Genomic DNA, 72,089 nt, shown 5'->3' on the forward strand with positions numbered 1-72,089 from the left:
ACAGTAAGTTTTTTGAGGACTGTCCTCCTAGTGTTATTCTTTGATTTGAAATGACACATGTTCTCATGCACTCTTTCCTGTTTTCACTGTAGTAGAAGTAAAATGTGGCATTTTGAGACCAGGGAGTACAACTTTATCTGAGGACAATAATTCTGATAGTAACGCTGAAGATGTAGTTGAAACACTTCCCAAACCATCACCCTGGTTGGAGGGCATCTGTCATCCTGCCTTCCCATCTCCAGAGCCTGTTTCAAAACTTCTCAAGTCTGTAGCAGGCCTTGGTCGTACTAAGGTAAGTTGTTCTGTTTGTAACTCTTCTTTCCCTGTATTTGTTCACAAACCAGTCCCCTGATCCTTATGGTGACAAAAAGGATCCCACCACAGAAATAGAAGCCCTCAAAGTCACAATATGAAATGGTGTGATAATGAGAGCCATACATGTGCATGATTCAGATTTATAAATATTGGCATACTAACTGTGCCATTATGAAAGAAGGGAATCACAAAGCACTGGGGAGAAACAACAAGATGAATATGAAGATGGGGGAGGATGAGGGGAAGAATTCCTTTTAGAAGGACAAGATGAATGTAAGATGGAATGAGGGTGAAGATGAGACAGATATTATACAAACACAACAGAAATAGTGGGGGTCAGTCAGACCAGGAACTCTATATTATAAATATGCAAGAAATTATTTCATATTCAACTTAAGAAGAGAAAGTGAGATTGTAAAACAACAATGCTCAAACTCTTTTGAATGACATATAGCTTATTTTTATGAAGAACTAAAAAAAAATGTGTTCCTTTTTTTTTTTTTGGTGGTTGTTTTCGAGGTTGGTGGTGGTTCTTGTTTTCTTGTTGAATTGAAGTGTAGTCAATTTAAAATATTGTGTAAGTTTCAGGTGTGCAGCAATGTGATTTGTTTATACTTGTGTGTGTGTGTGTGTGTGTGTGTGTGTGTGTGTGTGTAAATAAATAATATAGTTCCCTCTGGAAGTTCATTTAAATTTGAAGTGATTTCTCTTTTTTAAAAAAAATTCTCACTTTGAAATTGATGAAGCAATGTCTTCTATTTAACCTAGCAAAACTTTCGTTTGGCAACCCAAGATGGGTGGGTCATGGTGGAGAGGTCTGACAGAATGTGGTCCACTGGAGAAGGGAATGGCAAACAGCTTCAGTATTCTTGCCTTGAGAACCCCATGAACAGTATGAAAAGGCAAAATGATACGATACTGAAAGAGGAACTCCCCAGGTCAGTATATGCCCAATATGCTACTGGAGATCAGTGGAGAAATAACTCTAGAAAGAATGAAGGGATGGAGCCAAAGCAAAAACAATACCAAGCTGTGGATGTGACTGGTGATAGAAGCAGGTCTGATGCTGTGAGGAGCAATATTGCATAGGAACCTGGAATGACAGATCCATGAATCAAGGCAAATTGGAAGTGGTCAAACAAGAAATGGCAAGAGTGAAGTCGATATTCTAGGAAGCAGCGAACTAAACTGGACTGGAATGGGTGAATTTAATTCAGATGACCATTATGTCTACTACTGTGGGCAGGAATCCCTCAGAAGAAATGGAGTAGCCATCACGGTCAACAAAAGAGTCCCAAATGCAGTACTTGGATGGAGTCTCAAGAACGACAGAATGATCTCTGTTCATCTCCAAGGCAAACCATTCAATATCACGGTAATCCAAGTCTATGCCCCAACCAGTAATACTGAAGAAGCTGAAGTGAAACGGTTCTATGAAGTCCTACAAGACCTTTTAGAACTAATGCCCCAAAAAGATGCCCTTTCCATTATAGGGGACTGGAATGCAAAAGAGGAAGTCAAGAAATACCTGGAGCAATGGGCAAATTTGGCCTTGGAATGCGGAATGAAGCAGGGTAAAGACTAATAGAGTTTTGCCAAGAAAATTCACTGGTCATAGCAAATGCCCTCTTTCAACAACACAAGAGAAGACTCTACACATGGACATCACCAGATGGTCAACACTGAAATAGGATTGATTATATTCTTTGCAGCCAAAGATGGAGAAGCTCTGTACAGTCAACTAAAACAAGACCAGGAGCTGAATGTGGCTCAGATCATGAACTCCTTATTACCAAATTCAGACTTAAATTGAACAAAGTAGGGAAAACCACTAGACCATTCAAGTATGACCTAAATTAAATCCCTTATGATTATACAGTGGAAGTGAGAAATAGATTTAAGGGCCTAGATCTGATAGATAGAGTGCCTGATGAACTATGGAATGAGGTTTGTACAGGAGACAGGAATCAAGACCAATCTCATGGAAAAGAAACGCAAAAAAATAATGGTTGTCTGGGGAGGCCTTACAAATAGCTGTGAAAAGCAAAGGAGAAAAGGAAAGATTTAAGCATCTGAATGCAGAGTTCCAAAGAATAGCAGGAAGAGATAAGAAAGCCATCTTCAGTGATCAATGCAAAGAAATAGAGGAAAACAACAGAATGGGAAAGGCTTGAGATCTCTTCAAGAAAATTAGAGATACCAAGGGAACATTTCATGCAAAGATGGGCTCTTGGAAAAGACTCTGATGCTGGGAGGGATTGGGGGCAGGAGGAGAAGGGAATGACAGAGGATGAGATGGCGGATGGCATCACTGACTGGATGGACGTGAATCTGAGTGAACTCTGGGAGTTGGTGATGGACATGGTGGCTGGCGTGCTGTGATTCATGGGGTCGCAAAGAATCAGAAATGGTATGGACCTAACAGAAGCAGAAAATATTAAGAAGAGGTGGCAAGAATACACAGAACTGTACAAAAAAGATCTTCACGATCTGGATAATCATGATGATGTGATCACTCATCTAGAGCCAGACATCCTGTAATGTGAACTCAAGTGGGCCTTAGAAAGCATCACTATGAACAAAGCTAGTGGAGGCGATGGAATTCCAGTTGAGCTATTTCAAATCCTGAAAGATGATGCTGTGAAAGTGCTGCACTCAATATGCCAGCAAATTTGGAAAACTCAGAAGTGGCCACAGGACTGGAAAAGATCAGTTTTCATTCCGATCCCAAGGAAAGGCAATGTCAAAGAATGCTCAAACTACGGCACAATTGCACTCATCTCACATGCTAGTAAAGTAATGCTCAAAATTCTCCAAGCCAGGCTTCAGCAATACATGAACCGTGAACTTCCTGATGTTCAAGCTGGTTTTAGAAAAGGCAGAGAACAAGAGATCAAATTACCAACATCCGCTGGATCATGGAGAAAGCAAGAGATTTCCAGAAAAACATCTATTTCTGCTTTATTTTCTATGCCAAAGCCTTTGACAGTGTGGATCACAATAAACTAGAAAATTCTGAAAGCGATGAGAATACCAGGTCATCTGACCTGCCTCTTGAGAAATCTGTATGCAGGTCAGGAAGCAACAGTTAGAACTGGACATGGAACAACAGACTGGTTCCAAATAGGAAAAGGAGTATGTCAAGTCTGTGTATTGTCACCCTGCTTATTTAACTTATATGCAGAGTACATCATGAGAAACGCTGGACTAGAAGAAACACAAGCTGGAATCAAGATTACTGGGAGAAATATCAAGAGCGTCAGATATGCAGATGACACCATCATTATGGCAGAAAGTGAAGAGGAACTAAAAAGCCTCTTGATGAAAGTGAAAGAGGAGAGTAAAAATGTTGGCTTAAAGCTCAACATTCAGAAAACAAAGATCATGGCATCCGGTCCCATCACTTCATGGGAAATAGATGGGGAAACAGTGGAAACAGTGTCAGACTTTATTTTGGGGGGCTCCAAAATCACTGCAGATCGTGACTGCAACCATGAAATTAAAAGACGCTTACTCCTTGGAAGAAAAGTTATGACCAACCCAGATAGCATATTCAAAAGCAGAGACATTCCTTTGCCGACTAAGGTCCGTCTAGTCAAGGCTATGGTTTTTCCTGTGGTCATGTATGGATGTGAGAGTTGGACTGTGAAGAAGGCTGAGCGCCGAAGAGTTGATGCTTTTGAACTGTGGTGTTGGAGAAGACTCTTGAGAATCCCTTGGACTGCAAGGAGATCCAACCAGTCCATTCTGAAGGAGATCAGCCCTGGGATTTCTTTGGAAGGAATGACGCTAAAGCTGAAACTCCAGTACTCTGGCCACCTCATGCAAAGAGTTGACTCATTGGAAAAGACTCTGATGCTGGGAGGGATTGGGGGCAGGAGGAGAAGGGGACGACAGAGGATGAGATGGCGGATGGCATCACTGACTGGATGGACGTGAATCTGAGTGAACTCCGGGAGTTGGTGATGGACATGGTGGCTGGCGTGCTGTGATTCATGGGGTCGCAAAGAATCAGACACGACTGAGTAACTGAACTGAACTGAACTGAAAAGTTTTTGATAATCATTCAAAGTAACAAAATGGTCCTTTCTTAATTGGAGTTGGGCATGAGTCACTGTTTCTGAATTTATAACCCTTCCTAAATAAGTCATGGGTGGATTGATTTGAATTTTCTCCAGACCAATTTTTAAGCCTCTAGCTGACAATGCCTGAGTTAAATTTTGGAGAATGGTTTGCAAGTGAGCTCTATCTGGATGGCTATTAAAATATCATCCATGTAGTGAATCATATATACTTGTTCATAATTAGCCCTAATATCTTCCAAAGCGGCATTGAAGAATTTTTGACTTAATGTTGGGCAATTTTTCATGCCCTGGGGTAATATTTTCCATTTAAACCTCAAATAATGCTGTTTAAAATTTTCTGATGGCAGACTAAAGGAAAATCTCTTTTTATCTTCAGCACTTAAGGGAATGGTGAAAAATCAATCTTGTAAATCAATTACAATTATATTATATCCCTCTGGAATGGCTACTGGGGAAGGGATCCCAGGCTGTAAAGCCCCCATGTCCTCCATAGTGGCATTAATTGCTTTCAAATCTTGTAAAAGTCGCCAGTCGCCACTTGCCAGATTTTTTCTTAATGACAAAAATAAGTGTTCCAGGGGCTTTTGGAGGGCTCGATATGTCCCAATTGTAGTTGTTCAAAGATTAACACTTTAGCTGCCAGTAATTTTTCTTTAGGCCAATTGTTCCAACCACACTGAGTCTTGAGATTTCCACGTAATGGGGTCGGTGTCAAAAACAATGGCCTCCATTATAAATTTGGATACCCCAATCCAGTACGTAGCTGTCGAGGGGTCAGGCAAATTGGTTCAATTATTCCTGTTTGTTGCTTACCTAATCCTTTTGATGGATCATAGCCCATATCGAGCATTTGGGAGGTCACTTTGTCATCAGGGCTAAAAAGTAGCACTCCCCCACAGGGTAAAGAGAGCGAAGGAACTACATAGGGTTGGAAATTTCCACAGGTGTCCTCAAACTGCCAATCTAATATTTTTGCACTTTTAACTACTGTGGGGGCTCTTCCTAATCCCACCAACTCATTTTCAGTAGTATGTGTTGGCCAGTAGCTGAGCCAGTCTTTTCCAGCAATGCAAGAGACATCTGCTCCTGTGTCTAATAGACCCACAATAGACTTGCCATTGACCAGGATAGATTTCATAGGGCGTTTCTGAGTAATTTCTGTTGCCCAAAAAGCCATATCTCTGGAGCCAAATCCTTTGTCCTGCCTTTCACCTTGAGTAGCAGTCTGCCCTATGGCAGTGTGGTAAGGCAAAAGTAAAAACTGAGCTATTCTTTGTCCCTTATGAATTTGTATCATTTTAGTTGGGGGGTGAGATCAATATCTGAATCTCTCCTGTATAATCTGAGTCAATCACTCCAGGGATAATTGTGAGACCTTGCATAGCTAAGGAACTTCTGCCTAATATAATTCCTACCAAGCCTGTTGGTATTGGACCTTTAACCCCTGTAGGGATTTTTATAGTGGGACTATCTGGAGTATGTGTTGGTAGGTGGTGGTATTGTTGAGGTGGTGGAACTGAGGTCCAGTCCTGCGCTTCCTGGGGTTGCTCTGATGAGTTCTGTGATGGGACGAAGGGTATGAATGGCTTCAGTGTCATTGCCCCAATTGTTGTCGGGGCCTGGGGCTGGCCCCTCAACCCGTTTCCCGACTGCTGGTCAGAAACTGTTATGGAATCTTGATCTGCAGTGTTTCACCCAGTGATATCCCTTCTGACAACTAGGGCAGAGAGACCTAGGGAGATTAGCAGACACAGCCGGGAAGGCAGAATTCGGCAGATGAGAACCAGCTGCTTTCTGGGGGCAAGCGCACATAAAGTGCCCCTCCTGTCCGTAGGACAAACAGGCCCTGGATAAACCAGTATTCTGGCCTGGACTATTGGAATGACTCTTAGACGGGTTATTTCTGTTAGTAAAAAAGGATTGTACTGCCTGTTGATAAGAATTTCCCTTTATGGCTGCAGCTATGGCAACTCTCTACATCAACGCAGGTCCTATGCCTGCACATTGTCTGATATAATCTGCTAGTTGCCCAGATTTTTTTTACAGGATGTAGGATGGCCTGAAAGGTAGAATTAGCATTTTCAAATGCCAGTTGTTTTATCAATATGTCAGATGCTTCATTACTAGAAATTGCTCTATGAATTGCCTGTATAAGTCTTGACACAAAGTCCACATATGACTCTTTTGGTTTTTGTTTGATATTTGAAAAGGAAGAGGTTGATTCTTTCCCTTCAGGCAACAATCGCCAAGCCGTGAGGGCACAGGCAGTTACTTGGTCTAGAGTCGTTCTGTCTAAACCCATCTGTTCTCTAAGTGTTCCAGATTCATTAGTCCCTGTCAACATACTTTTTACAGTATATCTTGGGCCATATTTTGGTTGGCATCGGCCTGTTTTAGGGCAATGTCATCAAATTCAGCTCTCCAAATTACATATTGCCCTCCTGACAGACAAGCTTTAGCGACTGTCTTCCAGTCATGGGGTGACATCCATCTGGCCGCTGTGGCCTCTACCAATTGTACAGTATATGGGGCTTTAGGCCCATACGAAGCACAATCCGGTTTGGGTTCTTTAACCATTTTCATTGGAATGGGTTCCCATTGGGGGCTATTCCCCCACTGCTTCCATCAAATATTACGGGAAAACAAGCCTCAAGGTGAGGATCAATTTCATCCTCGGGGCTAGAGAGAACCCTTCTCCTGGGAACTTCTAGTGGAAGCCCCTCACCTGTATAGGGAGGGAGGGCAGGGGGGAACCAAAGCATCCCATGTCTTTCTTTTCATACTCTGGAAATCTTTTAACTGTTAGATGTTTAAATCTTACCGATGGTCTAATTAGGCATGTTTCCCTTAAGCTCCTGGGAGCAGATGGCCTGATTGGGGACTTTTCTCTTAAACTCCTGGGAGCATCTTTATCTAAAAGGGACCAGTCCTTGTCAAAATGGTGTTGAGCTGCTGTTTGCTCTAAATATTTCTCATCCTGAGGGGAAAGATCTTCTCATCCATATCTTCTACCTGCTCCTGGACAGTCATTGCAGCTAGCATTTCATTTAGCTGCCGAAAGCTAGGTATAGCCTCTTTTTCCTCATCTTCCTCTTTTACATGTATTTTTTTTTCTTCACTTTCCTCTTTAACATGTACTTTTTCAGATTCAGGAGCAGAGTCTAAAGCATCTCTAACCATATTCCATAAAGAAAAGGCATCAGTAGGCACCTTTTCCAGACCATGCTGAGTATAATAAGTTTTTAGCTGTTTTCCTACTCTTTCCCAAGTATCTAAGTTAACAGTGCCCTCTTCTGGAAACCAAGGACATTGCTCTTGTAAAAATGTAAAAAAAGATTGAATATTGGCTTTCTTAACTTTAATTCCTCTTTTATTTAACAACTGCAAGATTACTCCTATAAAAAGCTGTCTTGACTCACTGTTACCCATGTCAGAGATTTAAGTCTTGTAAAGAAGGTTTCATTTCAACCTTTGTAAAGGGAGTTTCTTTTCAACCCTTAGAAAGCAGGTTTCGTTTGAACCCATTTCAACTGGGTTTCTTTCAACCCAAAACTTCCCACCCCTCTTTACCTACCTATCTTATGCAGGGGGGTCCTAGGCACCCTGAGTGGGGTCTTAGCCGTCCAAGAACTGCACAGTGGGGGAGACTTACCTTCGGATAGCCTGTTCCATGTGCCACTTACCAGGGACCAGCCCCGGTTGGATCCAGGGTATCCGAGGTGGGAAGGCGTTGGCAACTGAAATTGAGATTTAGAGATTTAGAGATATATAGAGAGATAAGAAAACAGTTAAGAAAATAGAGGAGAGAAAGAAGCCAATATTCCTTGGTTTAACAGAAAGCCAATAAAGTCCCAAGACAAGGGACTTACACTATTCACATAGGCCACAGGCACCCGCTTGAATAGCAGAGGGTGCCCTGCCTTGGGCGCCCTCTCATGTGGGTCTTAGAAGCCTAGGCAGAGAAGTGAACACAGAGGACCCCTGCTCCCCAAGGGATCAGCCTGAAAAAGAGAGTAAGAGAGAAAAAAGAAAGAAAGAATTGACACGGTGGAACCAGGCTTTCGTTGAACTGGTCCATCACTTTATTTTTCAGAGAAGCTTTTGTACTTTGGGTTGTACATACAGATAAATGTAAGAAACCAAGTCATGCAGGGTCAGCAGCTCTGACTCTTATCGAGACCAGGATTTCTTTCTGCATACCTATCTGTATACACAAGTCTTAGGTGATTTACATCATCTTCTGGCCAGGAGGCCTATTAGCATTTTATGACCCTTTTCTGATAAGGGTCCGTCAACCAGAAAACATATTTGCCCTAAAAGTGTTGTTCTTACTAAAGTCTTGTGCCACTCTCAGAAAGCACTAAATAAAGTTACATTCTTACTTAGTAAGGATACAACAATTTATAACAAAGAAAGAGGAGTACAGTGATTTATAACAAAGAGAAAATTCATTAACTCAAAAGTCTAGTATTGCTAACACCAAAACTAGTATATTCCTTTTTATACATCACCTATTACATTGATTAATATCCTCTCAGGTGCCTAAAACATAAAGGATATGGAGGTCTGGAGGCAATTATTAACTCAACAATGAAACCCTTCACCAATATAATTCTTAATCTTTATAAGGTTCTGTAGCTTTAAGATGTTTTAAGCTTCCTTTGCCTCTTGCAGTTGGGAGGCTGTGAACAATCACATGGGTAGCTGTAAAAGTCCGGACAAACCTGTCAGGCAATTTAGAGAGCCATCAGAGGGGCTTGAGCTGAGACACTCCTTTTATATGCAGGAGACTATCAACTGGAGCTCTAAGTTAACTTTTTTCAGAGAAAGGTGGTCGGGGATAGCCCTTTTTAATGTCAGAGGAATTGGTGAATGTCATAAAATAATAATAGATTCTGGTTTTGGGGTAGATGCTCAAGCAGGTCCAGGGGATCCCTCGAGTCCTGATATACGTTTGCCTGTCAGGCCTCTTCCTTATGACCTTTGTCATGAGTGGAATATCCTGTGCTGGCTCCCGGCAGATTGAGATAGCAGGGTTTTTTTGAATTGTGGCATGGCCCCTGGAGTTCCTCTCGAATTTCAAGTTGAGACCACTCCTTGAGGTGTGATGGGAACGTCTGGAATCCTTTCCGGACAAAGCAGGGAAATGGACCCTCATCTTGAGATGAGGAGGGAAAATCGGGGCTCTTCTTGAGTTGTGGTGGGACACTCGGTGTTCCTCTCAAGTGGAGACGGGTATGTCGGGGAACTTCTTGAGTTGCATCAAGGGTGTCAAGGACCCTTTCGAGGCTCAAGAGGGAAGGTGGGATTTCTCTCGAGATGCTGCAGTGGAAAAGGGCCTCATCTCGCATTGAGGGGAGAATCACCTGGTTTTTCTCGAGTGGTGGCAGGAACCTTGGGGTTCCTCTCGAGTTACGACGGGGACCTCAGGGACCCACTCTTGTTGCCTCAGGAAAGTGAAGTCTCCATGCGAGTTGCGAGGGGCCTCTCGGGATTCCCCTCCAGTCGGTGCAGGGGCCTAGGTCCTCATCTGAAGTTGAGGCCAGAACCTCAGGGTTCCTCTCCAGTGCTGACATGAATCTCGGAGTTCCTATGGAGTTTCAACAGGGGAGTCAGTTCACATCTCATGTGCAGACATGTAAGTCTGCTTTCCTCTTGAGCTGTAAAGGTAGTGTCAGGCTTCCTGTCAAGAGGACATAGGGATCTGGGCCTTTTGCTCAAGGTGCCACAGGGCTGTCACATGTCACACACATTGCGTTTTGAGTCTATACTCGGTGTGACAGTCGAGTCAGTGCAGGGGAATTGGGCTTATATGGAGTGGATGGGACATCGGGGTCTTTTTGAATAGAGTCACGACTCCCGGGGATCTGCTCGAGTTTCAAGGTGAGACCAGCCTCCTCTTGAGGTGTGACAGGAACGTGAGGATTCCTTTCCCCACGAAGCAGAGGAATCGACCCTCATTTCCAGCTGAGGAGGGGGAAAACGTGGGTCTTCTTGAGTTGTGGTGTGAAACTCAGTGTTCCTCCCAAGTGGGGACGGGTAACTCGGGGGACTTCCTGAGTTGCAAAAAGGGCGTCAAGTACACTATCACGTTTCAAGAGGGAACCTGGTATTCCTCTCAAGACACTGCTTTGAAAACGGGCCTCATCTCATGTTGAGGGGAAAATCTCCTGGTTTTTCTCGAGTTGCGGCAGGAAGCTTAGGGTTCCTCTCGAGTTGTGACGGGGACATCACGGACCTGCTTGTGTTGCTTCTGAGAAATCAGGTCTCTTTCTGAGTTGCAAGGGGCACGGCGGGATTCCTCTCCAGTCGCCACTGGGGAATAGGGCCATGTCTAGAGTTCTGTTGGTCAACTCAGTGCTCCTGTCTGGCAGCAACAGGGATTTCAGGCTTCCTCTCATGTTCAGCAAGGGAGTCAGGCCTCGTCTGGTGTCAGGGCATGGAATTCTGCTTTCCTCTCGAGTTGTCAAAGGAGTGTCAGGCCTCCTGTCGAGTTCAGGTAGGGAATCGGGGCTTTTTCAAGACGATCAGCAGGGGAGTCAGGCCTCCCATCATGTTGTGAGGGGATCCTCGGTGTTCCATTGGAGCCACTGCAGGGGAATCAGGACTTATCTCAAGTTGAGTGGGAACTCAGTGTCCTTTTTCCCTGCAGCAGGATCCATGGGGTTCCACTCGAGATTCAATAAGTGAGACAGGCCTCCTCTGGTGGTGCGAGGGGAAGTTTGGATTCTTCTTGAGTTGAAATAGGGAATGGGCCATCATCTCCACATGAGGTGGGAATCACAGGGCTCTTCTCGAGTTGTGGAGGGGAACTCGGGTTTCCTCTTGAGATGAGAGGGGGATCTCTGGGCCCCCTTTACTTGCATGAAGGGAGTCAAGCCTCATCTCGAGAATGGAGAGGGCACTCGGGATTGCTCTCTAGGTGCTGCAGGAACAAATGGCCTCATGTCGCATGGACAGGGGAATCTCATGGTTTTGCTCAAGTTGCAGCGGGAGGCTTGGGATTCCTCTGCAGGTACCCCAGGGAACTCAGGGAGTCTCTCGTGTTGTCTCAGGGAAGTCAAGTCTCCATTCGAGTTGTGAGGGGGAGCGTGGGATTGCTTTGGAGTCACAGCAGGGGAATCAGGTCTCAATTCACATGGAAGGGGGAATCTCAAAGTATTTCTCAAGTTGCAGCAGGACGTTTGGGTTCACTCGAGTTGCAACAGGGATCTGAGGGAGCCTCTCATCTTGTCTCTGGGAAGTCAGGAATCCTTTTGAGGTTTTAGGGGCCTCTCGAGATTTCTCTCGAGTTTGTGCAGGGGATGAGGGCCTCATCTCGAGTTGAGGTGGGAAATTCACAGTTGACCTCCAGTTCTGACATGGATCTTGGGGTTCCTATGCAGATTCCCCTGGGGAGTCAGCTGTCATCTCGTGTTGAGGCATGGAACACATCTTCCCTCTTGAGGTGTAAAAGGGTTGTTTGGCCTCCTGTCAAGTTGAGGTAGGGATCTGGGGCTATTTCTAGAGGTGCCACGGGGCTCTCAGTCCTCCCTTTGTGTTGTGAGTTCATACTCGGGGTTCCATTCAAGTCGTTGCAGGGGAATCAGGCCTTATCTCTGATAAATGGATGAGGACATAGGGATCTTTTCAAATTGTGGCACAAACCCTGGAGTTCCTCTCGAGTTTCAAGGTGAGACCAGCTTCCTCTTGAGGAGTGACAGGAATGTCGGGATTCCATTCCTGACGAAGCAGGGAAATGGACCCTCATCTCGAGATGAAGAGGGGAAAATGGGTCTCTTCATGAGTTATGGCGGGACACTCAGTGTTCCTCTCGAGTGCAGACGGGTATGTCGGGGAACTTCTTGAGTTGCCTCAAGGGTGTCAAGGAGCCTTTCCAGGCTCAAGAGGGAAGGTGGGATTTCTCTCGAGACGCCGCAGTGGAAAAGGGCCTCATCACGCGTTGAGGGGAGAATCTCCTGGTTTTTCTCAAGTTGCGGCAGGAAAATTGGGATTCCTCTCAAGATACGATAGGGACCTCAGGGACCCGCTCGTGTTGCCTCAGAAAAGTCAAGTCTCCATGCGAGTTGTGAGGGGCCTCTCAGGATTCCTCTCCAGTCGGTGCAGGGGCCTAGGTCCTCATCTGGAGTTGAGGCCGGAACCTCAGGATTCCTCTCCAGTGCTGACATGGATCTCGGGGTTCCTATGGAGTTTCAACAGGAGAGTCAGGTCTCATCTTGTGTGAAGACAGGGAAGTCTGCTTTCCTCTTGAGCTGTAATAGTGTCAGGCTGCCTGTCGAGTTGACATAGGTATCTTTGGTTTTCTCTCTAGGTGCCACAGGGCTGTCACATGTGCCACCGTGGTGTGAGTCTATACTCAGGGTGACAGCTGAGTGATCAGGTGTATCTGGAGTGTATTGGGACATCAGGGTCTTTTGGAATTGTTGCACGACAACTGGAGTTCCTCTCAAGTTACTTGTTGAGACCGCCTCCTCTTTAGGTGTGACGGGAATGCCAGGATTCCTTTCCCGATGAAGCAGGGAAATGGACCTTCATCTTGAAATGAGGAGGGAAAACTGGGGCTCTTCTTGAGTTGTGGTGGGACACTAGGTGTCCCTCTTGAGTGGAGATGGGTATGTCAGGAAACTTCTTGAGTTGCAGAAAGGATGTCATAGACCCTTTCGAGGCTCAAGAAAGAAGGTGGGATTTCTCTCGAGACGCTGCAGCAGAAAAGGGCCACATCTCGCATTCAGGGGAGAATCTCCTGGTTTTTCTCCAGTGTTCGCAGGAATCTTGGTGTTACTCTCGAGTTATGACGGGGAACTCAGGGACCTGCTCTTGTTGCCTCAGGAAAGTCAGTCTCCATGCGAGTTGCGAGGGGCCTCTCGGGATTCCTCTCCAGTCGATGCGGGGGCCTAGGTCCTCATCTCGGTTTGTGGCTGGAACCTCGGGGTTCCTCTCCAATCCTGAAATGGATCTCAGGGTTCCTATGGAGTTTCCACAGGGGAGTCAGGCGTCGTCTCATGTGGAGACATGGAAGTCCACTTTCCTCTCAAGCTGTAAAGGTAGTGTCAGGCTTCCTGTCAAATTGACATAGGGATATGTGGCTTTCTCTCTAGGTACCACAAGGCTGTCACACCTGCCATCTTGTTTTGAGTTGAAACTCGGAGTGACAGTCGAGTCAGTGCAGGGGAATCAGGTTTATCTAGTGTGAATTGGGACTTCAGGGTCTTTTTGAATTGTGGCATGACTCCTGGAGTTCCTCTCGAGTTACAAGATGAGACCGCATCCTCTTGAGGTGTGACAAGAATGCCGGGATTCCTTTCCCAACGAAGCAGGGAAATGGACCCTCATCTCGAGAAGAGGAGGGGAAAATGGGGCTTTTCTTGAGTTGTGGTGGGACACTCGTGTTCCTCTTGAGTGGAGATGGGTATGTTGGGGAACTTCTTGAGTTGCATTCAGGGTGTCAAGGACCCTTTTGAAGCTTAAGAGGGAAGGTGGGATTTCTCTCAAGATGCTGCAGTGGAAAAGGGCCTCAACTCGTGTTGAGGGGAGAATCTCCCGGTTTTTCTAGAGTTGTGGCAGGAAACTTTTGTTTTCTCTTGAGTTACGATGGGGACCTCAGTGACCCGCTCATGTTGCCTCAAGAAAGTCAAGTCTCCATGCGAGTTGGGAGGGGCCTCTCGGGATTCCTCTCCAGTCGGTGCGGGGTCCTAGGTACTCATATCTATTTGAGGCCAGAACCACAGGGTTCCTCTCCAGTGCTGACATGGATCTCGGGGTTCCTATGTTCTGGGGTCTAACCCCTGCAGGATCCTGGGGTATCCTCAGGAGAGACTGCATCAGTGAAGAAATTTAGAGAGAGAAAAAGAAAGAATGTTGCAGATAGGAAAATAGAGGAGAGAAAGAGCCTGATATTCCTTGGTTTACACAGAAAGCCAATAAAGACCCAAGACAAGGGACTTGCTCTGTTCACGTAGGCTGCAGGCACCCACCCGGTCTCCCGAGGGAGGGAAGACACAGAGTGCCTTCCCGTTCATGTCTTCAAAGCCCAGGCAGGAGAGTGAACGCAAAGAGCCTCTGTGCTCCAGGGATCAGCCTGAAAAAGAGAGTATAAGAGAGAATGAAAGAAAGAAAAAAAGAAAGACACGGGATGACCAAGCTTCTGTGAGTAAGGCCCATAACTTTATACCCTGACTTGTACATAGAGGGAAATGAAAGATGCAGAGTCATACAGAGTCAGCCCAAACATTACATCTGTTTTGCCTTTATCAAAACCAGGATTTTTTCTGCATACCTTTCCCATAAACAATGTTGTGTATGTTATCTTCTGGCCTTGAAGGCCTGTGAACATTTTATGACCCTCTTTTGATAAAGGTTTCTCAACCAGAAAACTTATTTTCCCAGAAATGTTTTTTCTTTATATTTTTAATCTATGTCAGCCTCAGAAAGTATTAAACAGAGTTACATTTCTCACGGAGCAAAGGTGCAGTGAATTACAACAAAGAAAGAACCAATTAGTTCAAAGGTCTGATATGGTTAATTCCAAGGCTTTTGCTTGTTTTCCTTAAATTCCAACTACATTAACTATTGCACTCCCAGGTGCACAGTGGATAAGAGATATGGGAACTTAGCAGCAAGCATTGGCTCAACAATGAAATCCTACACCAGCACTACTCTAATAGCTTTTAACTGTTCATAAGGCTATATATTTTTAGAGTGTTTTAGGCTTCCCATGCCTCTCACAGTTTGGAGGCTGTGAATAATCACATGCATAGCTACAAGAGTCTGGATAACATGTCAGGCAAGCTAGATTGCCAACAGAGGGTGTCTGAATTGAAATAATCCTTTCATGTCCAGGAGACATATTAGCTAGAGCCCTAAGTTGATTTTCTCCAGAGAAAGGTGGTCGGCGATATCCCCCTGTTAATGTCAGCAGAGTTGGTGAAAGGCACAAAATAGTAAGACAGACAGATTCTGGTTTGGGGATAGATGCTAGAGCAGGTCCAGGGGGGTCCCTCGAGTCTTGATCCACCTTACTCATCAGGTATCTTCCACAAGACTTTGTCATGGGTATGATCTTCCATGCTGGCTCCCAGCACCTATGGAGTTTCAACAGGGGAGTCAGGCCTCATCTCGTGTGTAGACATGGAAGTCTGCCGGGGTCCAGTCCTGGTGGATCCAGGGTAATTCGAAGCGGGGATGGAGTCAGCATCCTAGGAATTAATTGCTTAATTAAAGATATAGAGGGAGATTAGAAAGAAACAATGTAGTAGGAAAATTAATGGAGAAAAAGATGCTGAATAACTTGGTTTACGTGGGATACCAATAAAGCTTCGAGACAAGAAGCTTGCACCACCTATGTAGGCCACCGGCACCCACTTGAATATCAGAGGGTGCCCCGCCTTGGGCTCCCTCTCGCATGTAACTTAAAAGCCAGGGAAAAATTAGCAGGCTTGGCAAGCACCCACGCTCCAGATGGGAATTCGGCCAGAAATATGGAGAACAAGAAAGAACGACACGGGGGAATCAGTCTTTCCAGAAACTGATCTGATTTATTTATTTTTAGGTTTGCTTATATACCTTTTGTTACACATAGAGACAAATGGAAATTTTAAAGTCATGCGGGGGTCAACAGTCCTGACCTTTATCAAAATCAGATGCTTCATATAAATGTATACAAAAAGGTCTTAGGGGTTTTACATCATCTTCTGGCCATGAGGCCTGCTGACATTTTATGACCCTTTCTTTCTGATAATGGTCAGTCAACCAAAAAAACTTATTTTCTAGGGGTGATTTTTCTTAAACCAGGCACCACCCTCCAAAGTTATCAGATAAAGTTGCATTCCTATAGGGTGAGGGTGTAGTGGGTTACAATTAAGAAAGGAATTTACTTAGCCTAAGGTTTAACATGATTAATCTTAAAGGTTAATACTTATTTCTCCTATATACTAGTTATATTCATTAATGTATATAAGGGCAGGGGATTTAGCAGCAAACATTGGCCCAATAAATGAAAACCCTTCACCAATATAATTCCTAATCAACTCACTATACTAATAATTTCTAACTTCCTAAAAGAATCTGCCTTTAGTAAGCCTAAAACATCTCATGCCTCTCATGGTTGGGAGGCTGTAAACAATCACATGTGGCTGGACGAACCTGTACAGGCAGGCTAGATGACCTTCAGAGGTGTTCGTAAGTTGAAACACTCTTGTCACACCCAGGAATTTTTATTAACTGGAGCTGTAGGTTAACTCCTTCTCCGAGAGAGGTGATGGGGGAGAGCCCCCCATAAAGTCAGAGGTGTAGGTGAGAGCATGAAACAGTAAAGTAGGCAGACTCTGGTTTTGGGGGTAGATGCTCAGGAACAGGTGGTTTACTGAGGCTCGATCCGCCTGTGCGTATGCCGAAACCTCCTTCCTCATGACCTTTGTCATGGGCGGAGTACCTCACACTGGTTCCCGGCAGAAGTCTGCTTTCCTCCTGAGTTGTAAAACTAGTGTCAGGCTTCCTGTCAAGTTGACATAGGGATCTGTGGCTTTCTCTCGAGGGCTGTCACACCTCCCATCATGTTTTGAGTTGATACCCGGGGTGACAGTCGAGTCAGTGCAGGGGAATCAGGTGTATCTGGAGTGGATTGGGACATCGGGGTCTTTTTAAATTGTTGCACGACCCCTGGAGTTCCTCTCAAGTTTCAAGTTGAGACCACCTCCTCTTGAGGTGAGATGGGAATGCCGGGATTCCTTTCCCAACGAAGCAGGGAAATTGACCCTTATCTCAAGATGAGGAGGGACAAACAAGGCTCTTCTTGAGTTGTAGCTGGACACTCGGTTTTCCTCTCGATTGGAGACGGGTATGTTGGAGAACTTCTTGAGTTGCATCAAGGGTGTCAAGGACCCTTTCGAGGCTCAAGAGAGAAGGTGGGATTTCTCTCAAGTCACTGCTCGGGAAAGGGCCTCATCTCACGTTGAGGTGATAATCTCCTGTTTTTTCTCGAGTTGTGGCAGAAAACTTAGGGTTCCTATCAAGTTAAGATGGGGACCTTAAGGACCCGCTCTTTTGCCTCAGGAAAGTCAAGTCTCCATGCAAGTTGCGAGGAGCCTCTCAGGATTCCTCTCCAGTTGGTGCAATGGCCTAGGTCCTCATCTCTATTTGAGGCCAGAATCTCAGGCTTCCTCTCCAGTGCTGACATGGATCTCGGGGTTCCTATGTCCTTTCAACAAGGGAGTCAGGCCTCATCTTGTGTGGAGACATGTATGTCCACTTTCCTTTTGAACTGTAAAAGTAGTGTTAGGCTTCCTGTCGAATTGACATAGGGATCTGTGGCTTTCTCTCGAGGTGTCACAAGGCTGTCACATCTCCCATCTTCTTTTGAGTCAGTTACTAACATATTTTGGCAATTATGAATTGAGCTGCTCTAAACATTTGTGTGCAGGTGTTTTTGTGGACTTCACTTTCCAGAATTGATTTGGATTTAATATTCTGCCACTTCACATGTAATATAGCAATCCTGCAAATATGTACCCACATCTCACCCATTTTGATAGTATAGATGTTATATGTATTGCATCTACATATCTTACAAATTTGACAAGACAGTGGCATTGTTTTTAAATTTAGTTGTATTTTTTCCAAGTTTACAACTTTTTTCTGATTTTAATCAGATATTTGTTTGTTTGTTTGTTTTTTGATTCTGTTTATTCCTTTCTAAAAATATAAGTTTCCATCTGGAATAATTTCTCTTCAACTAAAGCATTTCTTTTAGCATTTCTTTTAACACAGGTCTATTGGCATTTCTCTTTTTTTTTTTAATGAAAATGCATTTGGGGACTTCCTTGGTGTTCCACTGTCTGAAGCTCTGTGCTCCCAATGCAGGGGGCTTGGGTTCCATACATGGTCAGGGAACTGCATCTCACATATCACAGCTAAGAGTTCGCATGCCACAAAGAAGACAAGATCCCTTGAAGGATATTTGTGGTATACAGAATTATAGTTGGACAGAGTTTTCTTTTTGTGGTTGTTTTTAAGCATGTTAAAGATGAAGTTACACCGTCCTTTGGAGCCCATTATTTCTGAGAATCAGCAATCATTTTGAATTATTGTTTCCTTATATGTGATGTGTTTTTTTTTCTCTGGATGTTTTCTAGATTTTCTCCTTATGTTGCTTTTCATCAGTTTGGATCTGATGTACCTGGGTGTATTTTTCTTAACTTTTACACTAAATGGGGTTTACTGAGTTTCTTGAATCTGTACATTTTTGTTTTTCACCAAATTTGGGGATAATCTTTGCCTTTTGTTCTTCAGTCCATTTTTCTGCCTAATTCCCTTTCTTCTCCTTCTAGGACGTATGCTAGACTTCTGAAAATTATCTTTTTAATCCCTGAGGCTAATCTTTAAATAATTTCATTTTCCCTACTCTTAAGATTGGATGATTTCTAGTCATCTGTCTTCAAGTTCTCTGACTTTTTCCCCTCTATCATATCCATTTTGCTATTAAGCCCTTTACTTGAATTTTAAATTTTCAGATATTACAGGGTTTTTTTCGTTTTCAAATTTCCATTTGGCCATTTTATTGTTTCTATTTCTCTGCTGAGGTTTTCAATACACGCAATCATTAGGAGAATCTTTTCTTTCACATCCTTGAGTATAATTAAGCTGGCAAAGGATTTTAAGCCTGCTAATTCCAACATCTCACTCATTTTGAGGTTAATTTCTGATTTTAACTTCTTTTACTCTTTCCTGGTTCTTCATTTTTGTGAGCAATTTTGGACTATGTCTTGGACGTTGTGAAGATATATCATGGAGAAGGAAGTTTCTGTTATATTCCTCTGAAGAGTGTTCATTTGTGTTTGTTTTAGTAGGCAGTGTTATTGGATTCATACTGAAAACTCTGCCTCTGGGCAGCAGCTCAAATCTCATTTAAGTTTTTTTATTCTTTTTGTTAAAAAGTATTTATTTATTTGGCTGTGTTGGTCTTAGTTGTGGCATGCAGGATCTTTCACTGTGGCATGCACGCTAAGTTGCCCATGGCATGTGGGATCTAGTTCCCCGACCAAGGATTGAACCCAAGTCCCCTGCATCAGAAGGAGGACTCCTAACTCCTGGACCACCAAGGAAGTCCATCAGTTCTTTTATTCTTGGCTTAGTTTCTTGGAGGCTGCTCCACACAGGCATAGTTGGGTTGTCTGGTGAATTAGGTAGCATTTTCAGAATTTGGGGCTTTCTGTCTTTCCTTCTCCTTTTTTTTCAGGATTCTTCACTCATTTTTCAGTTGCTGTGGTTGCCCCAAACTTGTCAAGCTATCAAAACTCTGTTTTTCTATCAAAGTTTTAGCTGCTCCACCTGCTGTGTGAGTGAACTGGAACAAATTGGCCTTCGTGGGAACCAAAGAACATTTGTATTCATCTCAACCTGTGGTTTTGACTTAGGATGTTGTTAGCAAGCTGACCTATTAATAGTTACAAGGTTGTAAAGCTTATGAAAGAATTAATTATAGAAATAAAAGCTGTAATAACTAACGTTAACTTAGTAGGTATGTTTAGAGTAGAATAGGCACCAGTGAAAAGAACATTAGGTTCTGGCATAAAAAATCCAGCCCTTCTCTACCCAGGCACACACAATCTCGGGTGCACAGCCTGTGTTTTTCTTTAAAATATTGAGGTCTTATCCTGGCTTTCCTCATGCCCCATGTTTTCATGCGAACCCAGCTGGATTTACTTTAGGCTAGTTTGCACTGCCACTGAATCAGAGGAAAGTATTTTTGCCATGGGATGATTCTTTTTTTCAAAGTTGTCTCTAAATGGACTTCCCTGGTGGTACAGTGGATGAGAATCTGCCTGGCATTGCAGGGGACACAAGTTTGGTTCCTGGTCTGGGAGGATCCCACATGCTGAGGGACAATTAAGCCCACAAGCTGTAACTACTGAAAGCCATGCACCTGGAGCCTGTGCTCTGCAACAGGAGAAGCCCTGCACTGCAATGAAGAGTAGCCCCTGATTGCCATAAAGAGAAAGCCTGTGTGCAGCATCGAAAACCCAGCACAGCTATTGATTAGTTATATATAAAGTGTCTCTCATCGTAAAGGCAATGAGAAAATACCTTCCCTCTTGTTGCCCACAGGCCACCGGTTAGGGACACAGATGCTCAGAGAAATCAGGACACCCATGGCCTGTCAGTGTACAGCTCCCTTTAAAATGCCATTCCTCCAGCCTATGCCTTAGATAATGCACTTCTTTTCCCAAAGTACTTCTGAGGCCAGTTTCTAGCATAGGGACTTCCCAGGTGGCCTAGTGGCTAAGACTCTGAGCTTCCAATACAGAGGGGCCAGGTTCGATCCCTGGTCAGGAAACTAGATCCCACATGCTGCAACTAAAGATCCTGAGTGCAGCAATGAAGATGGAAGATCCCACGTGCCTCAGCTAAGACCCAGCACAGCCAAATGAATAATTAAAAATAATAATATTTTTTTAAAAAAACAGATTCTAACATAAATCAAGGATGGAAAATAACATCAGACAGCAGGAAGGCGTGGCAGGTCCCCGAGGCCCACATCCTCCCATGCAGAAGTGGTGAGATGAGTCAGTGTGGGGCTGCCCTGCTTCAGGGGGCCCTTGACAGAGGTGAAGTTGCTCGTTTGCTGGGTCCCCAGGCTAACAGTGCACCAGGGGGCCCTTCCCGAAACTTCCATCAAAGCTGTGAGGATCGACCAGAGAACTGGTTGAATTCGTCTGTGTCTCCTTCCTTTTCCCAGGACTTGCTCGTCCGCTGTTCATCTCTCCTGGGCATAGATCTTTCCAGGGAGGCCTCTTCCAGTCTTCTGAGGGGGCGTTTCCAGGCCTGGCTGAGTAGGCTCCAACACAAAGGCCGTGGCCGGGTGTGGAGGCCTCCTGATTCTCACAGAAGATGGTGGGCAGATGGTGTCTCTCTTGAATTTTGCCAACCCAGCTGAAATAAAAATCTCTGGCGTAGGGAGATGAGCAGTGTTTGATTAGTAGGGTAAAGGAGCGGTCGGCCTTACAAGCCCAGAGGATTACACATTACATTTTACATTTTACATATTCTTCTGGTAGAATTTTTACTTAAGTGGGAGAGGGAGAAAAGAAACAGCTTAAGGGCAGTAGCTTTGTACATTCAGTTTTCTGTGTCTATTGGGCAGTCCTTTTTCTTTCTTTTTTATGATTTTTTTTAATTTTACTTTACAAAACTGTACTGGTTTTGCAAGATTCTTTTCTTTTTTTATTATTTTACTTTAAAATACTGTATTGGTTTTGCCATACATCAACATGAATCCACCACGGGTGTACACATGTTCCCAATCCTGAACCCCTCTCCCACATCCCTCCCCATACCATCTCTCTGGGTCATCCCAGTGCACCAGCCCCAAGCATCCTGTATCCTGTATCAAACCTAGACTCTTTTCTTTTGAGTAAATGTGATATGATCCAAAGTGTTTGGAAAAGAGAGACCAGTGCCCTCTGTTACTTTACATTGGATTGTTTATTGATATATGTTCTTTTTCACTGTTCTATCAGCTTTGACTCCATTTCTGATCCACATCATTTTCATATTTGGCTACGTGTATGTGGATGGCCATGTGTACAATGAGCTGGGCTAGAGTCTTATAAATACTGTCATTTGTCTCCTGAGACTAACCTGGCTTTCAATATTTTCCATATAGGCACATTTTTAAAAATATTTCAGCGCATTTAGGACATTGTGAAGTTAGTTGGAAAGAATGACACAAATGTAGTTGAACAGGCGACTCTGGAGCTCTGAAGTGTCAGGGCGTTTCCCTATTGATGTTTAAGACAGGTCTGTTTGGCCACCGTGCACTGTGCTCCAGTACCTCTGGTTAGGTAACTGGTTTGCTGCTAATGGTGCATAATGCACTCTGCCAACGTTTGTGTGGATGTCAAAGAACAATTCGTCTTGCCTTCTCTCCAGTCCAGAAAAAGAGAGGGAGAGAGAACGGGAGACTGAGCAGATGTTGACCCAGACTCTGTGCAAAGGCCAGAGGGATACAGGAAACAGTGTCTGTGGTGAGACTGGTCCCAGGGTTCTAGGTGTAAGAAGCATGGCCCCTGAGGCCTGTGTCCCTAAGACCTCATTCCCTGAACGCCTGCTCAGTTATGAATGGAGCCCAAAGATGTTGTGATGGACCTGAAAGAACCAGGATGTCAGAGGGTGGAGGTGCCTTGGGCCATGAGGTTTGGCCTCCTTGTTTGATGTCTCAGGAAGCCAAGGCTCCAAGAGCTGAAGCACTTTAACTGAGGCCTCACAGCTGCTTCATGACTAGGCCTACTAGCTGGGTCATCCCAAGAGTGGTAGCAGAACTCCTGAAGACCTTGTGCTTCAGACTTGAAAGGTCTTCTGTCTGATAAACTGTGGATGTCTCTGTCATTCTATCTGTGGTCTTTCTTTGGTCCCACAGCTGAGCTACTGTTGGCCTCCAGGTGCAGCCCAGGAGGTGTCCCTGATCTGGTGTGACTGTGTCCTTGTAAGAAAAGGAGATTAGGATCCAGACACATACACAGAGAGATACCCAGCAGGAAGGAGACATCCCAGAAGAAACTAGCTCTTGCAGCACCTTGATCCTGGACTTCTAACCTCCAGGACTGTGAGAAAATACATTTCTGTTGTTTTAAGTCACCCAATGTATAGTACTTTGTTGTTTTGTTGTTGTTGTTGTTGTTGTCATTTGGCATTTATCTTCTGACTGTATTCTTTTGTTCATAGAAATTTTTACTTTTAAGCAAACTCCCCACACTTCCCACTCTTTTAAGGATGATGAAAAAGCTGTATTTCATTCTAGGTGTTTCATATATTACTTTTTTTGTTGTTGTTAAAATTTCTGATTCTTTTGGAATTTGCTGAAAAGAATGAGATGGGAATTCTTTTTTTTTTTTTAATATAGCTGATCAATATTTTGGATATCGTTTTCTTTCTTCCTTTTTTTTTTTTGGTCAGTGCTGAGTTTTCATTGCTGCTAGTGGGCTTTCTCTTGTTGTGGTGAGTGGGGGCTATGCTCTCTAGTTTCAGTGCTCAGGCTTCTCGCTGTGGAGCCTTTTCTTGTTGCGGATTATGGGTTCTAGGGCATGTGGGCTCAGTAGTTGTGATGCATGGGCTTAGTTGCCCCATGACATGTGGAATCTTCCTAGATGAGGAATCGAACCCATGTCCCCTGCATTGTCAGGCAGATTCTTAACTACTGGACTACCAAGGAAATCTCAGTATCTTAACTTTTAACACTCAGGTTATTTTTTTCTTCTTCTTTTGAACTTAATGCAAGTGGAATCTTGCAATATCTGCTTCTTTCATCATGTTTATAAGATTGGGGTTGTTATGTAGCTCATTTCTTTCCATGGTTTTACAGTTTCCCAGAATATGCCTCAAATTACTTATTTCTATTTTTGTTTGTTTCTTTTGGGCCACATGGCTTGCAGGACCCTAGTTGCTCAACCAGGGATTGAACCCACGGCCCCTGCAGTGGGAGTGCAGAGTCTTAACCACTGGACTACCAGGGAAGTCTCCACTTATATTTTTACTATTGATGGATATTTGGATTGCTTCTAGTTTAGGGTACAATGAATAATGTTGCTTAAGAAAGCTTGTCTTTTGGTGCACAAATCTATGGTTCCTATTGAGTTGGAACCTCGGTGTTGAATTGCCATGTTGTAGGGTGGGTATGTGTTTAGCTTTGGAAGATAAAACTGAGCAGGTTTTTAGAGCTGTTGTGCCAGTTATATCCCTACTAACAAGTTCTGAGCATTCCAGTTGCTCCATGTCTCTATCAAAACTTGATATGATCAGTCTTTACATTTTAGCCAGTGATGTGGTATACTTACAAAGCTTTCCCACTGTTCCCCAAAGTCCCACTTTGAAGCATTTTCCAATGACTTTGGTGTAAATAGTCCTCCCAGAGCAGATTTTAACCTACCAACTTGATGCCACTGAGACAGAGGATGGAGCTGCAAATGGTCAGCATGAGCAGCTCCAGCTGCCTGAGTTTACCTCATTGGCACATCTTGAAAACCAGCAAAGTCTAAGACAAGAGAAGAAGACATTGGGGAGTCTATGGGGCTGCTCCTTGATCACTGAGCTGTATACAGTGTATACAGTTACAAGCATCAGCAGGGATTTCCCTGTTAGAGGGTCTCATCGTGAGGCTAAGGAAGCACCACACACTTGGAGTGGCAGGAGATGTTCCCTTCCCAGCCTCCCTTCGTGCTTGTCTGCTCAATCCACGTTCTTCAGCCGACTGAGGAAATCTACCTCTGTGCTTAAGTGTACAATATCAGGTCCTCATGTGTGAAATGGGGTGATTGAATGGCACCCTTTGAGACCACCCTTTTCTGACTCTGATATTCTATAACATTATTCTCAGATTGAGGGTCACAGGCAAAGTAGGTTATCCTTGGGAAATCTGGATTGAATAACAAAGTTACAGAAATCACTCATAAAACAACCAATAAGAGTTCACGTGAAGAAAACAGCAAGGGTGGACCGTGACTGTCAGACCTGCTCAGTGTTGAAAATTCAAGTTTATATTCATTGAGATAATGAGCTGGTATGTACTACATTGGTTTAATGTCCATCTGCTATAACAAATGCAGCTAGATGACAGATTTCTTTAAAAAATCATTGTATTGAACTGCCATATGACCCAGAAATCCCACTGCTGGGGATACACACTGAGGAAACCAGACCTGAAAGAGACACACGTGCCCCAATGTTCATCGCAGCACTATTTACAATAGCTCGGGCATGGAAGCAACCTACATGTCCATCAGCAGAAGAATGGACAAGGAAGTTGTGGTACATATACACAATGGAATATTACTTAGCTATAAAAAGGAACACATTAGAGTCAATTCTAATGAGGTAGGTGAAAAGAGCCCATTATACAGAGTGAAGTAAGTCAGTGAAACAGCAATACAGCATACTAATGAACATATATGAAATTTAGAAAGATGGTAATGATGATCCTATATGCAAGGCAGCAAAAGAGACACAGATTAAACAACAGACTTTTGAATTCTGTGGGAAAAGGTGAGGGTGAGATGATTTGAGAGAACAGCATTGAAACATGTGCATTACCATATTTAAAATAGATGACCAGATCAAGTTTGCTGCATGAAGCAGGGCACTCAAAGCCAGTGCTCTGGGACAACCTAGAGGGATGGAGTGGGGAGGGAGGTGGGATTGGGGTTCAGGATGGGAGGTCACATATGCACCCATGGCTGATTCATGTCTATGTATGGCAAAAACCACCGCAATATTGTAAATCTTCCAATTAAAATCAATATTTTTTTAAAACCTTGAAAAATTCATCATGTTGAGGGAGATTGGGCAGCAATGATTAAACTGTGGAAAAGTTATTTTGGGGGTCTTTAGAATCAGAAGTCTATTTTAGTAAATGCCCTTCCATTGCACTCATTGTGGTTCCTTCAGAAGGAAAATGTATCACTGCTTATTCCATGCAACTGCTGTTTAATATTTGGGTAGAAGTGCAGAGAGTTAAATTTAGAAATTCTGGTATAGGGAATTCCCTGACAGTCTAGCAGTTAGGACTCTGTGCTTCCATTGCAGTGGGATCAGGTTCTAGCCCTGGTCAGGGACCTAAGATCTCACAAGCCATGAAGTGCAGACAAAAATAAATTAAATTAAATGGACCACACTGCCTTAAATAAAAAAAGAAATTCTACTGCAAAAAAGACTCCAGTTGTGTGTGTCTTTGTATGCTCTGTAAGTTTTTGTTGAAATCTAGACATTCTGATTCTCCCACACCTCAGAGATTAATAATTTTTACTAGTTGAGGACTACAGTTGTCTTTGTGACTTTTCTAAGCTATTTTTGCAAAGTGTGTTCTTTGTTGTGCGTGGTGACTGACGTTACCATTCTGCAATGCCTGCAGTCAGTCAGTGACCTGACAAAGGCCTGCCCCACGAAGTCTTCCTGTTCATCTTAACTGTCTCCTAGATGCTCTGAGGGCTTCCCTTATGACTCAGTGATAAAGAACCCGCCTGCCAATGCAGGAGATGCAGGCTTCCTGTGTCAGGAAGATCCCCTGGAGAGGGAAAAGGCAACCCACTCTAGCATTCTTGCCAGTAAAATCACATGGGCAGAAGAGCCTGGCAGACTACAGTCCATGGGGTCACAAAGAGTCAGACATGACTGAATGACTAAACAGCAATAACAGAGATGCTCTGAGGGAAGCTACTGCAGCCCAAGGAAGCTGACTCCAAGGCCAGAATCTGCTCCAGGTCCTCAGTCACCAAAAAAACACACAATCCCAGGTCTTGGGTGATATGGTCCAGATAGCCCACTCTGGCTCTAGCCAAAGGACTTTGGGCCACTGTCCTCACGGCTCCAGTCCCCACCGTGTTGAGGGTAGTGATTGGCTCCTGCTCACTGCTCTCTTACAAAGATCAGCAGCCTGTTTTCACCACCTTGCTGTGTCTGATCTGGTTCTAAAGTTTCAAATAGTTCCTTCCAGTCCCTCTTTATGGCTCAATTTTGCTCTGGTGGAGTTTCCTCCCCTGCCGCTTTGCATGACGTCACCGTTCCCCACTGTTTCTCATTAAAAAAAAAAATTAGCCTTGCAATGTGGCATGTGCCCCCTGCATTAGGAATCTTAACCCCTGGGCCACCAGGGAAGTTCCCCCACAACTGTTTTTACTCATACATTGATGATCTGTACCCTATCAGCTATGACACTAGGGATTCAAAATTGTAGTATTCCAGTTCTCTCATTTCTTCTACACTGGCTACTTTTAGTAAAGAAGAGAAACTATTGCTTTCCTTATGGTAGAATTTTCTAGTTGAATTTAAGGTAGAAGCTGATATTGATACTAAAATTAAGGTTTTCTCTATTTGCATACATGTAGTGATACACATAGAAAAGCTCATTTTTATATGTAGAACCTTATGTGGGTAACCTCATGTATATAACCAACTAATTATGTAGATGTTTTATAACCACTGAGTCTATGGCTATAATCCCAGCACAAATATAAGTACATGTGATTATAAAAATCTTTAGGGAGACTTTCCTGGTAGTCCAGTGGCTAAGACTCTCTGCTCCCAATTCCAGGGTGACTGAGTTCGATCTCTGGTCAGGGAACCAGATCCCAAATGCTGCAACTAAAAATTCCCACGTGCCATAACTAATACCTGGTGCAGCCAAACAAATGGGAAAAAAAAAAAAACTTTAGAAACTGTGAAGTTTTTGTCCAGTCTAAATACCTACTTTGTAGGAAGAGCAAAGACTATATTAATTGCCAATTAAATGATGGATCAGCTTATTTTTATATTGTTGGAATTGGAAAATCCCTTTGATAAAAGTGATGGCCTCTCAAGCTTTATCGCTGAGATAGGGCTGACCTTGGCAAAGTAAATGAATAGTATAAGTTTTGAAAATAAGAGAAAAAAAAACCACAAAAACAGCTAATGCAGAGATTAATCCTTAAAGCTCAGAACTGCTGAAGCTTGAAGTTTATTAATCCCAAGGCTATTTGACATGGTGCATAGACTGGCTCTTCTGAAACCCAAGGCTGGGCTTCAATATTTAATCAGAGTTGTAACATCTTTCCAGATACAGAACATGCCATCTAGAATGCGACCTTGGTGCTGCTTGTTCTGGGTCAGCACGCTTTTACAGGGTTTTTTGGAGGACCTTGTTTGGAGTTGTTCTGGGTTGCGATGCTCTGGTTCCACACAGCACATCCAGATGCTTGTGAGAGGCCATAGTCCTTCTCCATGTCTTGATACCCAGCATGTTTCCAGGGGCATGGATTAAATTCCTTAATTGCTATGCTCCAGTTAAATGCAAACCTACACCTTCCCTCATGGCCTCCAGAGGGCTGCGTGGTCCTGCAGCATGCTGGTCAGCCACTGTTAACTGGTATTCAGTTTGTTTGAGGGCAGGTTTTTCTCCCCAGAATGAAAACAGGGTTTTTGCCTCACCTGGTAGCAAAGTGTATGCTCCAGTTTTAAATAAAGTTTTATAGCATTCAAATTACTGAGAATCTACAGATCCCAACTTCAAAAGAATCAAACCGGGATAAGCCAAAGGCTCCTCTTTATCTGGAACGTTGAATGTGGCTGGGCTTTCTGGTGGTTTCCATGCGTGGATCTTTATGTATTTGTAGAATTCAGAAAGGATTAAATAATTTAGCTAGGGTGAAGAGAGAAACTGAAGAGGGGCTTGGACATTCTATTATTTATAAGGACCACTTGGCTGTGAGGCCTGCACTTAATGGGTGAGTAGGCCTTGGTGCCTAAGGTGGGCAGTGCAGGACACTGTACCCCACCTGAAGGTCCCCTCTGTCTCCGTTCCAGGGTCCTGCATGGGGATTCTAGGGGACAACGTTCTTTGACCCCATACACAGGCTGAGGAGTCTGAACAGAGTCGGAGTAATATACTCCTGGCTCCCTGCTGGGAGGGACAGGGTAAAGCCCTTCTTCTTCTCACCTTCTTGTTCTGTGTTTTGGTTAATCCCTTTTCCCTATCAGGAGGGAGAGAGGGGAAACATTTCTGGAAATAGGATTTGAGCAACTGGGAACCTGGGGACCCATGTGCAGGATGGTGATTCTGCTGTCATTCATGGTGTGATGAGCACAGTAGAAAAGATATCATAGTTCTGAGGTGTTTATAATGTCCAGTGACTTGTCCAGCCCTTTTCTAGGACTCTTGAGTCCTGAGGAGGCCAGGGACATCAGCGTGGTTGTGGTACAGACCTGAGCCCCAGCATATATACCGGGTAGAGGAACCCTTTCAGTTTTTCCAAACTTTTCTGGCCCATCTCAGTGCTGAGGTCTGCCATGTTGAATCTTGGTTGAAAAAAGACCCCTATCCTGGGGCAGAAGGAGGACTCCCATGACCAAAAGCAGTGACTCCTTTCTGCCAATATTTTCCCCCAGAGTTTTAAAAGCAGTAGTGTGCTGTGCTTAAGTCACTTCAGTTGTGTCTGACTCTTTGAGACCCCTTGGACTGCATGTAGCATGCCAGGCTCCTCTGTCCATGAGGATTCTCCAGGCAAGAATGCTGGAGTGGGTAGCCATTTCCTTCTCCAGGGGATCTTCCCAGCCCAGGGATCCAACTCACATCTCATAATTATATCTCCTGCATTGGCAGGCAGGTTCTTTACCACTAGTGTCACCTGGGAAGCCTAAAGCCAGCATAAGGAGCTGGAGCAGAGGCAACCCATGAAGCGAGGAAGCGGGGAGGTGATCACCAGGGACCCACCTGACCCCTCCCGGCCCACGGCAGGACAGTTGATCACCCACGCTTGGTCCCTACGGGGGAGTGGAGGGATGAGGGGGCGTCCCCCTTCACGGATCCCCTCCCCAGCGGCCAGTCTGGCCCTTATCTTGCATGGGGGTTAGGAAGTCCTAGCAAAGGGTGCTTGAAAGGTCTTTTGTGCCTGACCTGTAGATTTCTGGTCTGAATCACACCAATGGCATATGCCTGGATGGCTGAAGACAAAGCACCTCCTCTGTTGAGTCAGGGTCTCAGTTTCCTAGGGACGAGGGAAAGGAGAGGAAAAGAAGTGTTTTTGAATGGCCAGGACTCAATTGTGATGTGCAAAGCTGGCATGACCGGGGTGACAGTGGGCCAAGGGTGGGGGCCCTCGCCTCTGAATCAGCCCTTGAGTGGAATTGGAAAGGGGCTACAGTCCAGCAAGCCCCCTCAGAATGGGACTGGCTTGTCACTGCTCTTGAGAGGGCCTTTGGTGCCCTCTGACCTCCAGCCCCACACCTGAGTTCTGCCCTACTGGAATCCTAGGGCAGGAGTCCCAGGCGCCCAGCTGGTCCTGTATGTAAGTGCATAGAGAAAAACATAGAGTGAATATCTGCTAAAATAGTAATAATGATATTTTTTTAGGTGATGAAATTTTGGATGACTTTGGTCCTCTTTATACTTACCTGTTTTGTTTTGTTTTGTTTTGTTTTGTTTCTGATTATTCTGTATTAGGTACTTTTATTTTTTTTTAACAGAACAAAGTAATTTTGGTTTTTCAAGCCAGTAGAGGATGGATTCCCTGTGAACACATTTCTAGCCTCACTGACCTCCTCCAGCCTCGTGCACCCTGAGTGGATCCTGGTGCTCACACCCCATCTCCTACCCTGCCCTGGGCCACACTGCCCAGTGCCCTGGGACAGTGGAAGGAGGCGAGGGTCAGTCCGACGGCACGGCGTCTTCCTGTCCTGCAGGCGGCCTGTGATGGGATGGGCAAAGAGGAAGAGAACCTCTATGTTTCACAACTTAGGGACATCTACAGCAGCTGTGACTCCATAGGGAGAGGCTTCCTGGACTGGGAGGAGCTGACCCAGCTCTGCCTGAAGCTCCATCTGGAAAAACAGCTGCCTGCCAGGAGCCAGCGAGGAATCCCGCCCATGGCAAAGGTCATGAGGTCAAGGGGTCCAACAAGCAAAGGCGAGTCCAGCCTTAAGGCAGCCTTGCCAGATTTTCTCGAGCATCTACCCCCAAAACCAGAGTCTGCCTGCCATACTGCCTTATGTTTTTCACTTACGCTTCTGACATTAACAGGGGCTGTCCCCCATTACCTTCCTCTAAAAGGAATTAACTTAGAGCTCCAGTCAATAAGTCTCCTGGGCATAAAAAGAATGTCTCGGCTTAAACCCCTCTGATAGCTTTCTAACTTACCTGACTGGTCTGTCCAGATTTTTATAACTGCGCATGTGAATTGTTTACAGCCTCCCAACTGCAAGAGGCACTGAAAGCTTAAGAAATTCTAGGAAAAATCATTAGAGTCAAACTGATTAAGGTTTCACTGTTGAGCCAATACTTGCTGCCAAATTTTCATATCTTTTATTTGTTGATATAGTTGGTATATAGAAAAAACAAGTAGCAACATAGATCTTTGAGTTAAGTACCTTCTTTCTTATAACCCACTGTGCCTTTGTTCTACAGGGATGTAACTTTATTTAGTACTTTAAAGGTGATGCAGATTAAAGGAAAACACTTCAGGGGAAATGAGATTAACATTCATTAAGGAAGAAAGCCACAAAATGTTAACAGGCCTTTTGGCCAGAAGATAATGTAAATCACCTGAGACCCTTTGTATACAGGAAGTCTTGCAGAAAGAAAGCCTGGTCTTAATAAGGGTCAGGGCTGCTGACCCTGCATAACTTTGTATTATCTATTGATCTCTATGTATAACCAAAAGTATAAAAAACTTTCCTGGAAAATAAAGGATGGACCAGTTCCTGGAAAGACTGGTTTCCCCTGTGTGGTCTTTTCTCGTTCTCTCCTTTTCTGGCTGAATTCCCATCTGGAATGTGGAGGCTCGCCATGTCTACTTACTTGCCCTCGCTTCTAAGACCCACGCAAGAAGGAGCCCAAGGCGAGGCACCCTCTGCTATTCAAGCGGGCACTGGTGGCCTACATAGGTTGTGCAAACCCCTTATCTTGGAGTTTTATTGGTATTCCATGTAAACCAAGTTATTCAACAACTTTTTCTCCACTAATTTTCCTACTACACTATTCTTTCCTAATCTCTCTTTATATTTCTAATTAAATAATTCTTTCCTAAGACACCGACTCCATTCCCCTTCAAATTTCCTGGATCCACTGGGGCTGGACCCTGGCAGCTGCCTGTCCTTCTGCACACACTTCTCGGAAACAACCAGTTCACCAGAGTGGGTACTGGACTTCATTCTTGCAGAGAAAAACATGGAGAGCCTGTGGTGACAGCTGTGGGCATCCGAGAAACACCAGTTGAGTAGAGATACTCATCAAAGGAAAGCTAGGAGGAAACGGGATGCTATTTTTCCTTTTATGGAACTCTTGTGTTGTAGAAAGAGGTTACTTAAGATTGCCCTTTTTTAAGCATAATAACTTCCAGAGATTTGTTTTTGTTCTGTTTTTCTAGAAAGATGTTTAAAGGCTGATTTGTCCGGGGAGTGGAAGGTTGGTATGGATGGTTCACAAAACAGTGATCTGTGTGCATCTCACGTGCTGGGTCATTCAGCGGCAGCTTCGAAGTACCTTGAAGGCAGATTGTCTCGTAAAATTGCCCAGTGAGAAATTCATCCAGCAGCTGGACAAAACATCATGCATTGCTGTTGCAGGAATGAAAGCTCCTTGCCTTCATAGGTGCCCTCTGAGTGTATCTGTCCCAGATAGGAAGAAAGTTCGCACGGAGTTCTTTTCAATAAGAAGTTCAAGGTCGCCTAGAAAGGTCATCTGAAGCCTGGACCATGCCTTGCTTTCCTGAAGGGAAGACTGAGAAGCTTCTTAGTGTTCCTGTTTCTTAAATGTGTCCAGATGTAACATATTCATTTTATGCTTGTAATTAATATATATACATATATATATATGTATATATATTTGCTGCCTTCAATCACTGTGTGTAGGCTTTCTCCAGTTGCAGTGAGAGGGGGTTGTTCTTCATTTCTCATTGCAGTGGCTTCTTCTGTTGCAGAGCCCTTGTTCGAGAGTGCAGGCTCAGTAGTTGTGGTGCTTGGGCTTAGTTGCTCTGCAGCATGAGGGATCTACCCAGACAAGGGATTGAAGCCATGTCCATTCCATTGGCAGGAGGATTCTTAACCACTAGACCACCAGAGAGGTACACATATTCATTTTAAAAACAGTGCCTGGGGATTTCCTAGTGGTCCAGTAATTAGGAATCTGGGCTTTCACTGCCAGGGGCCTGGGTTCAATTCCCGGTTTGGAAATTAAGGTCCCACAGATGGCAAAAAAAAAAAAAAAAAAGAAAGAAAGAAAAGAAAAATAAACAAAAAAAGCAGTGCCTATAATTGTGTTGGTCATCTTACCTTTGAAGGAAGAGTATTTCCCCCCATAGAACTCAATAAAACTGATCTCAGTTTGAATGAAAAAAAAAATTCTAGCCTGGAAAGATGCCTGAGTTGGTTCTTGGGCAGAAACAAACGAAGAACAACCTAAAACACCACCCTGCTGGCCCAGGGGGAGCTTCTAGGTGAATCTGACACCTGTTACTTTCCCAGAGCCCATGTGGCTGGTGCTGTCAGCAGAGCTGCTCCTGCAGTGAGTAGGACTCTGCCTCACATAACCACCTCACCCTGCTTGGTCACTTTCCCCTCTACTGCTCTTTCTTTATGGACTTAAGACTCAAATGTGGGAACTTCCCTCGTGGCCCAGTGGTTAAGACTCTATGCTTCCACTGCAGGGGGAACTTGTTCCATCCCTGTCTGGTGAACTAAAATGCCACATGCCATTTGTGGTGTGGCCAGGAAAAAAAGAAAATCAGGTGTGATTTTGATCTCTCATGTCCTAGCCCCTCTTGATATCACCTGGAATTGTATTTGAGGGCTAGGTGAGCAAAAGGTACATTTGTGAAAATCAACACTGATTAAAATAGCATAAACAGGTTATCTGGTTTTCTTGATGTTTTTTATCCTGGCCCTTCCTCCTTTTGTGAGCTGTGATGGGAGAGGACACAGAAACACAGCCAAATGGTATCAGATAAAACAGCAGCACACTCAGCCATCAGATTCCCTCCTGTTTTTTTGTTTTGTTTTGTTTTGTTTTGTTTTTGGTAATGCTATACAGCTTGTGGGATCTTAGTTCCCCAACCAGGGATTGAACCTGGGCTCTCAGCTGTGAGAGTGCAGAGTCCCCTAACCACTGAACCACCAGAGAATTCCCAAATCCCCTCCTGTTTGATGGCTCAGAAGAAAGCTGATAAGTATTATCAAAGATGCAAAAGAAATCTGAGATTGGATCAAACAAAATGGCCGTTTCATTCTGCTCCCATGTAGTCAACAAGGTTTCTTTTTTTTTAATATTTATTTATTTATTTAGCTGCACCAGTCTTCCCTGCGACATGTGGGCTCTTTAGTTGGGGCATTTGAACTCTTAGCTGCGGCACGTGAGATCTAGTTCCCTAACCAGCAGTGGAGCTGGGTCCCCTTCAATGAGAGCTTGGAGTCTTAGCCACTGGACTACCAGGGAAGTCCATCAACATGTATTTTTAAACACTTATTATGTGCTAGGCAACATCTAGAAGCTAGGAGTGTAAAATGAAACAATACAATATCTCTGTGAGATGAAAGCTATGCAAGAATATTCTTTCTAGTATTGATCCACATGCCAAAGGTCTGGACACAGGCTTTTCAATATGAGATTAGTTAAGGTCCATATAGTCAAAGCAGTGGTTTTTCCAGCAGTCATGTATGGATGTGAGAGTTGAATCATAAAGAAGGCTGAGTGCCAAAGAATTGATGGTTTTGAATTGTGGTGCTAGAGAAGATTTTTGAATCAAAAGGAGATCAAACCAGTCAATCCTAAAGGAAATCAACCTGGAATATTCATTGGAAGGACTGATGCTGAAGCTGAAGCTCCACTACTCTGGCTGCAGATGGGAAGAACCAACTCATTGGAAAAGACTCTGATGCTGGGAAAGATTAAGGGTAGGGATGAGAAGGGGACAACAGAAAATCAGATGGTTGGATGGCATCACTGACATGACATGAACTTGAGCAAACTCTGGGAGATGGTGAGGGACAAGGGAAGCCTGGTGTGTTGCAGTCCATGGGGTCGCAAAAACTTGGACATGACTTGTGCCTGAACAACAATAAATTAATAGATCCACCTGATGAAATTGATGCATCATCCTAAAAAAGAGAGAAGAGGCTTCAGACATTGTCATATTAGCAATTTAGCAAATTCTCGCCCACCTTCCAGTGGGGGCTACTAGAATGGTAAGTCCATACACCACAAGGAATAGTAGCCCCCACTCGCCACAAATGGAGAAAGCCTGCATGCAGCAACGAAGACCCAGCACAGCCAAAAATAAATCAATATAATTTTTTTTAAAAAAGAAGAAAGGTGAAAAATGTCTCCTTGAGAAGGTGAATTCTGCTCATTTTTGAAAGGATATAGAGACCAAAACATCCAATAGACATTTGTTGAGTATTTACAATGTGTCAGCCATGAGACCACATGCTAGTTGGGGAGCCAGAAAATAAACACACATTAAGTAGTCCACCTTCAAGTCTGATACGTGTGTAACCCAGGCCGAGACTTTCCACAGCCAACAGCTGCATTTAGTGCTCAGAGTCAGCACTAGAAATGTTCTCACTCAAGGTCTGTGCCAGGTGTGGGAAGCATGCTTGGACCTACAATCCCAGGCCTGCTTTTCTATCACATACCGGTGACATTTTGACCTACAAGTATCTCTTGCATTGATTTCTTTCTGTGTGACTTCAGGTGAAGCACAGGTAGAGAAAAGAGTTGGGAAGTGTGCAACTCAGTGAACATCCATTCCAAGCATACCTGGGTCCCCAGCATCCTGCATCCCTCCTCAGGATCCCCTGTGGTCCCTCTGGCCCCAACAGTTACCACTATCTTGATGAGAACAGAATAGATTTGTTTGCCTATTTCTGAACTTCATACAAGTGGATATATACAGCACATGCTCAGTGCATACTCTGGTTCTTTCACTCAGTATTATGTCTACAACCTATATTCAGATAGTGTAGGTCAGTGTCAATATGTTGTCTCTGTAGGGTTTTTTCCCCCCACCTGTTTTTATCTTTCATTGTCTGACTGAATCACAGTTTATTTACCCATTTTCTTGAGGTACATCTGGATCATTTCCAATATTATTTTAATAAATTATGTTTTTCCTGAAAAAAAAATCAAAGTGAAACTAAAACATTTCAGACAGTCACACTAAAAGAGATTAGCACCAGCATGCTTAAGAAAACATGTAAGTCTCAAAGATCTTTTTCAAATAGATGGAAAACTATCCCAGGCAGAAGGTTGGAAATGAAGGAAGAAATGAAAAGCAAAGTGGCAAATATTTGAATAATTCTAAATGAACATTGACTATATAAAACAAAAATATTTTGTAAGTGGTTAAAATAAATGATAACAAAGACACAAAAGTATCAGACAGGCTTTGTGTTGTCCCTGAAGAGGGTAAAAATGGTTAATATGAAACATTTAAGCTCCATAAAAAAGCTGGTCTCTAGGGTAAAAAACATTACTGAACTGAAGAGGGTCAGCATTGCATGGTGACAAAAGATTCAATTTACCAAGAGGATATAAATGTATATTCCGTGACCCAGCAATCCCATTCTTAGGTGTGTATACTCCAGAGAAACTCAGGATATACGTGTGACTGTTCAGAGCTTTTTTCCCCCCAAAGTGTAGGGGCGGGAGATTTAATCAGGAAAGGAACCTTGGTGGAGGACTAGCCTAGGTGCTGGCATGTTCTCTTTCTTGGTGGGTAGTGAAGGCATGGATATTTCTTTATGAGTTAACGTTTGTGGTCATCAGACACCTCTTTTCTGCACCTTTTTTTTTTTTTCTAACTATGTTATCTAATTTCCTTTTATGGAGTTGTCAATAGTGTTTTTTGGTGAAGGGCTTATGATTCACTCTTAATTGCCTTACTATATATCTTCAGTTTTTTTTTAAAAAAACTTAAGTAAATATTTGCAAGGTGAGCCAACCAGTCCATTCTAAAAGAGATAGGTCCTGGGTGTTCGTTGGAAAGAATTATGCTAAAGCTGAAACTCCAGTACTTTGGCCACCTCATGCAAAGAGTTGACTCATTGGAAAAGACTCTGATGCTGGGAGGGATTGGGGGCAGGAGGAGAAGGGGACAACAGAGGATGAGATGGCTGGATGGCATCACCGACTCGATGGACATGAGTTTGAGTGAACACCGGGAGATGGTGATGGACAGGGAGGCCTTGCGTGCTGCAGTTCTTGGAGTCGCAAAGAGTCAGACACGACTGAGTGACTGAAACTAACTGAACTGAACTGAAATATTCGAAAAAATAAATGTCCTCAGTGCTAAAGGCAATATAAGATCTTCCACCTGAGAAAACCACAAAGGCCAGTGTGTTACATATGTGGCCTGTAGAAAGCAGTGTTGACCGCTTTTCTCAAATTCACAGGTTAACTTCGAGGAATTTAAGGATGGTTTTGTGGCTGTGTTGTCATCACAGGCTGCTCTTGCCTCCTCAGATGAAGACAGTGGATCTTTGGAGTCGGGTAAGAGGCATTTCTGGTCTTCTTTTCGTCTCTTTCCGTGATTCTATGACTTCTGGAGTATGATATTGTACCTGAACAACACAGCACATCTATGTTCCCCAGCTGCATGGACTAGGACCAGCAACTGGGTTTTTTCTTCTTTGGCTTCCTTATTTGTTAAATGGTTCTATAAGGGGAAAGTCTTGTGTTTTCCTCTGCACTGCACAAAATCCTCTGCATACCCTGGCACCTCTGGTCACTAGATCTCTGTAGTTTCCCCCGCATCAAGCCATTTTGCAACATCAGCTAGGTGTCCTGTAGTTCAACTCCATGCTGACACCGTCTCCCTGGACACAGCTGCAGACCCCACAGGCTAAGACCTCACTGCCTTCAGACAACAATCTCAAGTCCAGCTTGTCACCTTGTGCTTCTGACCCACTAGCTAAAGATTGGAGGTGCCCACGGCCTCCTTAGGTTCAGTTAATTTGCTAGAGAAGCTCATGGAATGCAGGGAAACCCATTACTGGATCAGCTATTTATTACAAAAGGATATAACTCAGGGTGAGCAATACATGGGCTTGTGGGAAGAGGCTCAGAGCCCCTATGCCCTTTCCAGGCCTCACTCTTCCCTGGTTTCCTTGTGTTCACCAACTCAGAAACTCTCTGAATCCTGTCCTTCTGGAGTTTATGGAGGTTTCATTGCACAATCACGACTGATCCAGTGATGGGGCATCAGTGATTGAACTCAACATCCAGCCTCTGACCTCCCTAGAGGTCAGGGGTAGGGCTGAAAGTTCCAACCTCTAATCACATTCTTGATTTCCCTGGCAACCAGCCCATCTCAAGGTGTGGTTCTCAAAGTCACTTCATCAGCATAAAATTGGGTGTGATTGCTTTCATCACTTAGGAAATTCCGAGGGTTTTAGAAGCTGTGCAAGGGATGGGAGGAAGACAAAATTCATATTTATTATGTCACAATCTCATAAATATCAAGTAATATCAAGTGCTGTCCTTACAGCAAAGGGTGTGAACAAGATAAAGTGTGTGTGGCAGTGCAGGTGTAAGGTGCTGGCCAGGCTGGGAGGCTTGTTGCCACCAGCTGAGGCAGCCCTCCGCCAGTCTTCTGTCTCAGGCAATAGTGCTCTGTGCTCCTTGGACTTGTTAGAATCCTGGTTTCCAGTGGGGCCAGTGGAACAAAGGTAATGTTTCAAAACAAGTGAAGTGGGGCTTTGAAATTGGTCAGGAGGTGGAGGGAGAATTCTGGAGGGAGGCCCCCTTGGAGGTATGGACTGTGGGTCCAGTGGGAAGGTGATGGCAGACGTGCTTCTTAGAAGATGGGCCAACTCCTTGGCTGGCAGCGCCTGGCGTGCTCTGGCCAGATGACCGGTCGGGGCTGCATCTGAGGAGTGCTGGGAGAGAAAGTGCTGTGGCCAGCGGGTTCCTCCTTCCCCCACGGGGCAAAGGTTCAAGGCGTCTGCCCCACACAGGCCCCTGGTCTGCTCGCACACCCCGGGTGGTGCCTTTGTCGGGAGCAGGTGCATGACTGTGGCAGTGGGTGCCATTCGGAGGTTTGGGGATTATGTACCTTTCATATAGATTTCAGTGAGCTCCCCCAACCTACCCCCAGCCCCCAAAATCCTGTGGCTGATCATACCCATTACTCAGGTGAGGTTTTCTCGTCTGGAGCTAGGCCCTTGGAGAAGCACTTGCACCTCCCCTGGGGCTGAAATCAGTTGGTGTCCCACTGCCTCCTGATGGAGCCATGTGGGAGCCCTGACCTGGGAGAGAGGAGCCTGACTAGGAAGGAGTCTGATAACGTGGTGGAGTCTGACTGGGGGAGGAGTCTGATAAGGGGTGGAGTCTGGTAGGGGGAGGAGTCTGATAAGGGGGAAGAGTTTAACTAGGGGGAGGAGCCAGCTTGTCAGCGGCTGCCCTGGGACCTGAAGGGTCGGTTCGTTGGTTGCTTTGTCACACGTTTCTCTTCCATGAGGTGGAAAGAAGGCCACTTCTGTTTCCTGACTTGGGGTTTGATCGTGTGACCGTGGGCATGAAGGTGCCTGAGAAAGGCCATGGTCTCATCATTGCTCCCTTTTCTGTGCTGGAACTCCTGTGCATCTACAACTTGTGTCCTCTTCTTTACTGTTGCTTTTCTGTACCAACCCCAGTTTTGTTTTGTGTTTTTTCTCTTCTTTCAATTTTCAGAGCTTTCCTCAATTACCCAGTCAGTTGGTAGTTCAGTCATAGGCCTGCCTGAGGTGGCTCGGCCAGGGCCGGTGCACACAGGGGGCCCCTGTTGTGAGGGCCCAGAGAGCCGTGCCCCTGCCCTCCTGCAGTGTTTGCTTCCCAGGAGGGCCACCCTCCAGGTCTCCCCAAGGGCTTCATCCCTGCTTCCCTGGCCAATCCACAGCATCCTTCTCTCCGACTTTCCAATCTGCCTGATGGTCTTTCCCACCAACTCACACCACATGATTGAAAACATGTGCTTTGATGCTCCAGGAATGTGCATGGCAACCTGGGGCCAAATGCCTGGGGTTTTGAAGAACATTCTGCTTCTCAATAGTTCTGTTGTTTCAGTGAAGGCCATCACAGAACACATAACCAAAATATTTTTGTTGGTTGTATTTTTCTTGTTTAATCTTTTGGCCATGCCACTCAGCATGGTAAGATATTAGTTCCCTGACTGGGGATTGAAACTTTGCCCCCAGCATTGGCAGTGCAGAGTCCTAACCATTGGACCACCAGGGAGATCCTAAACCAATGTATTTTTAACTTGTAGAGTTTGGCATTCTGCTCTTATGAATAAATATGCACACACAGGAGGCACAGGGCACAGCTGACCTTGTGGTCTGCCGGCTATCTGGCTGGCCTTGACCCCCAGAGCTTCCCACTGAGAGGTCACAGCTCTGTACTCTGTGGGTGGTGAGATGCTGCCCCCTCCTGGCCTGATTTGCCACATGGACACGTTCCTGGAGTTGCATTTCCTCCTGGTGGAGGGAGGAGGTGACACTTTTGGAGAAAATTTATGAACCGGTTCTAATGTGTGTGATTTCTGGGTGTCTCATTGCTCTGAGGAAACTTCTGAGCAGCTGAAACAATGAAGAAATGGGGGACCACATCAAGGGCAGGTGGGCCTCTGGACACGAACCGGGGGATCTCAGGAGGGGAGAGGCAGAAGCCCAGTCAGGCCAAGGGCACAGGTGTGGTGCTGGCTCACAACCTCTGTGAGTGATGAGTGGCTGAGCCCCAGGTGGGGGTCTGCATGCTGTCAGGCGCACCTGGTTTCCCAAGTGTGTCCCCACTGCCCACTCAGACCTGACAAGGCCTTTCTCTTCCTGCTGCTCCCCGCTCAGCAACCAGCCACAGCCTGTGTGTAGACAGAAACCAGAGCAGATGCAGAGCCTGCATGCAGGCTCCTGCTCCCTGCATGGGGTGTTCAAGCAGTGGGAATGCCCCCTCCTCTCCAGCAGCCCCAGGAGTTCCCACATAGGGAGAGTTTACAGGGCCAGACCCTGCCCATGATAACCTCACAGGTCCAGAAACATGGTCAGCTTGCCCTAGATATCCTCTGTCACATGGAACTCAGCATCTTCTGCCCAAGACTCCTCCCTTATCGTCAGTTTCTATAGGTCGCTGGCAACACTGTTTCTTCTGGAGGCCTGGTTGGACCCAATCTCCTCCTTTGATGCTCCCAAGGTCAGGGGCTGCAGGCCAGTTTCTGGTGGGAGGGAGAGAAGGGAGATGGTACTTGCTCCCTGGAAGCATGACCCACCTGTGTGAAATGGTCTGTTTTCCTGACCTGGCCTTGCTTCCTGGGACACTATGCCTTTCTCTCCCACTGGCCCCTTCTGGCTGCTTCCCTTCGAACTTGTGTTCTTTCCTGGTCACAGCCCAGGCCACACCCCAGAGGCACTGTCATTTCTTCTCTGCCTGCGGAGTCCCAGTGCTCTGCAGATGTGGGCAAGTAAAGAAGGAAGGAGGAAGTACAGGGGTGTATTAGGGCTTAAGGGAGGCTCATGAATCCCTAGGTGAAGTCCACACCTGCCTCTGCCCCTGACTTTAGACTCATGTGGAGTCTGAGCCTTCCTGGTTGTACTGAGGTTCTTGTCCTCTGTGCCCTGTCCCGGTGGGGTCTTGTATTGAGGTAGGGTCGGGTGGGTGGGAAATGACCTTCTGGTGTCTAGAGCACTTGGATTTTTGGAAGGTTATTTCTTTGTGTAAAAAGCTAGATCTTTAAATTAGTTTTCTATCACATAACAAAAGCATATTTTGCTTGGAAACACCAAGAGTTTAGGATGGAAAGTCCTGTCTCCCTGCCTAGCTGTCTCAGCCCCAGCCCCACGTTGGCCACTCCCTGTGTTCTGGCATTTTCTCTGTCTGTCCCCAAGAGCCACATTGCATCTCTGATTCGACATCTTCGTAAGCACAAGTGGGCCCAGAGTCTGTGTTAAAGAGCCCCACACGCCTCCCATTTTCTTTCCAGTTGCCTCCTGGCCTGTGCCCCCAAAGTACGTGAGCAGCTCTAAGTGGTATGGCTGTCAGAGCCAGCCCGAGCCCTATGGTGCTGCAGGTGGAGCCCCAGGTTTACCAGAGCAGCAGGCCAGACCCAGTGTGAGGAGCCACCTTCGCTGCTCCAAGTCCCTGGAAAGCATGGAGGTGGGTGGACCCCCCCCCCAGGGGACCGCCCCCCCCCCAGTCACTGCTCACATGATATGACACAGGAGGATGGAAGAGGGCATCTCATCGCTGGAAGAGGGGCTATTTAGGAACTTACATTTGGTTTTAAGGTGTCTCTAGATCTCACTGTCTGCAGGGCAGCTCTGGCCACAGAGCACCCTCCTTCAGAAACGGGAGCCTCTGAGCATCCCCTATTCACCACCACCCTCCCCTGGCCCTGCAGGTGGAGGGAAAGGTTAACTGGCTGAGTGTAGAAAGGGCAGCTGTGCCATAGCCATGGTCACCTGCATCCAGCACTGGGACTAAGGCTTACCCTGTATGATTTGGTGCACTCGTGATGGATGCCTCTGTGGCCCCCAGTGAGACTCCTTGATCTCTCCACTGTGAGAGCTTTCAGGTCTTCATGTCAGAAAGTCTATCCACGGGGCAGATCCACCTGTGTAGTTTAATCATGGCTGACGTCCTTCTCTTTCTGTTTTTCCACAGAGTCTCGAGTCTGATGAAGAAGCAAACAACATGAAGGAGCCTCAGAGTGAATTGTTTGAAGCTCCAGGTAAAGCCTGGCCTTGTGGTGAATTGCCCCCTTTGGTCAGTGCTGGGCTGTCAGGCAACAGGCTGCCAGCAAAAGAGAATTTCCTGGGAGGTGCCCAGTGTGGGTGGTCTCTCTGGGGTGCCTTTCTCCTGGGGTGGGGTGGGGGTCCCAGCTCTGAGATTCCTGAGGTCAGACCCTTAGGCAAGGTCCACTAGCTAAGAGAGCAGCCAGTTAGTTAGGGTCACAGTGATCCTCCTGACCAGCAGGCATGGCCCAGGGGACTCCTTCCTAAGGTGCCGGGCCAGGGCCAGCAGCCTCCCCACCCACCACAGGTCCTGACTGTGCCCCAAGTGGAGGGCGAGGTGTGGCTCTGGTCCTGGGAATGTAGTGGAGCATCTGGAAGGCAATCACAGGTGTGCTTAGAAAAGCTGGGTGCATCAGCATATGGGCGTGCAGGTTCTTTAAGGACTCCTCTCACCAGCATGTGTCACAGGGCAGAATGTGCAGGACCATGGCTCCAGCGGGAGATCAGAACTGACCTGGAGCTTCTGAGTGAGAGGTCTGCACTGGTGCTGAGCACCGTCCAGACTGTGGTCCTCAGGGGCCGAGGCTGTTGCTGGCTCAGTGCTGAGTGTGGGGACGTCAGGCGAGTGAACCAAGTGTCTGTGCTACTGGATGAAGCAGATGGACCTCTTTGTGTCTGAAAATCACTTCCTACATTCCCTGGACTCAGAGTAAATCTAGGGGATAAGAGAAAAGGCTCCGGGAAGGTTATTCACTGAGTGATTTTGGGCTCTCTGCCCAGAAACAGGTCTGGGTGCTTCTTTCCATCCAGGTTAGAACTGACACTCCTGCACAAACACTAATGTCAGGACTTACTTACCTTCTCTGCCAGCCCTGAGAACACACCCTGGTATCAGAATTGCTTTCCCCCCTTTTTGGTTCCTGTCTTTATTTATTTATTTATTTATTTATTTATTTATTTATTTATTAACTTAAAATTTATTTATTTGGCTGTGTCAGGTCTTAGTTGTAGCATGCAGTATCTTCATTACATCATTTGGGATCTTTCATTCTAGTGCACAGGTTTCCGTCTAGTTGCAGGGCACAGGCTTATTTGCTCCATGGCACATGGGATCTTAGTTCCCTGACCAAGGATTGAACCCAAGTCCCCTGCATTGCAAGGTGGATTCTTAACCATGGGACCATCAGAGAAGTCCCTGTTTTTCCATTTTTCCATAGAACTTTCAGATGTTTTAAGCTGGAAGGGGTCTTGGAAGTGGCCTTTTCCTTGTGTTTTTCTCAACCTGATATACAGCATCATTCCTGAGCATGGAGGCCTAGCTTTCCTCATAAAAGGACTTTCTGATTATTATTTGGGTTATCACAGTGAAAGCCCAGATGACTCCTCTCTGGAGAGCTCCAGACCACTGACCGGGAGCCGGGGTCTGGTCAGGTCCAGGTGACCCTCGTCCTGTGTTGGGCAGGGTGGTGCAGTCTGGGCATGGAAGGAGCTCTGCTTTAAAGCCTTGCTTATCTAAAGAGAGCTTTTTGTGGGCACCCCAAGGTCTGTCTTTTCCCAAAGGGTGTTTCCCTGGCAAAGCTTCAGGAACCTCAATAAGCCACCTGGCTAACATAGAAAGGCTATGAAACCTGGCCGGCTCTCACCCAGACTCGCTGCTGAGTCTGCATCTCAAAGACCACTGTGGCTCCTGATGTGAGGTGGTATGGAAAACAGCCCACCTTGGGGCGTTTTTGCTGGGAAAAAAAAAAAGAAAAAAGATAACACTCAATCTGCATCCAAACTAGCCTTTGGTGCTAAGTTCCGGTTTACCCGAGATGTTAAGGATGGAGGGCAGGAGGCCGGGGACTGGGGGAAGCGTGCAGGAGGTGACCCAGTGACTCTGGGGGCGTAACCACACACACAGGAAGGATTCTGCATTGATGCTGAGTTGAAGAAATCAGCCGTCAGGAGACGAGAGAGAACTGGGACGTCATTGCTGGGTTGTAGGGCCATTGTCACAGTGGGGTCTGGAGTGCATATGAAACACTCAGGGGTGAGAACACAGCAGCTGGGATTTGCCTTCAAATTCTTGGGCCAGGGACTTCGGTGGTGATTTATTGTCTAGGACTCTGCTCTCCCATTGCAGGGGGCCCAGGTCCCATCTCTTGTCTGAGAACTAGAGCCCTCATGCTGTAACTAAGAGTTTGCATGCCACAACTAAAAAGATCTCACATGCAGCAACCAAGACCCAGAGGAGCCAAATAAATATTACCAAAAAAAAAAAAAATACATGGACAAGAACAAACAGGGGTAGATGAAGCCAGGGCGAGAGGCTGCCCAGGGGACAGGGTCATTGGCCTTTGTTGTACTGGGCTCTTTGCTTTAGGCAGGTTTGAAGACATTCTAGACGTTAATTTTTCAAACCTGGCCTTTTTATCCTAAGTACAAAGCTTGCATGTATGCTCCTAGTGCTACAGCTTCTGTAGGCTCCCTTCAGAAAATGCCTTCCCCACGTGCAGCATAGTCCCCCTTTTATTGTGAAATTTTGCATAGAATTAAGTTGGAAGAATTGCACAGTGAGCCCCACGTAGTCACCATCGGAAGCTTGACTCTCACATGTGTCCCTCTGCTCATATGTCAGTCCATCTGATTTCAGAGTAAAGTACCGCCTTTGTGTGTTTCCCCTGCTTCAGGCCAGCTGCCAACCTGGGGTTCTGTGGTCTTCGGGAGCCCCTGGAAACCCCGCAGCCACTCCTTCGACACCCACGAGAGCTGGATCTGGGGCCTCTGGGAAGAGCTGGGTGTGGGCAGCAGCTACCACCTCACAGAGGAGCTGGCCCTGGTCTGCCATAGCATCAGGCTCCAGGGCTTGGTGAAGGAGGTGAGAGGGGATGAGACGTACTGCCCCAAAAGGCTGGGTCTTTGTGGTTGGTGCTGGGCCTGGAAAACCCCTTCACCCTCAGACACAGATTCAGTCATCATTGTCTTGCCTAAAATCCTGTGCTGACTCCCAGGGCTTGTGCTGAGGGTTCATCTCTGGCCACCTTCATGCATGATGCTCCTCTGCCTGGAGTTCTCTCCCATCTCTGGTCTCCCTAGGCCTACTGCCCAGCAAAAAGGTGGTGCCCATAGCATCTGGCTGTGACCCCGGCAGCTGTGTTCAGCCCTTCCCTCCTTCGGGACCCAGGGAGGAGGGGGTAGTGTGATGGGATGGGCCTCACCTTGCTGACCCCAAAACGCTGGGATTCCATACACACGTGTCCTGCATATACATGTCGCACCATCCAGCAGACTCCCTCACAGCAGACTCGGAGTGGGTGTTTGGGAGATGTGGGATGCTCAGCTGGTTGGAAACTGACCAGGTGTGTGGATTTCACAAGCCCCAGCCAGGAAGCCAGTGCTGGGATAGCAAGCCACCTGCTTGGTGGGGTGGGGGCCGGGCCTGGGCGGGGCGGTCAAGGTTGCTCGGGAGCAGCCTCTAAGCAGATGCCTGAGGTGCTTTTCTTTAGGAACTTGAAGACCTGTTCAACAAGCTGGACCAAGATGGGGATGGTAGAGTGAGTCTGGAGGAGCTCCAGCTTGGCCTGTTCAATCATGGGTCCCCTCAACCGCTGGAACTGGCCCCACTTGTCAAAGGCAGCATGTCCCGGTCTCATTACCAGGTAAGGTGGTATGATTAACTCTTGAAGCCCAGGGTGACTGCCATCACTCTCCTGAAGGCCTGAGCTCGCTGCCTGGTCCCCAGAGTGGGTGCCCAGGAGGTGGTTGGAGTGACCTGACCTGACATTGCTTCTGCCCGGCTATGCGCCACTGGTGAGCTGCTTGCCTTCTTTGAGCCTCAGGTTCCTCATTTGTAAAGTGGATGCACCTCATAAGGGTCTTATGTTTATTCTCTGGGGTACACTGCCTTCCACCAACAGCACCCGGTCCCTCCTCCCTGGGGGACAGAGTCACTATCAGGGCCATGACTTCCCTGGGAATAGCCCTCCAGGCTCTCCTGGAGCTGTGTTCTTCCCATTTTTCATCTTGCATGAGGCCAGTTGGAGTCAAGCAGACTTTATTTACACTGTGATGTTGGCCAATGTGTTTGGTTCATCTCTGTCTTGGGGTGGTCAGGGCTCCTTCTCCCACTGCAGGGCATGGTTGTCCCAGGGTGTCTTGCTGCCACCTCTTTGGCAATGTGGTTGATCCCGTAGTTTGTGGGAGGTGGTGCAGGAACAGTGGCCTTATTCTCTGCTGGGCTGGGCATGTCCAAAAATCAGGTTTCTGCCCCTGAAGCCACTGAGACGGGGAAGGAGTTGGGGTAGTGAGGACAGTGCCTGGCCACCTGAGGGCACAGACTATAGTGATGCCCACAGCCTGTGGAGGAGGGCTCCTCCCAGGGGCCTCAGCCCCTCGTTCCTGCCCAGAAAGTGCTGACATGGCCCCAGGGCCATGTCCTGTGCGTGTGGACACTGGTGTGACCAGGCTGCAGGTGTGGGGCCTCGTGCAGCAGACCAAGGTTCTCCTCTCCATCAGGGGAGCCCCTGGGTCTGGTGGTCTGGGGATACCAACCTCAGAGAGGAGGGTGCCACTGCTCCTCCTTGTTCTGGTCCCAACAGCAAATGTGTGTCCCAAAGGCCCTTCCTGGAGTGGGAAGCACAGCTTCCTGGCCACACCTCAGCCTCACCTGTCAGCTTTCCGGCCAAGGGATTTTTCTGCCCTTGTCTCCAGCCTTGAATCCTGAGGACACGTGCCCTCTGCTCGAGCTGCTCCACCTCTTCTGAAGCCCATCTTGGGTTTCTCTGCATAGACTGGGTCTCCCTTGGCTGGTGTGTGCCTTCCCAGGCTCTTCCTCTGGGAGGACAGGCAGGAAGCCATTGCCTGTTCAGAGAGAAGTTACCTTGGGGGGCCCTGCAGGTGTCCGTGCAGGCATCCCCCCACACGGCCTCAGGCAGACGGCCCTGAACCCTGCAGTCGGGTCATCTCTGTGAATCTGCAGTTCCCACAGGTCCTCCGAGAACCCTGTTCCCTGCAGCAGGAATCTGGGGGAGGCCGTGCCCACCGAGCGCAGGTGGTGAGGTCACAGAAGGTGCACGGGGAGGCCCACAGTCCTCACAGCACTGGTCCCCATGTGCAGGTCCCAGAGGACCTGCCATGTTGGCCAGACCATCACGTCATCCCTCGTGTCCGTGTGCTTGGGCCCCCACCTCTTCTGCAGTGTGGATGATGGCAGCGGCTTCACCTTCCTAGAGCAGATCATCTCCTTGTGGGCTCAGAAGGGCATTCACAATGGCAGGGAGGTCTTGCAGGTGTGGGCCGGTCATGTGGCGCTCCCAACAGAGGTGTCTGGGCAGGGGGATTGGGGGGAGTTGCTGCCCATGAGGGAGGCTGGACAGAGAACCTCACACACAGCCTTCATGGAAGGAAGGCCCATCATCATCACTTTTTGCTTTATTTTTTGATATCGATATGTAGGATCTCTTAACTTAGAAACATAATAAGTAAACAGCAGAGAAAGCCCACAGCCTGAAACAAATCCTTTAGAGGGGAGGTTTCAATATCTCAGACTCACCCTACAGTGCATGTTGGCTTCCGAGCTGATCCTCGGTCCTGGAGGACTGGAGGGCCTCTTAGTGACTGCAGCACGTGGGTGTGGACACAAGGAGGCACCGCCCACAAGTGTCGCCTGGTTTTTCTAATCTGGAAGCTGCTGCCCAGACCTCTTCATCCTCTGCTCCCCCCGTGATTTCATTGCTGAGAAGCATGCTCTCAGCATGTCGTGGTGGCAGCTTCCCGGTCGCTCCGCATGCTTTAGCATCCTGTCATTTTTCTCCCAGAAGCCCTCAGGGCCATGGAGAAGTATGGAGATTCAAGTCCCCTCTCCTGCTTTACAGGAAGGGCTTCCCCATGGACCCTGCCATGTGCCTGCCCCACCCGTGTGTCTGCAACTTGTAGTCACAAGCACCAGTCACTGAGAGAGCAGCCACGGCACCAATGTTATCACTAGGCAGCCGGCAGGTGCATGGGCGTTCCCAGCCTACTCTTTTTCTTATTGTGGTAAAATACAGAAAGCACAGTTTTCCTGTTCTTTTAAATTTACCTTCCTCAATCCCAAGGGGAAATGGCTGTGACTCTGAAATGCTTGGCTGTGGCTCATTGGTCTATCAATCGTTTCTACCAACAGAACCCACATTGTTCCTATGTCTGTTTGTGCTTTTTAGAGATATATTAAGGATTCTTTGTGTCTGAAATGGCAAGATCTCAACTCAAACTTGGCAAGAAGACGACATCAGCAATCTTTGTGATCAGTTGGGGAAGAAGGAGGATGTTTAGGCTTGGGGGTCCCAGCTCTGGGGGTTGTCAGGACTCTCCTGGCCTCTGGGTCTTGGCTTCAGGCCTAGCACCCTTGCACAGCTCCCTAGGACCCTGTGGTCTATACAACACTTGATTTGATGGAGAAAAAGCCCTTCTCCAGCCTCCCTATCAATCCCCAAAGTCCTCTGCTTGCATATGCCCCCTTCTGTGTCTGTCCCTTTGTTCAAGAATGGGGACTCTGTCCAGCCTGGGTCATGCCCACCTCTGAGTCAGGGACAGTGAGGGGAGGATCTGTATGTTGACAGGGACCTGGGGAGAGGTACCCCAGAGGCATGGGAGCAGGGGAGAGGCTCCATTCAAGAGGTAGAGACTTTGCAGACAGAAAAGGATGGTACTGGGACAGTGAGATCTGGGCCTGAGAGAGCCAGCAAATGTCTGAAGACCCACTCATCCTGCCTGCCCGATGGGCTTTTCTGTTTTCAGAGCCTTGACTTCAGTGTGGATGAGAAGGTGAACCTTTTGGAGCTGACCTGGGCCCTGGAGAACGAGCTCATGATGGTGGGTGGGGCCCCCCAGCAGGCAGCTTTGGCCTGCTACCACCAGGAGCTGAGCTTCTGCCAGTAAGAGCCCCACTGTGGGGGGGGTGTGGTGCTGCTGGCCAGGCTGGCCTCCTCGCCCAGGACAGAGGCAGCCTGTAGGAGGAGAAATGGTGCTTCCAGCATGGTCACAAAGAACAGCATGGAGATTGGGCCAAGAATGCGTTTCTTTTTAATTGTGTTTGGCTCCAATTGAGCTGGATATTCAGGCCATTTGTCTACTGAGCTTGTTGGCACAGAGATTGTTATTGTATTGTTTATTGTTTATTGATGTGCTTAAGCTACAGAAAAGGTTGGCAGTAATTCCAATCTCCATCTGCACGACTTTGCATCTCGTTAGGTACTGACAGATGAGACTTCTGACATCAGGCAACTCTGCAGATGGGCCCAAAGGAAGACTGCTTTGGGAGGATGAGGAAGGGAGACAAGCTTGGTGCTTCTCCAGTGAGAGAAACAGGCACCAGAATAGCCGGTGCACTGAGCCTCAGGCAGGGCCTGAGATGACCAGACAGACAGGAGTCTCCTCTGCTCTGGGCAACTCCCTGGCACTTAGGTGCCAGGCTACAGTTGGCAAGGCTGTGACCAGGCAGGATAATGGGTGGCCAGCCTTCTCCCCTTCATGCATCCAGTCCCAGGTTAGGTGCTGGGGATTCCTGGGGCCTGGTGCCCAGCTGCAGGCAAGAGGGAGCATGGATAATTTTCCACCTCTTCTAAGGCTGTCTGGAGGGGTGAACACTGCAAGCCCCAGTCTTGAATCTCTTAGTTCAGAAACCTGCTAGAAACCTCATTACAAGCCAGTTGGCTTCTTGCTGTATATACTTCTATAAAACAGACTCAATGATTGCGGAAACTATCCTGGTAGGAGGAGGGTCAGGCCTCCCAGGTGGCGCTAATTGTAAAGAACCCACTTGCCAATGCTAGTGCAACCTGCTTGCCAATGCAAGAAGTGTGAGAGATGCGAGTTCCATCCCTGTGTTAGGAAGATCCCCTGGAGGAGGGCATGACAGCCCAGTCTAGTGTTCTTGCCTGGAGAATCCCATGGACAGAGGAGCCTGGAGGGCTACAGTCCATAGGATTGCATAGAGTTGGACATGACTGCAACGACTTGGCACACATGCACAGGAGGTGGGTCAGAGCCAAGCACTGGCCACTGCTCAGCACTCTTAGGCCAGCTATGTTTGTTCCTTCAGGCCGGCTCGCTAGGCCCAGAGCAGTGTCCCCAGTGATCCCTCCCTCCTTTCTGCAGGAAGCAGGTGGAGCAGATGGCCAGGAAGTGAGATAAGGCAAGGCAAAACCTGGAGAAAGCTGAGTAGAGGAACCTGGAGTTTGTGAAGGAGAAGGACGACCTGCACTCTGCCCTGGAGCAGCTCGCAGAGGAGAAGGTCAGGTAGGTCCTTCCAGGGTCCTGGGCCAGGACGGATGGTGGACCCAGGCTGCTGCCAGCTGAGGCCCTGCTGTCTCACCTGAGCCCGCAGCAGGGAGCCCACAGGCCAGGCATCACCCACGCAGTGGGCTGAGCAGACTCCCACTGAGTTAGCCCAGCTGGTGCCGTACAGAACAGAGGAAAGCATTTCTGATCTTTATGAAAGTCCCTCTCTCTCGATGTGTCACCTACCTCCTTGTGGTTCTTTGCTGTGGCTGCATTCGGCTCCATCACAGACAGGGGAGGTGCCGGGTCCCCCCTGGACACACATGGGACTCATGGGGCTCCCTGCTTGGGGGCAGCCTGACTGCACATGCTCTTCCTCTGCAGCCAGTGTTGCCCTCCCCAAGTGCCCACAAGCCAACGGCCACTGATTTCAGGCCATCAGTTGGGGAGCTGAGAATGGATTTGCATTGGTCTCAGCCTGGTTGACCTGATTCTCCCAACCACCCTGAAGGGACTTGGTGAAGTTTTCTCTGAGTCAGAGAACAAGAGACTTGTCATCTCTATCCAAGAATCTGGTTGGGGGACACAAGTCCCTCGAGGGCCATGTGAGTGTTTGGATTTTGCTCCATGAGTAACACAGTGTCGTTGGTAAATTTTTAGAAATAGCATTTGCAGTTGTGTTAGGGTACTCTAACAGAAAAAAGTATTAAGGGATACATGTTCATTGTAGAAAACTTAGAAAATACACACACAAGGAAAAATGAAAGCAAACATTTCACGTCCACAGAGGTTATTGCTCCTGACCTTTTCCATGAGTTCCTCACTTCTTCCTGTGCACATGGTCGCTTTCAGAGAGGTGTCATTGCTGTAATGTTGCATATCCTTTCTGAGCACCCATCATGAGGCTCTGCCATATGTTACTGAACCTTTCCCCTTTAAAGAGGGAAGTGATATGAACACATTTGTAAAACTCGCCCCAAGATCTGCAGGCTGTTAGGTTAACCACGCTCATCAAACTGTTTCCCTGAGTGACAGCTGCCCTTGTGCCCCAAAGGTGAGTCTGAGGGAGCCCAAGCCAATCATTTCTGGTTTCAACTACAGTCAATTGATTGCAGACCCAGCCAGGCTCTGCCAAAATAAGAGTTTCCACTCATCTTCACTCTGTATATACTGGGTTTGAGAATCTTGTTAAGCAACTGTTTTAGTAACGTTGTTCAGTCACTCTGTCATATCTGTCTCTTTGTGACCCCAGGGACTGCAGGGCACAAGGATTCCCTGTCCTCCACCATTTCCCAGAGCCTGCTCAAACTGATGTCAATTGAGTCAGTGATGCCATCCAACCATCTTGTCCTCTGTCATCCCCTTCTCCTCCTGCCTTCAATCTTTCCCAGCATCAGGGTCTTTTCCAGTCAGTCAGTTCTTTGCATCAGGTGGCCAAAGTACTGGAGTTTCAGCTTCAGCATTAGTCCTTCCAATGAATATTTAGGACTGACTTTATGATGGTTTGATCTCCTTGCAGTCCAAGGGACTCTCAAGTGTCGTCTCCAACACCACAGTTCAAAAGCATCAATTCTTTGGTGCTCAGCTTTCTTTATGGTCCAAATTCCACATCCATGCATTACTACTGGAAAAACCATAGCTTTGACTAGATGGACCTTTGTCAGCGAAGTGATATCTCTGCTTGTTAATATGCTGTCTAGGTTGGTCATAGTTTTTCTTACAAGGATCAAGCATCATTTAATTTCATGGCTGCAGTCACCATCTGCAGTGATTTTGGAGCCCAAGAAAATAAAGTTTGTCACTGTTTCCATTGTTGCCCTATCTGTTTGACATGAAGTGATGGGACCAGATGCCATGATTTTAGTTTTCTGAATGTTGAATTTTAAGCCAGCTTTTTCACTGTCCTCTTTCACTTTCATCAAGAAGCTCTTTAGTTCTTCTTCACTTTCTGCCTTAAGGGTGGTTATCATCTGCATATCTTAGGTTATTGATATTTCTCCCAGCAATCTTGATTCCAGCTTGTGCTTCATTCAGCCTGGCATTTCACATGATGCACTCTCCATATAAGTTAAATGAGCAGGGCGACAATATACTGTGTTGACGTACTCCTTTCCCAATTGTAAACCAGTCTGTTGTACTCTGTCTGGTTCTCACTTTTGCTTCTTGACCTGCATTCAGGTTTCACAGGAGGCAGGTAAGGTGGTCTGATATTCCCATATCTTTAAGAATTTTGAACAGTTTGTTGTGGTCTACACAGTCAGAGGCTTTAGTGTAGTCAATGAAGCAGAAGTATATGTTTTTTGTGGAATTCTCTAGCTTTTTCTGTGACCCAGTGGATGTTGGCAATTTGATCTCTGGTTCCTCTGTCTTTTCTAAACCCAGCTTATACATCTGGAAGTTCTCAGTTCACATACTGTTGAAACCTAGCTTGAATAATTTTGAGCATTACTTTGCTAGCATGTGAAATTAATGCAGTTGTGTGGTAGTTTGAACATTCTTTGGGGTTGGAACACAGGAAAATAAAATCTGTCATGCTTCCACTTTTTCTTCTTCTGTTTGTCATGACGTGATGGGACTGGATGCTGTGATCTTAGATTTTTTGAATGTTGAGTTTCAGGCCAACTTTTTCATTCTCTTCTCTCCCCCTCATCAAGAGGCTCTTTAGTTCCTCTTTGCTTTCTGCCATTAAAGTGGTATCATCTGTATGTCTGAGACTGTTTATATTTCTCCTGGCATTTTGCATGATGTACTTTCTATTCAAATTAAATAAACAAAGTGACAATATACAGCCTTGATGTACTCCTTTCCCAATTTTGAACTAGTTCATTGCTCCATGTTCAGTTCTGTTGCTTCTTGACCCACATACAAGTTTCTCAGGAGGCAGGTAAGGTGGTCTGATATTCCCATCTCTTGAAGAATTTTCCACAGTTTATTGTGATCCACATAGTCAAAGACTTTAGCGTAGACAATGAAACAGAAGTAGATGTTTTTTCTGGAATTCTCTTGCTTTTTCTATGATCCAGTGGATGTTGGCAATTTGATCTCTAGGTCCTCTGCCATTTCCAAATCCAGTTTGTACATCTGGAAAGTCTTGGTTTATGTACTGTTGAAGCCTAGCTTGAAGGATTTTGAGCATTACCTTGCTAACGTGGAATAAGTGCAACTGTGTGGTAGTTTGAACATTCTTTGGCATTTCCCTCCTTTGGGATTGAAATGAAAACTGACTGTTTCCAGTCCTGTGGCCATTGCTGAGTTTTCCAGATTTGCTGGCATATTGAGTGCAGCACTTTAACAGCATCATCTTTTAGGATTTTAAATAGCTCAGCTCCACTAGCTTTAGTGATAAAGCTATGGTTTGGCACTGTTTTCCCTGCTGATAGAAATGGTTGTTGCTACAGATCACTGCAGAGTCTGAGGGGAAGGGCCCCACCCCATCCTCTGTCTGCCTTGGGATTCGCTCTGTGCTGGTTTTCCACCACTTGTTGTGGAGGCTGAGTTCTCTGTGCCTTCAGTCACCAAGGGCCCTGATGCTGCCTTTATTTACTGATGCATTTTTTGATGAAATTGAGAAGTTTGAATGGCCAAGGGGTGCTGGAGACCCACCCAGAGGTCACCTGCCAGCTCACCCCATGGGCCGAGGGACCCACTGGCTCCCTTGTCTGTGTGGGGTCACCTCTGCCAGCCCTGAGGGGGCCAGTTCATTAGGCCTCCACCACTGCACAACACCATAGCTCCCCTGTCTATCAGGTGGGAACAAACGAGTCCCCATTGTTGAGGCCAGGTGCGCTGACAGGAGACCCCAGGGAAGGAGAAGCCTAGATGGTGCCCCCCAGGAGCCCAATACACCATATGCTGTGTGCCTTGCAGATGCCTGGAGCAGGGCTACCGGGGGAGGCTGAGCCTCCTGCAGTCCGAGGTGGAGGTGGAACACGAGCTGTTCTGGGAGCAGGCCTGGCAGCAGAGGGCTGGGCTAGAGGAGGACCTGCGGCACCTGCAGGTGGAGGAAACCAGCCTCTGCGAGAAGCTGGCCCTGACCCTGAAGGTAGGGGGGTCACGGTGCTGTGGGGTGCTTCTTCAGGGCCCCCCACCCGAAAAGAGGGAGGTCACATTGCCCGGGGGTCCCTCCTCCACACCCACACCTTCCTGGGCCAGGACTCAACCCTCCTAGCGACCCTAGGGGCTTGACACAAGAGAACGTTTTCTGCAGCCACTGAGAGAGCCCATTTCTCAGCTGAAGCGGAAGCGTCCTGGCTTCTCCAGGAGAGACCCAAGCCTCCTCTGCAGCAGTGTGATCTGCAGGATGGGGGCCCTGGGGCTCTTGCTCTAGGCTCTGGGTCAGCGGCTGCGGCCTCGGCTGCCTCCCTGGGACCAGAGCACTAGACCAAACACAAAAGCGCCACCCGCCCCCAGCCCTGGCTGTGTGACCTGATCAGGGGCACTCCTCCTGGCTGTGGAGAGTGTCCCTGACCTGCTCCCCGCCTGGCTTTGCTTCCAGTGAGGTGGCTCCAGCCCCACCTCCTTCTTCTTCCGTGACTGTGGGTTCCTCCACACCTGCCCTGCCTCCCTTCCCCAGAGGAGAAGCCAGGCCTGCCTTCTGATTGTATCCTGTGTCTCCAGACACCACCTTCCTTCCGGTGGACTCCTAGGCTGCTGCGGTGCAGCTTCAAATCCGTCCTTTCAAAGAGGACTTGGGAAGGGTTGTCACCGCCTTCCACTCGTACTGCTTATGACCTTCTTGAGAGCTCAGGTGGCCGGGAGAGCCTCCCCCAGGGCTCCTGCTCTGGATCCCTGCCTCTCGCTCCCTCCTCCATCCTGACCAACCACTGACCTGTGTCTCATAGGAAAATATTCGATTGAAGGAGATGATTGAAGTCATGGAAAAGCTCTCAGATGCACAGAAGCTACTCCTGAAGCTGCAGAATGACCTGGAGTGTTTGTTGAAGGACAAGGCAAGTCCTTTTGCTGAGTCTGAGTCCCCAGAGAAGCACATGTGGGTGCTGTTAAAGGGTATCAGGGTCTTGATGGAGAATACACAGGAGACAGTATTGGGTTTTTCTGCTAAAATTCCATGTGCTGCTCAGTCACTCAGTCATGTCTGAATCTTTGTGACCCCATCGGCTGTAGCCCACCAGGCTCCTCTGTCCATGGAATTTTCCAGGCAAGAATACTGGAGTGGGTGCCATTTCCTATTCCAGGGGATCTTCCCGATCCAGGGATTGAACCTGCATCTCTTGCATCTCCTACATTGGCAGGCAGATTTTTTAGCACTAGTGCCAAGAAGTGGGCAGAAGGAGCCAAGGTGTGATTACCAACATTCAGTTAAATGACTTCAAAACTTATCAGTAAAGTTCTGTATAATGGAAATTACAAGTGGGTCCAAAATGAGCTAAGGCTTTTTGTTGCCTATAAGTCTGCAGGGCGCTGGACCCCAGGAAGGTGTCCACTAGCCTTGGAGAGGAAACTCACAGGAGGGTCCTCTACCAGGCCCTTCCACCACACTTACCTGTTCATCTTGTCCCTGTCGTTCAGGTCATTCTTTCCCAGCAACAGAATCTGCTGCACTTTGGCTACATTCCCTACAATGGCAGCTTTGGGGATCTTTCCGAGGTCTTTGTCTCGGATGTGATACCCAGGCTGGAAGTGGAGTCTATGGCCGCCGTCTCTCCCCGGACTGATGGAGGAGCCTAAGGGCGACTTGCCCTTCTTACTCCTGAAGCCAAAAACCTTCTTCATCACAGAGCCCACGGGCTTCAAATACACCTCACCTCTCCCTCGGCTCTTCACTGTCCCTGAAACCCAATACTAATGCTACAGATAAGCCTAAGCAGTTCCCCCACAATATCCCAGTTGGGAAGTTCTGTGGTTTTCCATTCTTTTAGCCCAGAAGAGTCATAGCTAAGTGACGGTACTAAACACAGTGCGCCTGAGCCCCTCGGAAGCGGGCGTTCCCACGTGTAAGCACAGAGACATGTCAGGCCATACTGCCCAGTGCACATGTGCTAAGGCCCAGGAGCTCAAGTCTGAGATTGACTGTGGGCGGTGCTAGGCACATTTCAATCAACTGTGCCAGTTGGCTAAGCGTTTCTGGATGCTTAACAAAAGCTAGAGCAGGTGAGAAAGGCGTCTTTGCTGGAGCAGCGAGGATGCTGAAAGCCTGTCCTCCAGAGCTTTTTTAGGGCTCTTCTAAACAACAACAACAACTCTAAATCTACTTATCCCTCAGCTTATTCCTTTCCACATCCCTCTTGGACCAGCGAAATTTAGCAAGTGTAACTACAGAAAACTGTTTTCATGGTTCCAGAAATTGTGGTAACAGGTATTATCAAGTGCAAATTGAGGGAAACCAACTCAGGTTCTCCAGATGAAATGAAACCACGTTTCCACATCCCTCTGATCCTCCCGTGGTCCAGCCACCATCTATGCATTTTCTTCATTTTAATTTTTTGCTTTTATTTTCCCCAAATCTTTAATCAACCAGTAAGGCAATTGTATGCTCCTTGGTTCTTAGTCTCGTCACAACAAAGGTTTGGAGTGACGGACATTAAAGCCCCCTTGGAGTGTCACAGCTTTCAGCCCTTTGGCTCCTCTTTTTATGTTTTTTTCTTCCCCCTGGGCATGCCCTATGCAAATTGGACTTAGTCAGGAGTGCTGTTCTACTTGAAGTCCTCACACCGGTCCTCGGGCCTTCCTTTGACCTTCCTCTGTTCTATTTTTGGGGGCTTTTCCATTGTCTTTCAGCCACCGCCATTTTAGACTCATTTTCCCTATTCTAAGTAGCTAACAAACCCAAGATTTATTTTGGAGCATAGTGTAACATTTGAGAACTTTAAAAAAAAATTATTCACATGTCCGAAATAATCCACCTTTTCTCAACTAGTTTAAAATACCACTTTTTAACTCTGGTGTTCTTTTTCTGGGTTTTCCATTCTGTTCCATTGAGTGGTCTGCTGCTTCTAGCATAGGTAGTATATAAAATATATTTTAATATATTTTGTAGGTCCAAAGTTCCTCCTCTTATTTGTCCTTTCCAGCATTCTCTTGGCAATGTTTATTTCTACATTATTTGTGATGACTTTTTAATCACCATGCCAGTTAAATTCTCAGTGAAATTTGTATTAATTAGGTTAAGAAAAGTAATTTTAACTTGACAATCACTTGTATCCGTGTATCCTGGTAGTTGTTATGTCTCTGTGCTATTTTATGTCCTTCATTAACCTTTGGAAGCTTTTTTTTTTTTTTTAGTGAAAATCCTATACTTTTCTTGATGTATTCATATCTGGGCTTTTTAAAATTTTTACTGTGATGGTACATGATTTTTCATTGTAATTTATGAATGATTACTGTTTTGATATCTGGGTATTCTTTTGACAACCAGAATGAAGAACTTTTAAAATTATAATCTTGTCGTAGGAAGAAAGAGTTGAGTTTCTGGTGGTAGTTAAGGAAGGCACAAACTGTTGGTATAGATTTCATCAGAAAGATGTAATACTGATAATATGCAAGATTGTAAAAAATCAAGCAAATGCAAACAAGATGGGCTTTTTAAAAAACTGAAGTGTAAGACCACTGCTACAAATTAAAAAAAAAACATTTAATATAGCTAAACTTCACTAAAATCCTATTAGCCAGATTTTTCAGTAATTTGCTAACTAACGTGTGTGCGCGTGCTCAGCTGTGTCTAACTCTAGGGACATCTTTTTTGTTTCCTCTTAATAGTCTCTTTGTTCATTTGATTTATTCATCCAAATCTATTTCCCACTCCAAAGTGTGTGTAATCATCATAATGGCCTTGCAGAATATTATCAACTCCATTTATATGAGGCAGCTTATGCTCTATACTTGTTCCATCCTCTTGAACAGTTCCCAAACTTTAAATAATCTTTTCCCTTGTTTCCATTTGTCTGCAACTTGTGTGTTTCCATCTTTGTTCCATTTCTTAGGAATAAAGCAAAACAGGTTGAATCCATACTGGCATAAACAGGTGAGTATATACCAAGACTTCTTTTAATGTAGTTATTGATCCAGTAGTTACAATTGGACTAAACCTAGTATTGTGGGTGAAGCAGAAGCAGACTCACAAGTTAATAGAAAACAGACTAACCCAAAACTCACCAAGTTCCTGTTCCATTTGTTAATGATTTGAAGTTAATGACTTTAAGACTTTTGATTAACCAAATTCAAAAGGAACAGATACCTCCATTGCACAAGATGCACCAGCAAAATCTGAATGTATGGCAGCCTTATTTTACAGCAAGACAAATTAATTTATGTACTTATTCTTCAGAGGCCATTTAATGTCATTTTGTTGTTTGTAGACTGAATGAATTTACAGCAAATTTTTGCCATTAGTGACTCAGAAGCCAAGTGTCCAGACCTTCAGGAGAAATTGCTGCTGGAATGCACCAAAGAACTCTGAAGAGAGGCTGGGTCCCTGTTAAAGTGATGTCTGGTTTCAGGACAGTGTTTTCACTGATGAAAGAGCAATGAACAAAAATGAAAACAAAAAAAAATATTTCTCAGGGCTATTCAGCTTAGCTACACCAAGTGGTTTTGGTGTGTGTGACTGGTATCAATTCTTGATCACCAAGCATTTACTTCCTACAATAGCCCAACCAAAAAATTATCTTTTGTCTTCTGCCTTCACAGTATTCTCTGGGGTGAACTATGAGACCAGTAAAAACTACAGTGATATCTGAAAAAGACTCTTGACACTTCCTGAAGCAGCCTGGAATGAGGGTCAAAGCCAGTACCAAGCTGCAAGGAGATTAGGACTACAGACCAGGACTTCAGGTAGGTTGTCAAGATTTGGATAGCAGCAGCAGCAGCAGCAGTGTTTTTGTATGGACCAAGATACTCAAGGAGTCTTCATTAGGTCATCTCTAAACTTCTGTATTTCCTTCATCAAAGGCTGTCTGGATCTCCAAGCAATGGAAACCTAAGATCTCCCATTCCCAATTTCTAGGGAAACAGATGCCTTCTAGAAAGTTGTTGCCTTGAATACCCACAACTAAGACTCCTACTAAGCCTATCTAAGATTCAAATAGTGCCGTGGTGGTGAATAAGCATATTACTGGAAAACAATATAGAGGTGAGAACTTATTAATATAACAAAAACTACACAAATCAATGAGAAATGATATGCATAATTAATAAATGGTTTGGGAAAAATCAATTACTGATAAGAAGTAACTACACATCTCAAGGTATCACCAAAATAACTCCAGGTTAGTACATGTTTAGTCTTTTTAATAAAAACCATTAAATATTTTAGAAGAAAATATGAATGAGTGGTATTATTTATGTTTAGAAGATCTTTCCAAAAAAATGGAAATTAGGAAATATTGGTACATTTGGCCACATAAAACTTGAGACCAAAAAAATTTAGTATAAACCCAAATATAGAAAAGGAATGAAAAGACATAATTAATGAAACATTCTTAGCTTACAATTAAGGAACTACATTTTTTTTTTAATGATCAAAGGATACCATCAGTTCACAAATTAGCCATGGGTACCAGAAATTTTCTACTGTTACTTGACATGGATAGAAGTTCAATTTCATCATCTTGCCTCAAGACATTTGCTCTTCAGTTCAGTGATAATTTAATCCATTGGGATCTTGATATTCTCACAGCCTTACAGCTCATCAAATTTACCTATTAAGTGGATGACTTCATACTGATGGTACTAGGTGCATAAGAAATAGAATATAGTTTGAAAGTCCTGGTAAAAATTTATGTGAGAATTTATGTTAACCCACTTTTAAAAAACAAACCAGCATTATCCTTTTAAAGAAATACTTACCCCCCAAATTAAGCACAAATCTAAACTATCACCTTGGCATCACAAATTTTTATAAAATGTATATTTACAAAATATAATGTTAACAGTATAATCAGTTCTAACAGTGACCAACAGCTTTGGTGGATAAATGAACTCTGGATTTAGGATAGTGAGAAGCATAGTAACAGCTCACTTTTCTTAAAAAAAAAAAAGGTTTATTTTTAAAAGGTCTATTTTTTAAAATAAAATCTAAACAAAGGAGATATTTATTTTCTATGTATTCCTCCAACAACTGTTTCTTCAAATTATGTATGAGGATTTGAGATTTTATGACACCACGAAGCAGCATGAACTTAAGAATCTTAAAATCTAACAAGGATGAAAAAGCATGCAGAAAGTGGAACAAACCACAGCACAGGTAAGTACTTGCCCATCTGTCCACTTCTCCAACAGGAAAAAAATAAATCACATTGAAAGTGAGTGTTAGTTGCTCAGTCGTGTCTGATTCTTGCAACCCCATGGACTGTAGTTTACCAGGCTGCTCTGTCCATGGAATTCTCCAGGCAAAAATACTGAAGTGGGTAACCTTTTCCTTCTCCAGGGGATCTTCCCAACCCAGGGGTCAAACCCAGTTTATGGTTTCCAACCAGCTGGGATCAAAACTGCAGGGAGTAGCAGAATTATGTGAGATGGTTTTGAGCAGTCTGGATCTGGCAGTTATTTTAAAGCTATTACTCTCAGTGGTATTTCTGTGCCCACAGCTTTCTCACCTGTAACTCCATTGACGTAAGTGTATGTAATATACTCTGGTGACTTTTCTTCTTAGCTCTTAAGGAATCCAGAGCACCATTTCAGATTATCCTTTTCTGAAGCCTGTCCACACCTCTAAGTGCCTTTCTGTATAGTATCTAACGTGGATCCCCCAACATGACTCACTTTCTCTCTAGACCAACATTTGGTCCTCCATAAGCATTCAAAAGGAATTTGTCAAAGCAAATGCAGAAAATGCAGAACAGTCAATACATTTGCAGTTCTTCTCCCATCCTGAGTCAGAGTTACAAGCTTCTTTAGATTCCAGGTTCCCTGGGCATGTTACACACCTGCTTCCAGAACTGCAGAAAATTAGATTCTTAACAAGCCCCCCAAACTAGGTTTTACATCCTCTCTCTCTCTCTCTCTCTCAGTAGCCCTCCCTCTTTGGCAGCTCTGTAACCTTGTTTCATGAAATGTATTCTCCGATTCATAACAGATTAGCCACCCATTATATTCTTGTATGAAGCACTGATACATAACTAATGTAAGTTTCTATTTTAAAAGACAGGAGAGGATATAGGAGAATTACATTCTTGCCTAAAAGAACAGGGATGAGTGTGACAGAATAGGAGGCAAGGGAGAATTTGCATAGAAATAAACACCTCAGTTAAAACATATCAAATCTCCAAAGTTTATGTCCGTGACTGTGTTGTTTCTTTCAATCCAAAGATCAAGTCTACATTCCAACATATTTTATTAAAATATTACATACTTATATTAAAAATATGCTTATAACTAGGCAGATTGAAATAACTCAGTATTTACTTTTGAAATAAGTATGAACAAATACAAAGAATATCTAAAAATAAAACACATATTAATTATCAAAAGTAGGTATAGGTTACTTGTAAAACTCTGGCACTGTGGTAGCTTTGAACAGATAGCTTTGAAAAGTTTGAGTCCTCTTGAAGTCTATCCTTATGAAGTTAATTTGGGTGGAATGTGATTCAGAATAAGTTGGAAAATTCACGTTCAGCATGATGAAGGGAGGAGACTGATGAATCATCTCAAAAAAAGCAGCTATAAATCGGACAAACTGTTGAATAAAATAGCCATCTCAGTACTCTGGAAACGAACTGAATATCTACAACAACCTAAGTAGTGCTTACTCCTGACAACCAGTTCAGGAAAGAACCTGTGAGCCTGTGGGCTTCCTGTACTACCACATCCTGGACCTTCGTGATGGCAGATCCTAGGAACAAGGCCTGCTACCACTGCAGGAAGGGACTCACCTGACTTGATGCGCTGTAAAATGGTGAGCTCAAGTCGTAAGCAAGCAGGGTTTGCTGAGGTGATAGTAGTATGTGGGGGAAAAAACAGAGTAGCGAGGGATTTCACTGGAAGTTCTGGGAGGGAAGACAGCCATCTGGGTTTGATAAGCACTTCTAAATACTCTGGATTTACAGGCATGCAAAGCGGAAACTGAGACAATCCACATACTCACAGTTGCCCAAACCTGCACACAGGCACAAAGGAGAAGGAAAAAGCCCACCGGAAAGCAAAGACCAGACAAGACTTGCAAATGAGCAAGTGGAAACATGCTCATGTGGAAAGGCTGAGCAGAGACCAACAACTTAAAAGACATTCTTCCCATTATATCATATTTCCCAGTTGTATGGTGCCTTTCTTGGAGGTTCTTAATGTGCTATGTAAATATTAAATCTGTCTTCCTTCTGTCCCCTTGGGAGACAGGAAGCCAGTATTATTTCACAGACAAAGTAGCTGAGTCCCAATGGTTAAATGCTTTGCCCTGGTCACAGAACTACAGGCAGTTAGTGCTGGGAATGGGGCTTGGGGTTAGGAATCCCTGCCTGGGGTCCCTTAGCTCCCAAACAGCACCTTCCTTAAAGATAATTCTGTGTTCAAACTCTGTGGGAATCTGGTTCTATAATAGGGAAGTTATGGGACTGCTGACATGCCACATACATTGTCCTTCCCTTGCCTGTTCATACAGAGTACATTTTCAGAAGGCAGGTTTAGGACATGTAGGCATTGTCTATAATAGCTTCAATCTATCCAATCTGGGGACCAATATTTAGCCTAAACAACCATTCCAGTGCTGAATCCATGACAATTCTATCAGGAGAAGATAGAAACAAGAGGGACGGACTCTTGATAGACATCTCACTCTATAGTTTTCCATGTCTGCATTTCAGAAAAAGAAGGAGCTAAGAGTGGAGTTGACCAGCACCTCGCAGGAATGCATCACTCTGTTAGGTGTTAAACACTGCACTCGCATTTTTTCCTCACTCTGTCACAGTGAAGACTTGGCCAGACCCCTTTTCACAGTTGGTAAAACAGAAACAGGGGGCCTAGTTGGTTTTTCCAGAAGCTGAGCTGAGGGTCTAAGAATTCCTGTTGCAATTTTAAGTCTATCAAACCAAATCTCCACCATCCTCTTGTGTAAGTTTCTAGATGCCAAATGGAAGTGATTAGGCATAGATTGAGCATCCTGACACTGTTGTCAATGACATGTATGTTTCAACAAATAACTTGCAACATTTCCCTTTCAACTGCCATGTGTCAGACACTATTCTAGGCTCTGGGGATACAGAAGTGAATAAACCAGAGCACCCTCCTTTTGAGGGGACTATCCACCAAAAGTCAAATTGGTGCCATCAACAGGTTGGGGAGAAAAAGGCTTGCCTTGGAAGACACAGCCTTTACCTGGGGAAGAATGGCTTGAGAACCTTGTTCAACGTCCTCTGAAACACCTTCACTTAAATAAAGTCCACTGACCACGGTTAAGATTTAGCATGGTGGGGCTCAGATGAGTCTCTAAGGAACCAAGTTCCCCTTTATATTTCAGAGCATAACCAACCCTCAGACTGAGAGCAAGGTGGGTCTCATTGACATCAATATCACATTGTTCCCTTTCACATCAGTGTCCTTGGAAGCAAATGGAAATAAGCCACAGTTGAGAAGTGCAGAGAGGGTATCTGTGTGATAATTCTAATGCTGCTCTGACTTTCCCTGAGACATTATCAATGAGTGGTTCTTTCCCACAGGAAGTGAAGTCTCCCGGGGAGGTAGGAGAAGCCATGACAGGCTGAATGGGACACAGTTCTTCAAAGGGAAGAGCCCTCCTGCTAAAGAGAAGACCCACAGCTGGGTCCACTCTCTAGACTGTGAATCCACACACTGTGTATCCTGGACCAATTCTCACCTCCAAGCACTTGCCTGACTCCTCAGCTCTTCAGTACCTGTCCTGAGAATGTATGAAGCTGACTGAATAGCACACGTGGGAAATATCATTAAGACCCAAGCATACATTGTGTTTTCAATTTGCTAGTTCAATGTTTTGGCCAGCTGCATAGAAGAGTTAAAATCCTGTTAGAAAGCTTGCTGAGAAACAGGCTTTTATTCCAGAGGAAGGATCTCACAGGATTTTTGGCTTGATGGGACACTGTGATGACTGTTGAGAAATGAATAGAAAAGTTGGAAGCAGTTCGGGGATTCTTACATTTACACTGAAAGCATTGGAATAACAGGGTTAATAAATATAACTGAAACATAAATAATACTAGATTACAGCCCCTTTTCTGGCATCAGGAAAAAGTCCAACAGGTTCATTTATAGCAAAACCCCAAAGGCATCACAGTTAGAATGGTTTTTTCCCCTGATTTTTTTTTTCAGTTGCCTTTGGCACGTATTAACCTTTCTATCTGTGCTCTCATTGCCAAGGCATAATGTGGTCAGTATTTCAGCAACTTCTACCTCTAAGATAAAGTACATTGCAGAAGAATATCTGTTTTGGTTTTTTTTTTCCAAATTTTCCATTACTGACTTTTTTCTATTTAAAAATTCTATGACTTAATGCCAGTGACACTTCTTTACCCATTACAGCCTTTAAAAATAAGCTTTATAAATTTGCATTAATAATATGAACACTACATGTAATGACAAGCAGTGAGCAGGCACTGAACAATTGTTAAATGAATGGACAAATATGTATGTTCTGTATCTATAAATGTACAAGCTCAGCTGAAATTTTATCCAACACTGAAACAATTTATTCAGTTTAAATGTCATCTTTTCATGTATTAAATTTGTGTGTTCAAACTTAAAAAAATGTGGGCTTTGGGAGTAGATTATAACTATAATATAATATAGCTGTACATGTTCTACTCTTTTTACTTACAAAAAGGAGTGCTTTGTGGAAATACCTAAGCTTAACACTCAGCAATAGAAGCAGGCAGCTCTTCTGGAATAACTCTTTTAAAGAAATCCACTTGAAGTTCAATACGTTTCTTTGGATCTCTCTCATCTTCTCAATCTCAGCTTAATTTGACACAAATCTCTAGATCTTCACTCCAGAGCTTCTCATTCCACTTCAATCCTTTCCTGGAGTCAATTCCCTCCTATTTCTAGTAACAGAGTTTGGGGGAAATGGGCTTTAAAAAACTCGTACAGCTTTTTTTTTAGCAATAACTTCTGAACTTCAACTTGGAAGAGAGTTCATTCCTGTAACCAGCTTCTATCACAGTTGCTAAAGCAATGCTGTCCAGAAGTGTGGCTTCCTTTGCTCAGTTCTCTTATCTCCTCTCCAAAGGGGAAATGCGAGAGGGAAATATAGAGGGAATCTGCCCTCTGAGTACAATACCTACCTCCTTTCTCTACTTTCTGACCAACCAGACTCCCATCACCTAATGGATGGATTCTCTCCAGTATGATGGACACTGTAGAGACAGGAGATTCTCTACTCCTCTTTTCCTGCTTTACTACTTCTTTACCCACACCTTCCTGTGTCTTCTCACAAGAGATGACGATGTACTGATTGTATTGCCCAGCACCCAGGACATGCCTCAGGTCACACTTGCCAGGAGCAGGCTCATGGTGCCTTGGGGGATTACACGGATGGGGAGAGCTTTCTTGTCAGCCTCCTTCTGCACACTGTGCAGAAGCTCTCTTCACAGAGCATTCATTTCTTTTCTCCACCTCTTCCACACTTTACAATGGCATGCTAAGTGGACCAGACTTCTCTCTAGTTCTCTCCCACCCCAAAGTTACGTCTGAGTGGGTTGCACCAAGATTTAGATTCAGGGTGAAAAATAGAAGGTCCTCTTAGACAGTGAGCCTGAGTCACATTCTTCAACTCAGCTTCTACCAGAATGTTAAGCCCTGTCTGGTCTTAGGCCCTGTTCAGTTATAAATTAAGTGGTACCGGTGTGCCTCTCATTATATGAGAATCCAATGTCTGGGTTGTTTAAAAGAAGCAAAATTTCTTAAAGAAAAATTATTCATTAATAAATGGACTACTTATAAAATTGATGTCTAACTGAAAACCCATTCTTTCAAGACATTAGTATCCATCCTACCAACATTATAGCAGACAATAAATTCAAGGACAGTGAAAGTGAAAAAAAATGGTAGATATTGCAAAAGGTGCAGGATTTCATGAAGTCAATGAAAGCAATATCATAGAACTGCTTGAAATATGTCAAGCCAATAATAAATGAGAATATACACAGCTTGTGAAGGTGGTAGTTTAATCACTAAGTCATGTCTGACTCTTGCAACCCCACAGACTGTAGTCTTCCAGGCTCCTCTGTCCATGAGATTCTCCAAGCAAGAATACTGGAGTGAGTTGCCATTTCCTTCTCTGGGATATCTTCCCGACCCAGGGATCAAACCCAGGTCTCCTGCATCATAGGCAGATTCTTTACCAACTGAGCTTAGAAGGGAAGCCCTTATATACCACTTGACCAGTTAACAATTTAAGAAGAGAAAATAAAGATGTTGACAAAAATACAGAGCACGTGGGTAAAAATTAAAATTTTAAATATTCTTGCAAAAGTAGCCCTTTTCTGACTATATGGCAAAAGTCAAACGTGAAGTCAAAAATATTTTATCCTACCATTATATGAGTGCATCTAAAAACCATTACTGACCTGTTTGGCTGATCTATTGCTGCATAAGAAACCACCCATATATTTAAAGACTTAATAACAATGTAACATTTCTCCCGATTCCTCTGGATGATCTGGTAGTTCTGCTTTACATGGTACCTTTAAGATTCTTAGAAGTTTTCTTGTTTAGTTGAGAGGACCACTGAGATACTCTTTAAATCTTGCTCATGTTTTAACAGAGACAATGACCCTGAGGTCATGTTTTACTAACAGCACTCTGGATTTCATCTTCAAACCAAGGCCATTTTACACTTTGAGAAATTTTCCTTGGAGAGGTGAAAGCAATTTTATCATTAAACCCACAAGGTCTAGTGCCTTTTTAGTTCTTCTAAATTTGCTTGAAATCTAAACATTTCCTTCTTTAGCTCAAGAGACTCCTCCTGGACTTTAGCACAGGTGTCTAAAAGGAAGCAGATGACACTTTCAACATCCTGTCCAGAAATCTCCTTAGCCAGACCCCAAGTTCATGAGGAACCTCTTTTAGTTCCCATATTTCTACCAGCATAGTTCTGGTAACTGTTCTGTGGCTATATGACTCAAGTTCTCTTTCCTACAGCTTCCAGTAGGATAGCCTCCACTGTGTTTCAGCCTGCACCAAACAGTCTCTTTGTCATTCCTCCAAACTTCTCCACTCTTCCACCAGAAACAAAATCAATGCCACCTGTGGTGGCAGGACTCCACATGGCTCTGTTTTAGCTATCGACTGCTGTATAACACATCACCCCAAATTTAATGGCTTCTCACAATTTCTTATTCCTTCTTACAGCTCTGGGGCTTGACCACAAGGTTACTAGGCTTCAAGGTTACCAGGCTTCAAGGTTACCAGGCTTCAAGAATGTTGCTGGCTTTGAGTTGGATGTCTAGAAGATATAAAAAGGACTCATACAGATGGATGGAAATCAGTACTGGCTGCAGGCTGGGAGCCCAGTTGGGAGTTGGCTTAAGGACTCCATTCTCCTCCAAGTGGGCTTCTCCACATGGCTGCTTATGCATCTTCACAGCATGGCAGATGGATTCCAAGAAAACAGAGGCCAATGTGCAAGGACTTACCAGGCTTTCACTTGCATCACTCTTGCTAACGCTCCACTGGTCAAGGCTCATCACATGGCCAAGTCCAGAATCAGTGTGTGAGGGGACCCCCGGGGTACACGTTAAAAGCAAGCCAGAATACTTAAGTGGGTAGCCTTTCCCTTCTCCACGTGATCTTCCCAACCCAGGGATTGAACCCGGGTCTCCTGCATTGCAGGCTGATTATTTACCAGCTAAGCCACAAGGGAAGCCTACAGTGTATATAAACCCTTATCATTTAACAATTGCAGCACTACAAGGTAAATATTATTAGCCTCATTTATTGATAATGAATTAAAACAATAGTTTAGAGAGGTTCTATCAACTTGCTTAAGTTCTCAGGGTCGTACAGCTGGCTGGAGCCAGCACTTAAACCTTCTATTCTAGCTTCTCAATTAGTGATGAAACCAAGGTTAATATTCCTCTTAGGGAGATACCATAATTCTGCAGTGGAATGCTGACCACATTTTTTACCAGGACCCCCCTGCTTTACAAGGGGACTTCCCTGGTGGCTCAGACAGTAAAGCACCTGTCTACAATGCGGGAGACCCGGGTTCAATCCCTGGGTTGGGAAGATCCCCTGGAGAAGGAAATGGCAATCGACTCCAGTACTATTGCCTGGAAAAGCCCATGGACAGAGGAGCCTGGTAGGCTACAGTCCATGGGGTCGCAAAGAGTCGGACACACCTGAGCAACTTCACTGTCACTTTCCCCTGCTTTACAAAGGCCAGGTCGACATAAGACATGGTGTCTCAGCATCGATAGTCAATGGAATATCTCAGAACAGAATTGGGAACACATGTGACCCAGATATCCGAACAACCTCACTGGGATTTCTAATTTATTTGTCAACTTTTTTCTAATTCACAGTTCCTAGAGCACTCCCAGATGACAGAGTAGTACCAAAACTTGAGGGATTTAGTGGATTATGCTACATCACCACCAAAAAAGGGGGGGGGGTATTGGAGCCAACTTGTGGACTACTGCTGGTTTCTTAAATTACTACATAACTGGTCTGAGTTGGAGTCCTAGAAGGACAAATTGATGCAAAAACACAAATACAGAAAATACAAGGACAGTAAAGTGTAAAGGGTCTATCTCTTTTCCTGACAATCAAATCTACCAAAACCAGGTTTCTGCCTCTTTATAAATGAGGTATTACTTCAGACGTTGCCCAACTATAAATGCCACAATGACAGAAAGCATGGTGTCTCAGTCCCTGCTACATCACTGCACCCTGAAAAGTGGTGGCCACACTGTCAGCACTCAACAGACAGTGAATGGGTCATTGTGTGATCTAACCATACATGGAATTTTCTGCTGATTTAGAGTAACCTCTTCTAAACAATGTGTGTGGTGTGTGAGCAAGGATGAGAGTGGAGGCTGGTAAGCCTCTCCCCTGGGCTCCTGCTGTGGGCTCTGCCCCAACTGGGGACCCACTTCTAAGTCTCAAACTTCTGGAAATTTTTGTGACATGAGGAAAGCTGCTTCAATACTGCCTGAGGTACTAGTTTCATTCTGTCCATTTGAGTTACAAACAGAAGATACTGAAGGAACTCTCTGTAACATGCAGCTCGGGTTATTTCAGGATGCTCAAGTGGAGCACACCATGGCTCTCTCTATTTCTGGGTGACAATCTTACATGTGGGGACTTTACTAGGTGGAAGTGGCCTCTGCAAGCTTCACTGCTTTTTGCTCCTGTTTTTCTCTAGCATGTCTTACATTAATTTTCTACTAGCTTCCAGAAAGTCAGATAAAAGAAACTTGCAACTTTGGGCATGACACTATGATGGGTTTTATAGCACAGCACCTAAACAATAGGCACCAAAAAATAAATTTAAAAAAAAGAGAGAGAGAGAGAGAAAGAAAGAAAACAAATACCACCAAAACTTAATGGATGGCGCAAAAGAAGTTCTCAGAGGAAAGTTTATAACAATAAATGTGTACATTAAGAAAAAAGAATGTTCTCAGATGATCAACCTAATAATGAACCAGAAAAATAAGAACATACCAAGCCCAAAATTAAGATAAGGAAGGCAAAGAACAGAATGGAAATAAATGAAATAGAAACTAAAAAGAAAACATAAAATCAATGAAACTAAAAAGCTCTGTTGTTTTTAATTTTTTTAATATAAACAAATCTTTAGCTAGACTCATCAAGAAAAAGAAAGGACTGAAATAAAATTCTAAATGAAGGAGAAGACATTACAAATGATAAGATACAAGAACAAAGGATTGTTAGAGACTTCAATGAACAATTATATACCCCCAAATCGGATAACCTAGCAGATAAAAATTCCTATTTGTTCTCATATATCCAAAATTTCTCAAATACCTAAAACACTCTTTCTTACTGTAGGCTTCTTTGAGACACTATGTAAGTTATCATTATGTGACTTAGGTCTCTTTTACATTTCTTTCATATTAGAACATTCCCCTTCCTTTCCCATGTCATTGAGTAGCTTGAAAAAACGGCTCGGAATCCTGAAGGACTCACCACACTCTGAATAAGTTACGAAGACATTTCTTAAGCTGTGAACCACCCCTGGCCAACTAGGATTTCCAGAGGCATATCGTTTGATATTGTGGACTATCTGCATTGTCTCACTTAGTATCATCTGTGCCCACACCACCCTACTTCTCCCCTGGATCCACTTAGAACCCCAAGCAATAGTTTTCCTCTCTAGGAGGTCCCTAACAGTTTTCCAAGGAGAGTTGAAAAGGAGAGTAGTGTTTCCACAATCCAGAGAAACAGAAGCCGAGGGCTGTGTAGGCACTCTGCTGGGAAAGAACAAAACTTGATTGTCTCAGGAAAACAAAGAGCCAACAGGATCTGTGTTCTGGAAGAGGAAGCTCCTATCACAAACACATGTAGAGGACTTGCCGAGGTTCAGCAGCAGAGCTGCCACATCTCTTCTTGGAAGGCAGGCAGCAAGCAGCAGGCTGGGGTGCTCAGGTGGATTTGCATGTGAACCCAAGTTGCTCCTTTCCTTGTACTTACACCCAGCCTGCATCAGCAGGTTAGAAACAATAATATGGATGAAGCACCCGCAGCTCCAGCTCGGAGCACCTGGGAGCCAGCACCTTGCCCTAGATGCTAAGGCTCCTGGGCAGGGGGATTGATGAGCTGGCCAGGGGGCCTCTTCTACACACCAGCCCAGCAGCACTGGCAGCTCATCCTGGCGACATCTTGCATGGCTGCTTCAAGCTTCTGAACTGCATGGCAAGAACTCATGGCTTCTGAGTTCCCACTCACCTGGGCTACTATCATGGTCCAGTTTCCTCCCAATAATCCAGGGGAGCCTGATAGGAACCCCTGGAGGAATCAGAAATGAAAAACTCTGAGATCTTCCTTTGGATGAGCTAAGAGAGCAGCTCAAATGCAAACATGCACGTGCTTCAGTCTGGATGAATGCACGCTGGCTGGCTGTCAGCTTTGAGCCAGGCTTGGTGCTTGGCACTGGGGCATATGGAGAATATTTCAGACTACTCCAGACTGGAATATCCCACTCCTGACAAAGCTGTCAATCTGGGCACAGTAGTGTTCTATCCATCCCTGATCTTTTTTTTTTTTTCAAGTATTTTCAGAATGGGTTCCAACTTAAATTTTTCTTCCATAGCTTATACTCCTCTTGCTACTGCCTTACACTATAAATGGATATCAAATCAT

General features: G+C 45.3%; 1 protein-coding gene across 1 annotated transcript; it reads left to right on the forward strand.

The window, feature by feature from the left end:
* Nucleotides 1–30,611: 30,611 nt before the first annotated feature.
* Nucleotides 30,612–56,534, forward strand: LOC120871623 (ninein-like protein). The gene is given in 13 exon segments (XM_040251667.1): nucleotides 30,612–30,752; nucleotides 31,998–32,045; nucleotides 37,299–37,395; nucleotides 41,855–42,027; nucleotides 42,535–42,601; nucleotides 45,278–45,465; nucleotides 46,094–46,251; nucleotides 47,704–47,875; nucleotides 49,365–49,501; nucleotides 50,724–50,864; nucleotides 54,714–54,888; nucleotides 55,688–55,795; nucleotides 56,376–56,534. Coding segments are annotated over 13 exon segments (1,764 nt in total).
* The last annotated feature ends 15,555 nt before the right edge of the window (nucleotides 56,535–72,089 follow it).

Source organism: Oryx dammah, unplaced genomic scaffold (assembly GCF_014754425.2).
Source record: "Oryx dammah isolate SB20612 unplaced genomic scaffold, SCBI_Odam_1.1 HiC_scaffold_12, whole genome shotgun sequence".
NCBI lineage: Eukaryota > Metazoa > Chordata > Mammalia > Artiodactyla > Bovidae > Oryx > Oryx dammah.